Source organism: Epargyreus clarus, unplaced genomic scaffold (genome assembly GCF_041222505.1).
Source record: "Epargyreus clarus isolate Ecla_fem2 unplaced genomic scaffold, WU_Ecla_fem_2.2 ptg000023l, whole genome shotgun sequence".
In the NCBI taxonomy this organism is placed as follows: Eukaryota; Metazoa; Arthropoda; class Insecta; order Lepidoptera; family Hesperiidae; genus Epargyreus; species Epargyreus clarus.
The window spans coordinates 10,012,290-10,084,378 of NW_027332230.1; the positions used below are offsets into that span (position 1 = coordinate 10,012,290).

The 72,089-nt window shown below is 35.0% G+C and overlaps 1 protein-coding gene across 1 annotated transcript; it reads right to left on the reverse strand.

The window, feature by feature from the left end:
* Positions 1-2,112: 2,112 nt before the first annotated feature.
* On the reverse strand, positions 2,113-57,899 carry LOC140751809 (paired box protein Pax-6). Its single transcript, XM_073085862.1, has 6 exons — positions 57,421-57,899; positions 34,568-34,759; positions 20,599-20,739; positions 3,663-3,941; positions 3,391-3,575; positions 2,113-3,202 (listed from the first exon to the last, which is right to left on the reverse strand). Exons 1-6 carry the CDS (start codon positions 57,548-57,550, stop codon positions 2,633-2,635), a joined length of 1,497 nt encoding a protein of 498 aa, XP_072941963.1. The 5' UTR covers positions 57,551-57,899; the 3' UTR covers positions 2,113-2,632.
* Between the last annotated feature and the right edge of the window lie 14,190 nt (positions 57,900-72,089).

Consider the following 72,089-nt stretch of genomic DNA (forward strand, 5'->3'; position numbering starts at 1 on the left):
CACTAGGGGTAAAGAAACTCGGCCTCTTGGTCGAGGGGTCCGAGATTCAAATCCTAAACACCTCTGATTTTTCAGTTATTTGCATATTGGAAATTATTATATTAGATATAACGTGTTTAAAACGGTAAAGGAAAATATTGCAAGGAAACCTACATACTTAAGATATCTTTAAAAAAATCAAAGGTACGTGAAGTCTACCAATACGCACTTGGTCAGCGCGGTGGACTATGGCCTAATCCTTCTCATTCTGAAAGGAGACCCGTAAGCAGCAGTGGGACAGTAATGGGTTGATGATGATACTGTTTATGAAAGTTTTTCAGCAAGTTGGTAGGTTACACCGGGGTGGTAAAATAGAGGTTTTAAGGTCAAAGAGAGGTCTTTTCAAAGTCGACGGTCAAAAGGCAATGCGTTGGTGATTCCTCTGGTAGGATATAGTCGATAGTGATAACGTTCTAACAGGAAGCCCGTCTGCCTCATCGCCCACATTAATATTAAAAAATAAATAAAAAAAGAAATAATTATAAAAAACCCTGATTGTCATTTTCCTGATCACAGAATCACATTAATGAACTATTTAGTGCTGCTTTATGTATTTACGTCAATGAATTTAAATATTTACATAACATGATTTTAGACTTTTTTATAAAACAGATAAATCTAACGAGCGTGTAATCTTAATAGTAGCCACTGGCCCAACTAGTTAGAATAAGACCCTACCTATGTTCGGTTACAGATTTGAACACTAAGCTGAAATCTCGCTGAAATATAGTATTATACCATCAATTTTAATCTTAAATCTTAAATTAGCTCTCGCTTGGAAGTTAGACAATATCTGCTAAATTCAGTGTTATATGTCAAAACTACCAAATACATTAGTGAAGTAAGTTATAGAATATTTCAATATTCTATGACATAAATAAGAGTACTTGTTATGTAATAACAGTATCACAGAGGCATGTCATCGACCGGTTATTGCAGTCCACGGACATTGATAATCTAGACTACGTTTTTATACGGCAAAGGAGCTGGCAGTCCAGCTGATGGTACTGGTAAATGATCAGTACCCTTACCATGAGATTTTACGTTTTGTCAAATATGACTGTTTTGGTATTTGTTTACGTATTTGCCCATACAAATTCCAATCAGCGCCCCTAGCCGATTGTATCAGAAGTATAGTGCCAGTAACGTAATATTAAATGTCTAAATTGACAAAATGGCGCTTTATGTTTCGTCTCTCTTTTTACGAACATGCAAGAGGCAGACAGAAAGACTTGAGCACTAACTTAGTATTACGTTTACGCAAACGGAACAGAATAATGGATTGAGTAAACGTAACGTAAAATTGTGGGATGTTTTGAAAACTTATGGTAAGGGTACAGTTCCGACCATGGATATCTGTAATCAACTTCATATACGAGTAGAACAGGATTCTTGCTGAAGTCTACTTTAAAAATATTAGAAGATAAATAAAAAAATATTATGTTTAAATCTTTATTAGGTACGCTTGTAAATTTTCTACTATATTGTACACTAATATATATTTATCTATTTAATAAATAGTACACAGTGCTCAGGTAAGTCTAACAATATACACTATATACAAACGATTTACATAAAACAAAATTGAGATTAACGTTACAACGACGGCAGATACTTAAAGACAAATTTAAAATCCTTCCCAATGTTCTAAAATACTTTTAATAACTTTGCCTCCCAAACCTTGCAATTTATATTAGGAACTATAGGTACTTAGTCTTAATTAAGGGCTCCACCAGACGTACTTCTTTTAAGACAACAACTTGAACAAACGCGATGCTCGATTATTGCAATCACCTAAACGCGTTATCACCGCCATAGCAAAGGCAACAAGTCGCCAAAACGTATTGTCGATGCAAACGCCGAAACGCGAGTCGCGGGTCAAAAGCAGCATGTCTGGTAGAGCCGTAAAACTGACGTTTACAACTGAAATAATACTTTGGTTACTATTCTAATACACACCAAAGAAATAGGTATTTTTATATCATTATACTTTGACATTAACATCCACATACTTTTAAATAAAAGTTTAATTTTAAATAAATACATTTTCACAATATTCAATTCGTCAATAGTGACGAATACATTTTCCAATTCAGTTAAAAGTATAAAATGTGATGTAACAATAGCTCTTTCCAATTTAAAGGTAAATATTCATACATACATACATACATATACATACAATGCCAGAAAAAAAACAAACAAAAATTATGTGATTTCAAACCTCTTTTGATAGAAAAACAATATGAAGACACTAATTCATTATAAAATATTTTTTATGGATAAGAATATGTGTAACAACTTGCAATGAGAGCACCTAAATTTAAATAGATGATTATTCAATAATACTTTAACAGTTCCTTAATAGTTTTCGCCGTAATAAATAATGTGGAATGGTTTGTGCATGTTTAAATTCAAGATAATCGCAACTTCCTATTTAACATTTAAATATACATTATTTACATACATTTACAAGCAAATGGGAGTATTAGAACTCTAGGATTTTGATTTATACTATCATTATGTTCGGAACATTCACATCCCTAGGAATTATGCTTCTAAACTAATTCAATAAATAATTTTCATTTATGCGCCATCAACGGTCGTGTTTAGTTAGCTGTAGAGGCAGGTCGTTGGAGTTCAGCGTCCGTTGCCGACAAGGACTGCCCGATCTGGACCTCGCCCTGTTTTTCTGCTTGTCACCTTCGTTGTCACTTTCATCGTGCACATTTATCTCCTCGTCTGAATCCGAATGAGATTCGTAGCCTCGAGCCAATTGGATTGATTGTGCGGCGAGCAACGCCGCCGCCGCTGAGTGCGGTACTAACGCCTTGAACGCGCTGTTCTCTAACGCGGGATGAGGCTTGAACGCGGCATTCTCGAATGGGTTCTGTTGGGACAGTGCTTTCAGTGCGTTACTCTCAAATTGCGCTTGGTGGGACAGACCCTTCAAGGCGTTCGTGTCTTGATGCGCGAGGGACTTGAAAGCGCTGTTCTCGCCGCCCATTTGAGGGGTATGGTAGGGCACCCGCGCGGGGGATAAGGAGCGCGAGCGGGAGCGGGAGGGGGAGTGGGGGAGGCGGTGCGAGGGAGAACCGCCACCGCGCTTCAGGAGGTTCATGCGCTGGTGGCGTCTCCACTTTGCTCGTCTGTTGGAAAACCAAACCTGTCAGTAACGGTAAATAAACAAGATTAGTTTTCGGTTCACAGATTGTTAATAAAATATTCATAAATTCGAATTGGAGCGCATATATCTTTTAATAAGCAATTTGTAAGAGAGTCAACGTTTTTATGTATCAATAAAATAGCGGATTAGAATTTGAATGTAACGTAAAAAATGCTGTACGTATTTACCTGAACTCTAGCCTCGGATAAGGATGTTTTTGAAGCGAGCCGTTCCCGCGTCGACACGCAAGGGTAATGAGACTTTTCGAACTCTTTTTCTAGTTCTTCTAATTGATCTGGGCTAAAGGTTGTTCGATTTCGCCTAAACTTAGGTTGTTCTCCATCTAGTGATCCGGAGTCTTCGCCATCTACATCTGGAGAGAAAAAGGTAGGTTAAAATCTAAGATCACAGAATCTGTACTAATATAGTGGTGACTCCACTGTTTCAATAATTAACTTACCGATTAGCCCACGTCCCGACGAAGAGAACATTCCTTGCTGCGCGTCTGGATGGGACATGCCAACTGATGAGGGAGGGACGCCGGGAGGGAGTGGCAGGCTTCCAGGGGGCCACACCCCTCCTCCTCCGGCCCACGGGAAGCTGCCATACGGCGGAGGTGCTGCGTAGAGTCCATAGCCCGCCGCCCTCGCGAACTCGGCCGCAGCGCGCTCTGCTGCTCGATTCCTTAATATCCTGTTGATCGATGACACGCTAGGAGCCGTAGCATTCGTACATACACCTGTTGACAAAAATAATATGATAAAACGAACAATATTTATGAGTTTTATTGATATTTTTACGTTAGGATACCACGTATTTTTACCGAATATTTAAAAACAAAGTTAACCGGTATGATAACCACTGTTTCATAACATAAGGTAAAAGTTAAAATAAAAATATTAGGTATAGGTTGTCCTGAAGAAAAGATCTTACCGTATCCTTTATATAAAATCCTTACATAAATCATTCAAATTCAAAATTACGGAAAAAAATAGTAGATTATTGAAAGCTGACGCTGCAACCTTTTCCTTGTATTTTTGTTTAATTATAACAATTTAATTTTTGAATATTAAAATACTACAAAGAGAAATACATGTTCAACTATAATGACAATTTATATAGTTTTAACAACAACACAAATAACAACAAAATCCTCACTACCACATATCACCTCAAACAAAATTCAATTTTTGTAACTTAATAATTACTGTAAAGATTCGTTCATCCGTTTGGAAAGAGGCCTGACATTTATTCCTTGTATCCAGTTGACACGTGTAACTCTTGGCATTAATACGCTCCACAATGCAAGAGCACAAACAGGACTATTACGTAATTACAGTTTTCTGCGCTATTTCTTAAGCAACGGACAAATAATTGCAATATGCATAAAATGTGACCAGCCGCGCGTTAAAACCGATGCGTCATTGGTCGCGTTTAAAATCGCTTGCCATTATATCTTTGAACGAGGTTTTACACCTGACTTCGCCTTCAAAGACTTCCGTTTGTTTTAAGTTTTTTATTATTATTTTACCTAAGATTTTTTAAGTATTTTAGTAGAGATTAATGGTAAGTGACAACTGCCGCGCATGGACATCGATGATCGACCCCAGATAGGCTTAGAGTAGGTACTATCTGAGGTCGGTCACGGGTAGGCTACCCCTAAAAACTTAATTGAAGTCATTTTTATGTCTCTCCCTTACCACATGTTTCAAACCAGAACTCAGCAGCCCTTAAAATTGGTTATTTTAAGAGACAAATATTTGCAAGTAGTGCTTCCGGAGTGGAACCATGAATAGGCATATGTGAAGCTTTATGAATTCATCTTCCTTTTAAAAGATATTCAACCGAAATCGATTCAGAATCCTACTCCAGCTATATACAACAAACAACTCGACATTTTACCATGCAGTTCAGTTTACTGATTTAGAAGACAAATTATTATGATGAAACAGAGAGACAAATCGATTACATTTATTTGTATATATGCGTGCAGAGCATCGCGTGTCTGCGCAGCCTTGGGAGAGCCATCCCATGTAATTTTCAGGAAACAGTCCAGGTAAGTGCCATAATTTAATCATAGCCTGTCCGGGTGTAATTGTCGTAGGATTCGTTGTCCGGCTACCGAGCTACCAGCTCATCATGCTAGCTACAAAGTTCGTGATTACTCTTTTAAATCAGTCTCTTGCGTAATTCTTACTGTAATGTCGTTCAAATGGGAATGTTCTTCTAAAAGATTGAATAGCGAAGGAACATGCAGTCTATCTGATGGTAATTGATCACTGCCCAGTGGCTATAGACACCTAAATAACTACTACTGGTACGACAACAAGAACAAGGCTTTCACCTGAAGTCGATTGTCGCCTCATAGTACCTATATAAGTCAGCCGCTGCTTCCCGTGAAAAAAGTTGTGACCGTTTTACCTCCCCGATCACTACAAATTCAGGATATGAAGTTTGAGGTTAACGTTTATACTATTGTACTGAGTTATCCCTGCTCTTAATTAATAAAGACTAACAATAATTAATTTATTTCGTACTAACCCGGCTCCACTGATTTTTGAAATTTTTGTACATATTAAAAATTAATTATTATTGGCTTATCGGTAAAGGACAGGCGTGAGGAAACTGCCTGAGAGTAAACTGCCTAAAATATAAAATTTTCAAAGGTGTGTGAAGTCTAGCAATTCACATAATACCTATATGACCAGCGTAGTGGACTATGGATTTAACCCTTTTCACTGTGACCTACAGCCAGCAATTGAATAATAATAGGTTGAAAACGACCAATAATTACGCAGACAATACTACATGCGACACAATTCTTTGTTAAAATATTCATCAAGGAAACAGCATTTTAAATCAAAGCTGCAAAGAAAGTCGTTGCCAATATAATGACACACGGAATTGACATGCTGTACAGTCGTCAATATTGAAACGACACGATTGAAACCTATTATGATAAATAGACGTATGTGAAAAATTCATGTCCTATGTCATTTGAAACTATTACTTTAGCGTTTGTACAAAGCGATCGCTAATAACTCAAAGCAATTCTATTCCACTATTATTTTCATATTGTCAATTCTAGACAATTATAACAAGGAACAATAATATAATTGCTTAATAAACGCTCTTTAGTCAAAGAAACTATTTCCTAGACGTGGCTCGTTAGAAAATTGCGAAGTGTAAAATATACCGCCCCGTTCATAATCACGGGCTCCTACGTCAGATAGTAATTATAATGATGATTAAACATTCATATCTTTTATGAACGAATTTAATACGGTCACCATTTGTAATGAAGCTCCATTGTTTGGCTCCCGAGCGGGTCGACTCGCTGGCGCTTCAAAAACACAAAGATAACCTGTTATAATTTACTCAAAACACAAAGCCTATATACACACACATGCTATATACATAATGGTAATGATCAGTTGCGCGCCTCCGCTTATTGTTAGCACGTCGAAAGCACAAAAAGGCGGTCTCTACACAATTTGTTTGCTTCGTAATCGACGCTGAGTATCCCTGTTTAAATGATTTTAGAATTTAAGTAGGAGTTAGATTAAGCGGTAGAAGTGTTCGCGGTGAACCATGATATCATTTTCTGCTTTGTACCAGCGATAGCGCTACCGAAGGGTAGCGGTAGAAGGGTAGGTTTAAGAGCACCTCTGAGAACTTTTTTTAAAAACTGTGAGGAGTGTATGTTTCCTCGCCATATTTTTCTTCGCTCTTTAAGCAAGTGATAATAATTTTCTAATTTATAATATGCACAAAACTTTAAAAAATCAGAAGTTTAGGAATCGTACATCGTACCACCCCGATAGAAAAGCTTAATATCTAACCACTAGGCTATCACAGCTACTTACTTGCTCACATTCAAAAAACCAGACATGGCTGAGAAGCATCCATTGAAGACCAGTCATCACTTACCGAAAATCTTCAATTATATCGGGAGCAGCGTTTTATAAAAAGAAAACAAACCGTTGAAAATCTCGTAACGTTTTGTGGGAGATCAGCTACGCGTAGCCGCTGTAATCTAGTTCCTTGTTCGTCGGTACTAACAAAAAACTTGTATGATCTTTAACAGAACAGTTAAATTGGTTTTTGTTTAACAAGTATATATTTATCAACACTTTGATCGGTTTAATACTTACTTACCTAAGCATTCGGCGGTAACCGTTTTCAATAAGCGAATTCGCTAACGAAAACAAAAACGATCTATTTTTCAATTTGAGCCATTTATACGATGTTTAAATATTCAATGAGCGCACAATAGTTCAACGGTTCATTAGTAGACTTTTTAAAAGATTGGATGCCCGCATGACGATCGGAATCTCCTTGTGATGACAATAAATAAAACAGTAAGTAAACGAACCCATTAGGTTTACATTTGAACGGTAATCATGCAATATGAGGTGGACTGTTCAGTTAAACTATTTGTTTTGAAAGAGATCATTATCCATCAACAGGTTGCAGGTGGGAATGCGATATCTATAATTGTTCTTTTAATGATTCGGGATCGAGCTCGGGTCCCTAAATGCCTAGTCACGGCCATGCAATTTGTCTAAAGTCGTTTAATCATGATTAGTCACAATAGGGACCGCTTCCATTAATGGTTTAGATGCTTCAAATAGAAGTATTTTGTATTAAGCTTGTATCACTTTTGTTTGTGATTGAAAACGAGCCGTATCGACTACCGTGGAAAAAATCGTAAAAGGTAACCTAAGTTATGGAAAGTAGGTTCCCAGGGAATCTTATTAAAAAGCAAATTGGCCTAAAAATCTTAATGTTTCTGTCGGAGTGTTGTTGATTTGGTACCTGCCTAAAAGCGTGGCATGTCCAAAGATAAGGCGGTCCGGCGCCGTCCGCTATGGACTGTTTAATCGGGTTAATTTATCGATAATTGACGGAAAACCTTTTTGTTTGTATTGCCGGAAAGTAACAGTAATTGTCACGCCTTTGAAGATTTACGTCCGCTTCTAAATTGAGACATTAACAATCGGATCTCGTGCCTAATGGTTCGGAATGAATTTATTTGTTTTACTCGGAACGGCCCTTCGATAAATTTGATTAGTCCCATTACGTGTAGGTTGAAATTGAATGTGAGTGTAACCTTCCCACCATAACACAAAGAAGCGCGTTCTGTTTTAAAATGTTATGTAGATAATGGAAATAATATAATTTATTTATTATGAATTTAATTACAAGGAATGATTTCTTCATTGCATTAGAAGGTATTTTATGGATTCTTATATCCTGCTAATAAAACAATAACTTTCAATTATAATCAACGTTTAAGAACATTTGATCTCTATTAACCTCTCTATTAAACATGAAAAACCTTTCAGTACTTCAATAGCCGCGGATACCATGGACATAGAAACCGCATAATTTATGGTGTACAACTTTCATTTCAGTCCAAAATCACGTCCTCACAGCCAGTTAACGAGTGAGTGGCGTCACGTCGTCTAAATGAATTATTGTTGGCTTTATGAGGAACATAAAACGATGAGATCGGAGGCAATCAGGCGGCACCCGCGGCGTACCGAGTAAAAGGTGTCCGCGCCAGCAGGGGGCCGTGTACCAACCGTTGCCCTAAACGCCTACTCTACGCACCCGCTTTTCTTCCCATTTCAATTAGCAATGAATAGAGGAGCGTATGCAGTTGGATACGAAAATAATTAGTTGCAAGCTAAATGTGGGATTAAAATTGATTATGGTAAATGTTGCCTAATAAAGTGTATGCGATGGTTAAAATGTGAAATCATCATGTTCATTAACGCTAATATAAGGTTTTTCCCTGTTTTTAACAATGTCGCAGTGATAGCAGCAGAAAAAAAAAGCAGTGATAGCCTAGTGGTTAAGAAACGCGGCCTCTCGATCGAGGGGTCCGAGGTTCAAATCCCAGGCACGCACCTCTGATTTTCAAATTTATGTGCGTATTAGAAATTAATTATCACTTGCTTAAACGGTGAAGGAAAACATCGTGAGGAAACCTGCATACCTGAGAGATTTATATAAAAAAAATCTTAAATGTATGTGAAGTCTACCAATACGCACTTGGCCAGCGCGGTGGACTATGGCCTAATCCTTCTCATTCTGAGAGGAGACCCGTGCCCAGCAGTGGGACAGTAAGGGGTTGATGATGATGAACAATGTCGCAGTAACAGACAAGAATGCAATCCACTTGATGATAAGTGGTTACTGGCTCTACCTGAATATATTTTGAAGACTTACACATTATACGATCATCATATTCTTCAGAACTGGCAACGCTTTTGTAATCGATTTCAGATAGAAGCCCTGCTCTACATGGAATTGGTTACTGATATCCATGGGTGGCAGTGTCTACATGCTCGTTTGCTACTTAAATATTAAAAAATGCTTTGTTTACAACTGTACCTAATCCTGCTTCAGATAGGAGTTGTGGGCACCTATTCGGTTTAGAGGTGTAATAGGTTTACGTAGAAGGCATATTCTTATCCACTTCTATCACATCAAAAAATACCTAAAAGTAGGTTGTTCAAGTACACCATAGCAATCCTACGCAATAATCGAATATAAAATGACTTTACATTTTACCTATCACGGATAACTGGGCGCCGATAAATAATTTCATCTCGAGTCGTCACCATAAAAAATAATTTAAAGTTATAAGATGTTAAACTCCGAAACAAGAAGGGCCAGGCAGCTCAACTTTGTTTGTGTGATGCTCGGCTGGGAACCAATTTAATGCTGTAACAAATCAATAAATGTATCGGTTTATTGGGAGCTATGCGGAGATCGATTTGATTTATTTCCACCGTACAATGTAGGCGAACAAGGCGAGACCTTGTTAGTAAATGTCAAAAAACTTGAGTAAAAACCTCCACCTTTTTACTACTTAGATAGGAGCCCTGTCCCTAAAAAGTAGCTCAGTAACCAGCCGCGATAATTGTGTATTATAAATATTGTAATACCTCATTACACGGGTTCTCAGAAAAGATTGATGGGGTATCATACAAATCATTAATAAATTAATAACGCCTTTTTATGTTCGCGCGTATTGTTTAAACTGTAGCTATGAGGACAAAAAACACTTAACTAGTCATTCCGAACCGTACCTAGCACCTCCGTAAACAATCAATTACAAAATGTGCGAAATGGATACAAGGGTGAACATTCAAAATATTTTACCGGCTAAAAGCACCCGTCATCGGGTTCGCTAATTAATCGGCGCCAGTAAATAATTTCGGAGGAGCGACCATACATTTTGTGGTTTAAGAATGCAATTAATCAAAATGTGGTCAGTAGCTAGAGCGGTCCGTAACGCCTCGTAAACCGATATCGATTTGGTCGATAAGTTGCGCAAGCCATTGTCCGAAACTGCCGAGTCATCGCTAACAAAGGCGGTAGTGGGCACCTTATTAAAATTTAGACGGTGTCGATGAGTCGCTCTGTTTTGATAACCGCGCTCCCGAACACTATCGACAATTAACGAATAGGTACCACTGAATAGAAAGCGGTTCCAGTGACAGATCCCTATTATACTGATGAATCTGATGCCAACAAAAAATACGGTGAACTTTTATGATTCCTAACCAATGATAGAAAATTATTTTTTAATTATGAGCGTGATTATGGCTTTATAGATATAGGTGCATAGACACTCTAAATGTTTATTTGCAAGGAAATAATCTTACTAAAATTGGTTTCATGTTGCTTTGTTTCATCAGTTAATCGCATAAGGAATTCGGGTGCAAAATAAACTTATCAACCGAACATCCCAAAATCTGTTTTATTATAAATCGATAAAACTGAGAGCGTCTCATTTCGGGTTTGGTCTTACGAGTATATATTTTAATTACTTCATGTGGTTTCATTACCCATCGGTAAAACCTTATAGTTAACATAAGTGCTATAAATTGAATTGAGTTCAAGCATGCGGCTACAAATCAAAACAAAAATCTTGGAGGTGTGCCTATTCAGATATGAAATTTAATCAATTTAGTTGATTTCATAAGCGCGCCAAGACTCAGGCACGCGTTTGTACAAAAAGTCGTGGCATTGTCGAGCGATCATTTTGTTACAAATTTGATTAGAATTCTATTACCTATGTTTCTTGCACGTGCCGCGGACCTTACATTTTGAATTGAATTTATTATAGTAATTTATTCACAATTCCTCTTTTTTGTAATGACAAAAGCAAAACGAGGATTTATACGCTTTTTAAGAGAACGGAGATATTGTAACGTTTGCTTTTTCTACTTTGTAACTAGACACATAAAAACTAGGTAATCGAGTGTCGAACCTCAGAAGCTAAATCATGCGAAAATGCTAGATGGCTATTAATCATTACTTTGTCTTTAGAACATAAATCATAACATAACATAATGAACATTGTTTGAATTTTACTACTGTAGCAACTACATAGGTACTTTATTAATTAACGTAATCATAAAGCTTAAATTGGCTAGCGGTAAGACTTTACGGCAATATAACCACCTATTTAATACATTGTTATTATGAAGGTGGCAGAACCCTTTGTGGTTCGACTCCGGCGGTACCACCGCCACACCTATTTCTACCTAATAACAGCAGTGTTAGGCGCTGCTGTGTTCCGGTTTGAAGGGTGTGGTAAGAGAGACAGACTTTTTTAGGCGTTCCAGCTTAGTCCCAAGGGGTAGCGGCGCATCTGTGGCCGAACTCAGGCAGGAATAACTAATCCTATCTAGGATTGATTATAGATGTCCATGGGCAGCAGTAGCCACTTACCATCAGGTGGACTGTATGCTCGTCTGCTACTCCTATATTATAAAAAAAAGAATAACGATTATTAAAATGTATCATAATTATGTTATTTTGAGGAACGTAAAGCGCCAATATGCAATTTTCGGGAGAAACCACAATTAAATTTGTCTCTTACATAAATTACAACGAAGCAAAGCATAATTTGTATAAAAACGAACATTTTGTAGTTTAAATAGTATTACAACAAATTATACAAAACTTCTACATTTAAAATTATCTAATTGGTATTAAAAAAAATTTAACCTCATCTTAATAAAAACTCACGAAGAACTTAAAAATCCATAAGCATAATAAATATGTAGGCAAATAAATAAGAGTTCAATATATTTTTCTTTTATGGTTATCAACCGGTTTTCTTTCGTTGTTACCTGACTGTGGAGGGTAATTCTTTTTGAGCATATGAAACTATGTAGGTAAATATTGTGGAGGGTAAAAGACCTCGAGGAAGATCACCAACCAGATGGCCTGACCACATCAAGGCTCTAACGAAAATGTCTGTCACCGAATTCCTAAGACAAGCAGAAGACCGAGCATTTTGGCGAAATTTGCAGCACACCTGCACAGTGGACCACCAGAGCAGGCACGACCTTCAGTAATGAAGAAACGACTCAGAAGAGAGAGGTATATATTATCAGTCTTTGGCACGCTCTGAAGCTCAAACAACTTGATGGACTTTAACATATGAAGTGGCGTTAGATTCATTTAAATTATCAGAGAGACATATGTATACTGTTATTTTTTAACATATTTTTTGTGTATATAATAATAATTAATGTAAGATCTATTCACGAGTTTTGCTAATATCAATAGGAGCTTCCTAAAATGTGTGATTATGTTGAAATTCGGCCACTAAGCGGAGGATACTTTTAATAATTTAATGTTTATGTAATGGTAATTTTCATTGGCGTGTAGACCTATAAGTTGGTGGAGTTTTGTCAGCAGGTGGTCTCGGATGGTCAACACGGTTTGATACACCGAAACCATCGCTCGATCTAATAAAATCAATCATCTACATCCCGACTTGTCTACCACGGAGGAATTCGTTCGACAGCCTTCGAAAACAATCACAAGATAACTTCTAACATCAAATTAACAAAATCAAATAATTCGTTTTAATAAATATGACAAATAGTTTTAAAAAGTCATATGCGTTTTAGACATTAATTATCATTTAGAATTCTTTAAAATAAAGTTCTCAGGATTGTGTGCTGTGCATGTTTTATATAGTATATACGTATGCGGCTTCACTTATGGATCTAAAATAGTGACTATATTTGAAAGATAATACAATCACTATGGTCCAATGGTACCTCCTTGAGTTACCACCGGCACGTCTATTTCTGTGTCCATAGGAGTGGCTAAGCGTCTGTATATCGAGTTGGTTACAGATATATTGCATGTTGATTTGCTACATCAGTTTGCTTAAAAATGGGAGCTCAATTTTATATTAGCTATAATAATTGAAGTTTATTTTAGCCGTCAGTAAACAATGACAGAAACCAGCTGGCGCGATCCAGCTTTGCGTTCCCCAAAAAAACATCCAAACTTAACTGTAAACGTCAGCCCGGCAAAATACAGCAGAAATATTTAAATGCACACTTTTACGACAAATATGTGAGCATTTACGCAAAACAAGAACATGAGATCGCGTGCAATTTTCGCATACAACGTAGGCATGGGCGCGCACCGCGATCGTGCAATTATTTTAAATACATTTCAACAAATGACGATAATGTCATGATAAGAGCAAAAACAAGTCACTGAACAATTATTTTGCTCGGTAACAGAAAACTAATGTAATTTGAAACAATAACAATTTCCGTTCAATTGAATTATAGTTATAAAAATACGTGATCATTGTATGCTTACGTGGAAGATGATTATGTTGGACAAGATGATTAGGCGAATCAATTAAACAATATAAAGCCTATATAGATTTCGAAAATATTGAAATCGGATTGATATAAAGTAGGAATCGGTAGGGATACAATTAATAAACGAAACATGCGTTTTAAGTATAGCTACAGTAAACATTTCTACTAGAGCAGTGGACCAACGTTTAAGAACAAAAATAAAAGGCTTATGTTTGTTGTTGTCGCAAGCGACATATTTACTCTTACTCACTTGGCACCTCCCTACTTAGTGGAGTTCTCATGAAGTTGCTGATCTATTTTCAGATGAAAGAAAACATACAACATAAGTTTAATATCGATAAAATAAAGGTTAGTTCTTTAATAAATTTCTGATGTCCATATTTTTTACATTTACATTTGAAGATCCAAAATTATTGTTTTATAAATAGAAATAGTAATATTGATGATGCGTCTAATCTTTATGTACATTTATAAAATGAATCACCGTCATTACTTTTATCCACCATCAGTAGCATACTTCTTTTAAAGTGAAAGAACGTCGTCTGAATGTTACAGAATAAAAATGAATAATTTCGATAAAATGTGTTCACTAATTGGAACAAATACGACACCAAAAACTTACTCGGTTACTAAGTAAATAATTACATTACGAACACAACAACGATATGCGAAATCAGGTTTTATTTTGAAATTATATTTGTTTCTTTAAGCTGAAGGGGGCGTCGTAAAATGCGTTTTATATGATGTCTGCTCGATATGCACTTAGACCTTAGGGCACCACCTGTGGCTTTAATGACCATGAACCAATTTAACAACTCAGTTTAGCACAGTGTTCCCCATCGAGAACGTTATCGACTCCTAATCCGGTTGCCAGTGATATCGTAAACCAGAAATGGTCTGGTAAGCGAAACCTGTTTCACAGGCGATCGCACGACACCCTACCGCTCTACAGGCTCTACTAGAGAAAATGCAAACCGTCCATACCCTTACACGAGATGTCTGTGACGTAGGCGCGGAATACAAGCTCTTCTACAAGCAAGTAAGGTGTATTCTCGAATGAAAGAAGCGTTGTTACTTAAGCCGTTTTAAAGAGAAGTGAGTGCTATTTAATGTCACGCTTGGGCACATGAGGTGTCGCTGGCGCAATTACCGCAATTGGCTCGTTGTCCTCAGAACTAAAGACGCCCATCATGCCTCTTGATATGAATTGTAAGTGCCTCGATGCCACTTAAGTGTAAAGTGTAACTCCATAAAATGGCCGAAGTGTAAGTGAAGTTGAATAGAGTTATAAATTTACTCAACGTTTCAACGGTTTAAGAAAAGTTTATCTACGTGGACGGAATATACATACTTTAAATAAAATATTCTTACTTTTATTCGAGGAAGGTAAGTTTGCTGAACTAAAGCGTTAATATAAAATTGTTTATCATTTCAATATTACAATAACACTAGCATTAATAGTATATTATAACAACTAAATGAAGTAACTAGTGTTTATGCTATTAATGCCAACATTTATGGGCAAAGAAGTTATCAACAATTTAAACTATTACATGACTAATTGTTATTCGATTGCCATTAAAAATGATGTAAACATGAAAATTACGTACTAAAAACAGTTATTATAAAGCAAAACATCTGTTGTTTCCCATTAAAACAATTTTTACAATAAAATAATGATATAAAAAGTAGGACAACAGTCTAAAATTACCCTTAATGCATTTTTTTCACTGCATGTAAAGTTACAGCTTAATCATTTTGTACTTTATAGTTCATGTAGTATGATACTTACATTATTCTACGATACTTGTAACAAATTCTTAGCTTATACCCTAATAATCAACCCATAATTTATACCTCAGTTGTTACTGCATTTGTGCAATACCTACTAAAATTATAGAGTCCTATTTTACGTTGATGTTTATCTAATCCATCAGAAGTCCGTGGCCGCGCCAGGCCTGAACAAACCTGACGTTTTAGTATAGAACTTAACGTTCTCATGTTACAAAGTATCCATTATCTATAAGCCGGAGGCCACCACCCAAACTATTAGACCATATTCGTGGGTGCACTTCAATGGCTTTACCTACTGACCTCTCCAAATGGTATTTGACATGAAATACCAAAAGTTCATTACACAAGTGGTCAAATCCAATAATAGGATATTTAAGTAATTAGTTAGGCTAGGCTTTGTGACGTTGGCCTTATTTTATAAGCCTGCTTAGGCAAGATTAGCTATCCGGTTCAATATCTAAGTAATCGTTCATTAATAGATAAAATTTATTTAATCATTTTGTTTAGTACACAAAAGTTCGTTTAATCTCAAAACTGTTTAAGACAAATTGAACAATGAACAAAAATAAATAGAATATATGATAACCCTTAACTATAGAGTGAAATACCTACCCGTCAAAATCGAGTCAGATGATTGAACCCGTATAGACAATCAAATAATATTTGTATTTAGTACGCGTTTTCATGTTTTGGTACTGTGCAAAATTATTTTGAAATGAAATTATAGGGAGAAATAAATACATTTCATTTAGAAGTATATACGATTACATAGATATAAGCAATGTTAAAAAAAACATGCTCTGACGTTGCTTAGACCATGTTAATATTTTGTGTCCAATTTAGGATTGTACATATTTCACATATCCTTAAGAGCATCTTTTTAGAACCCTTAGGTGTGCAGGTTTCCTGGCGAAGTTTTCTTTCGCCTTCAAAGCAAGTGATAATTAATTTCTAATACGCACATAACTTTGAAAAGTTAGAAGTTCGTTTCTGCGATTAAAACCCCCTGAATGAGAGGGTTTTTAATCACACTTTATATTAACGGGAATTCACTGTAGGCTATTCGAATAGAGCCATGATTCGTAGCTCGAAATAGGCCATACCTTAACTGGGTTCGAAGCATAAAACTTCCGACGCATGCAACGTAACGTGAGTAGCGCACCGGTATTACGCACCGACTATTTTTTTTACAAAAAAATCCTTTTTTTACTTAAAAACTACCTTTTTGTATCTAGTGTTACATCCAACGGGAAGCTGTCCTACCGTGGACGAACCGCGGTTTTGGACTCGTTTATTTTGGATGTTTTTAGAAAAGGGTACTGCCTTACCATGAGTTTTTACGTTTTGACAAATATGACTGTTTCGGTATTTGTTTATGTATTGACCCATACGATTTCCTAGTTCTGACACAACCCGCTAAGGGCGCTGATTGGAAATTGTGTGGGCAAATACGTAAACAAATATCAAAGCAGTCATATTTGTCAAAACGTAAAAACTCATAGTAGGGGTACAGGGGTCTTAATTTGATGATATAAGAGGAGCTTAAACATGTCATAGAAATTTAACACGGCCAGTGTCGTAGATGATTTCGACGATGTCAAACAGATACTTAATTGACCTAATAAAACAAACATATTTTGGAAATTCGTAGCATGTTTATTAACACTTGGTTAGAACTTCGCGAATTCTCGTTTACATATAATAATTTGTATAGCCCTTTAGATCTGTCATAAATCTTAGTAAACTTGTGTGTGTGTTTGAACGAATAGATCATATTTTTAAACGCATAGGCTAACATAAAAGAACACGTCATGAAGCATTTTCTACCAATTTAGTTATTAAAGATTAATTTGAAAAATACTAGATAACACACAAACGTGTTATTCAAATATTAATGTATACCTTTTTTTTAATTTAAAAGGTATTTGTAAAATATAAAATTAGGTATTATTTATGAAAATAAAATGGTGCTAGTATACCCTTTTAATTTTAAGGTACTTATAAGTTTAAACAATACATTGAGTAACGAAAAAAATATTGTAGAGTTTCTGCAAACCATGTATATTTATTTTTTATTTCGATACGTATCTACCCTGAAATAGCGATTCTCATTATGATTTACAGACATTTAAAGTAGATCTCATATTAAAATAATTATTTTTGTAGCTTATTGCTACTGAGTCACTTTTTCTCAAAATAAAAAAGGTAAAAAAAATAACCTGCACATGCACAATAATCCGAGTACACCATTATTTTTGTCATACTTAATAGCATTCAGTAACTACTATTATACATATAAAATATGCAGCTGTTTAACAGAACTTGTTTTAAATAACTATTTTCTTGATTGGCTTCTTATATTTTTAGACCCAGTTGTAGAGCACGAAAGTTGCCCTGCTATTATATAATTGTTAACGACAAGGCTAGGTCAGACTAATTTTAAGCTCATTTACCTAATTATTGTGTGAAATAACCAATAGTTACACAGTTACATAAGTCTGGTATATTTATAGAAATCGAGGCTCATTATTGGGTATTTAAAGGTTTCTGTAATGTTGCTACGTTTTTTTATGATATAGGAGTAGCAGACGAGCATGCATTCCACCTGACGGTAAGTGGCTACTATCGCCCATGGACATCTGTAATCAACCCCAGATAGGATTACATATTTCTACCTAAGGTCGGCCACAGATATGCCGCTACCCCTGAGGACTAAGCTGGAAATCCTCCTTCCGACCGGAACACATCAGCGCCTAACACTGCTGTTATACGTTCCATGGTCAATATTTGCTTCATGTTTCTTTTGCGAATATATTTGTTATCTGATAAATTACCTATATCTAATTTGTAGATTCATAGAGAAAGCGAATTGTTGTTATGTTTGAAGTTGATTAATGAAAACAAAAATATTTTCATAATAATGACATAAAGTTCCTACGTATATAATTTTAGTAGCTTTATACAGAGTGAATTTTTCAAGTACGCGTGGATGGCGAAATTGAAAATTGTAAAGATTAATGGAAAATAACAATGAACCGGATTTGAATGAAAATGAAAATTACATCGTTAGATTTTAAAAAATGGCCTAGATAGGAATCGCTCGATCATGCAGCGACAAACTACAGTAAATTCCTCGTTCCTAGTTTTGCTCTTACAATTACACATGGAAAACTTAAAAAAACATAGAATAAAGTCATAATACAAAATAACGTAATCTTCAAATGACGTTTTAACCCTAAAGTAACGAGGACATTAGCTCAAAATAATACCAAGTGCGCAGTGAGTTGCGGGCATTCGTGACCGCTCCCGGCGGTAATGATGCACGCCGAGCAGGAAACGTTTAGCTCCTGACTTATACAAAACCCCCACCTATTAATTTCTAAGTGAAGTCACTATTAACTGTTTAAAAAAATCCAAATCGTGTAATCTCTAATAGGATTCGTAATAAATTTGTCTTTACGACTTTTGTATGAAAAATTTTCTCTTGGGTAAAATATGATGCAAAACTGAAATTTCAAATCAGTCAAAAAATCAGGAAATGTTTAGTTTAAAATATTTTTTAAACAATTCATAACAATAGTTCTACGATCATCCTGTTACAAATATACACGATTTCATTTGGATAACTATTGAAAAAAAAACATAGAATAGAGTCATAACACAAAATAACGTAATCTTCAAATGACGTTTTAACCTTAAAGTAACGAGGACATTAGCTCAAAATAATACCAAGTGCGCAGTGAGTTGCGGGCATTCGTGACCGCTCCCGGCGGTAATGATGCACGCCGAGCAGGAAACGTTTAGCTCCTGACTTATACAAAACCCCCGCCTATTCATTTCTAAGTGAAGTCACTATTAACTGTGTAAAAAATCCAAATCGTGTAATCTTTAATAGGATTCGTAATAAATTTGTCTTTACGATTTTTGTATGAAAACGTTTCTATTGGGTTAAATATGATGCAAAACTGAAATTTCAAATCAGTCAAAACATCAGACAATGTTTAGTTCACAATATTTTTTAAACAGCTCATAACCATAGTTCTACGATTATCCTACTACATTTCTAAAAGATTTCATTTGGATAACTATTGAAAAACATAGAATAAAGTCATAATACAAAATTACGTTATTTTGTATCTTCAAATGACGTTTTAACCCTAAAGTAACGAGGACATTAGCTCAAAATAATACCAAGTGCGCAGTGAGTTGCGGGCATTCGTGACCGCTCCCGGCGGTAATGATGCACGCCGAGCAGGAAACGTTTAGCTCCTGACTTATACAAAACCCCCGCCTATTAATTTGTAAGTGAAGTCACTGAAGTAAGTAAGTGAAGTGAAGTAACTGTTGACTGTTTAAAAAATACAGAATATGTAATCGCATAGTTGTCCTAATTAATGTGCGGTTACAATTGTTGTACGAAAATTTACATACATTTTTGTTAGGTGACGCAAAACTGAAATTTCAGTACCGTCAATCATGGAAATGTTTAATTAAAATGTTTTTTTAATAATTCAGTAATACGTAATACGTACGTATACGTATTACTGAATTATCTCTGAATATAGAAATGAATCGCGTCGCCATAACAAATTGTATGACTACACCTGCTCGCAACAACTTCAGAGCGGACTGGCAGTTTGGCGCGGACAATACCTACATCCTAATCATAATTAATATTATAAATGCGAATGTGTCTTTGTTTGTTGCAAGTTTTCACGCCTTGATTACATCGCTATAAGAGATTGTCATGAAATTTTGTACACACGTTGTCAGCGAATTAGAAAAGTACATAGGAAACCTTCTATCCCGAAAGTATGCCGTTCCCATTATATATTAAAACCTCTGACTGTGAGCAAACACGCGGGTAAAAGTTTAGTACATAATTTATACTAATGCACATATATTTAAAATGCATAACTGTATTTATTTCAGTATTACCTTCAGAAATCAGTCGCTCGCGAATCTCCCATGCGAATATCGTCGGGTTTTCTCTCTTGTATTGTTCAATTTTAGATACCACCGCTGGAGTGGCAACCTTTGGTTTGCTGCCACCAATTAAACCAGGTGGCCGAAGTGTGCCTGAAAATTTAAACTGATTTTAGAAACACATATTTCATTGATAAAATATTTTTTTTATAAAAAAAATAATTAAGACAGAACTTATAACTATGCACTATTTTTATATATACAAAATCTTGAATAATAATAGGGATGTACCATATTAAGACGTAAGTAACTAGGAACCCCTTAAATTCAACAATTTACATTTTATAAATAATTAACTTCTTAAACCTTATAACTTAAATATAATCGAGTGCGTTATGTTATTTAATCATGTCGCTAATTTATTATCATCAACCCTTCACAGTCCCACTGCTAGACACGGGTCTCTTCCCAGACCGAGAGAGTAGGTTATAGAACTCTTGAACATGTAAGTTTCCTTAAAATTATTCCCTTTGTTAGTTAGGCTAATGATAATGAATTTCTAATACGCACATAATTAAAAAAAAAATAGAAGTGAGAGTCCTTAATGTATTTACTGTCACATTTTTTAGCCAAAAGACAGATATTATTATATCTATGTACCTATATTTAAAAAAATGTATTATATTATTAACAAGTTATAAAAATAGATATTGTCGAAATAATCTTAAATGACTACTGTAATTTCTTTATAGGTAAGTTTAAATTCATAAACAATCACAACTAATAGTGTGTAATACCTATTAGATGTATCTAAAAACAAAAAGTAGTTAAAAAGTGACACTTGAAGTACAAAAACACGCAATGCTAAATCAAATTAAACCCTTTCATAAAAATACCAACAATAGCGACACGATACCGATTGATGCAATTTCATTGAGCGTCAAACGTGAGTAAACGCGGATTACTTGCTGCAATTTATTTGCCAATAACATCAATCACATGTACACGCTTTGATTCTTATTTATATAGCGACAAAGCTTAATGTTACACCATTATCTATGGTATATACACTTAAAAGGAAGGTGAATGTGTTCTCGAAAAAATTGATAATCAGAACGTCCGTGCAGAATCACAATGGAAACTGCAAATTAGTGCTAATTATAGAAACAATGACATCCACTAAATGAAGTCGGGGTACGAGACACGCATTTTAATCTTATTATAAGGTCCCTCGGTTATTTGCTCGCATCCTTTAATTCAATTTAAAACAACTTCGATCATTGCCGCGCGATTAAAACTGCATCGTAATGATTAATTTTTACTAGATACTAATCTAGGAACCGTTATAAAATTATCAGGTATGTCTATGCGAATTTCAGTTGCTCGTTTAAAATAAATAAAAAAACGGTTAAGGCTTTTATGGATCTCATTCGCATAATTTCGAAATAAATTCACGAGTTTTATTTATTTATAATGCAACGTAAGGACGTTTACGGAATGGAAGTGCGGGTAAAAAGTAACGAATTCTGCAATTCCTAAATCAGTTAGATAATGGATGAGTGCGTGCTCCGAGACAATTACATAAAAAGGCATCGGGGCCGCATTCCGGCAGGCGGCCGCACTCGCGGTTTTTACCCCACAACCGCCCTCCATACCGATCACGCTGAATAATTCAACACATTATTTATATTCTCATTTTTGTCAACGCCATTCAAGATAAATTCATACGGGTCTTTATGTCTTGATAAAACTAAAGCTTAACGCCGAAACGGCGCGCCGCAAAAACAGAGCCTCGAGTTTACACGTAGCCGGTCACACGAACCATTTATGGAACCATTATAATAATCTAATATAGATGTGGTGACAAACGAGTATTGTACGTGGAATTAGGGCCCACATACTAAAGTTGTCTGACATCCCTCGCATAATGAATTACACCAGCAAAATCAACTCGTAACATTTCATATCCCAAACGTATTTCAGGAACATCAAACAATCCTTTCCAACTGCATTCCTTATTCCTTCATCAATGCAAGCGGTTCATACAAATTGGTTTAATTTGCAGTCAACATACAACACGCAATATATGCACTCGTGTAAAAATTAAATCGTTGTACCTAATCATCACGAAGTCTAGATAGGATCACGATACCTTCCTAGAACGTGCATTCGACGTTGCCTTTCACTATAATCTATATTTTGCTAGAATGATTGAAAATCCATACGGGCGTTTTGTTCGACGCCAGTAGGCGAGCCGCTCGTATTGATTGATAGGTAAATTGCAGGAGGCCGGCACACTGATCATTTTGCAGTAATTAAATCGGCTAGGAACGTAATCGCATGACCAGAGCCAATTACCCGCTGTTGCCTAGGCACAGGCGGATCGTGTGAGGTACCACTAAAAGTTATTATTTGCGTGAAATGCACGCGCGTGTGTCTAGCGCGATCTTTCCGTTCCGTTCTCACCGCGTTACGACAAATTACTAGTTTCTAGTACTGTCACACCATCAAGTGTTACCTTCTAACGGAGATATAATCAAGCACAAAATTATCAACTGCAAATCTACCCAGTAGTAGCAAAATGTGAATGACGCACAAAAAGTAACTTTCGAGATAATCGAGAATTTGCGTTTTTACAACTCGCAAAAACAAGTTGCCATTCATAAACCGAAGTACAGGTTTTTTATTACATTTCGTCTTTGAGTAAAGGAGGAAACCAAATTGATAAAACCATTTAAGAATTTCTTTCATTAGTTTCTCAGATATCGGACTTATTTATCTTAACCCGAAACTTTTTGCTATTTACTGTTAAGAGTTACAGACCTTTTATACAATGAATTTAGAGAAAAACAAAACAGGATTTTTTGTCTCGTTAGCTAGTTTGAACATCTCCTAAGCATAAGGCGCCGACAAAAATTATGGTATGAAAATAATAAAAATGCTCTCATTAATTTCTTACCAATATAAATATTTACTTTTATAGAACCAAATGAGGTTAACAGAAATGAGATGAGAATGACAAAACTGAGTATAAAAGCGAACGTATTTATTAACAGACAGTTCGTAATAACGCGCAGAATACCTACTTCGTACTGACATACAATTTACCAAAATATTTCTACTATAATAACACTAGGTATACACTTATATCGATTACTGTTATACCATTAAAAGATAAAAGTTTTTAGATATGGCCCACTCTTCCTTTTTTTAAATTAAGCCTAACTTTAAAATATGCTTGATGCATTACTGATACTATAAGCAACACATTAACCTAATAACAATACTTATTAAAATATGTTTATTTTTATACCAGTACTTATTTTTATACCTAATCAATAAAACTTACAAACGTAGAATATGCCACACAATTAATTTACATTCCCAAAATAAACAATCAATAATACAAGTAAACAATTAGGAGATATAAAGAGGATAATACATATCCGAAACGTCAGTTAATAAATTTCCATACAAAAGTCATTTATGGGCGCTTAAAGTCATTACACGGTGCCTACAAAGAGACAAGTTGGCCACAGAAAGGCCACTCAAAGGTTCGTATCTTGTTGATTAAATTTGTATTAAAGCGAGTCTTTATATTGGTTGGCGCTAACCGCTTAGGGAAGCGCCGAGTCATGAAGCTAATAGATCCGAATCTTTACAGCAAAGTGGCGGATGGCCGGGTTTATAGAACTTAACGCAACGTGTGTTAACGATGCCTGATTCGGTGATTGATGGACTTTTTGTCCGATGTGTAAACCAGACGCTTGCTCCTTCAGAAGCAATTAATAAACGCGATATTAAACTAGATCACGTATTTTGATACGAAAAATTACATTGCCACAAGGGGCGAAGCATTTTTTAATTATAAGCAAACAGAGATCCGCTAATTGATTTATGAAAGTAATCATGTATCACAACACAAGCATCACTTTATGTTGGGCGTTATGTTTAAAATATGAATATAAGTTTACAAAGTGTTCAAACGTAGTTTTTTTAATATATAGGAGTAGGTGACGAGCATGCAGTCAACCTGATGGTAAGTGGCTACTGCCGCCCATGGACATCTGTAATCAACCCCAGATAGGATTAGATATTCCTACCTGAGGTCGGCCATAAATGCGCCGCTACCCCTGAGGACTAAGCTGGAACGCCTCGGAAAAGTATGTCCCCTTTAAATTAAAAGAACGATCATTATACTCTACTATAATCGTACTTATATTAAATGTAGTTCATTTTACTGTCTGCGCAGCCAAGATTTAATTTAAGATCTTTACGTCAGTGTTGTTTATTTTTAAATTAAATGTTTTTCACTTAGCTCAGATAGACTAAAATAGGGTTAGATAAAGTTAATTTTAAACATTTCTGAAATATGTACTTAGTAAATGGCTATTAACTAATACAAACTCAATTTGACCTATGTATCTACTTTCAGTAATAAAGTTAGTTAGTTTTTTCGATAACTTTAATAATAACTTTATTATATTTACCTAATTATTATAATTATTAATTAGTGACCGCGGCTTCGCCCTTGCTTTAAAAAAAGACATACATGTAACTGAAAATTTATACCTTCATTGGAATGACAGTGGCGCCATCTGTCGAAAATGGGTCGTACAAACTCAGAAACCTTCGTGGGCTCATGCACAACAACTTTTCTAAAGATCATCACATGATCAAGTGCATAGTTTACGTTTCTATCAAGGACATACAAACATTCATTTTTATATATAGATAGCACTATTGGCGGATTGTAAGCTAACCACCGAGGTGTTAGCAAATCCATTCGCGGTCGAGTACGAGTGATAAAAAATGTATAATATTGTATTACATGTGATCTGGTGGGTGTATCCCAGTACATTAGATTGTACCACCTATAAGGGAGCTGTAACGGGTGTGGGCTATGATAGGTGGCTACAAATTGAATTTATGCATAATACTTATAAAATTAATTGTATATACATTTGTTACTAAACTTTAATATGTGGTAAAAAGGTATATCCTTTCTTGGTTCGACTCCGGAAGCACGGCCGGCACCTCATTTCTGCATTATAAGTAACAGCAATATTAAGAGCTTCTGTGTTCTGATTGGAAGAGTGCGGGAGAAATAGACACTTATATAAGGCATTGCAACTCAGGAGTGACAACGAATCTGTGGCCGACGTCAAGTGATATCTATTCTTAAGCGATCTTAGGTAAATTATACGTGTATGTTCATGGACGGCAGTGGTGACTTTCCATCAGTACCCTTACCATAAGTTTTTACGTTTGACAAGAATAACTGTTTTGGTATTTGTTTACGTATTGGCCCATACAATTTCCAAGTTCTGACACAATACGCTAGGGGCGCTGATTGAAAATTATATGGGCAAATACGTAAACAAATACCAAAACAGTCATATTTGTCAAAACGTAAAAACTCGTGGTAAAGGTACAGGACTACAAACAAGGTCGACTCTACGATGTAAAAAGGTAAATACTTAGTATTGTAGATATTATTGACACTGAAAAGCTACAAGCTGCAAGTAAGACCACCGTTACGTGTCGTGAATATAATTGCTTGAAGACAACGCTAAATTATTAGCAACATACCACGTAAACACAATTAAGCAATTTTAAATGAAAAATAGCGCAGGAAATAAATAATAAGTCGCCATTGAATATTACTAGCGGCCATTACAAAGTATGCTATGTATAATCGGTATAAATTGCTGTTTGCTTTGCCTAACACGGTTTTTAGGGTACCGTACCCAAAGGTAATAACGGAACCTTATTACTAAGCCACTGTCTGCCCGTCTAGCATAGGACTCTTTCTTTTGAATCGTAATAGATAGAGATTTTAAATTTTACAGTCTGCATTGCTATGGCCGCTATAACGATAAATACTGAAAAAAAAAGTGTGTGTGTGTCAGCTACGACGCACGATTGGAGTTTACTCCTTACGAACGATAATTATGATATATATCGAATAGAAAATAGTTAATGACGTTTTAATGTTTTATATATTGCTAATTATTTTTATTGTAATAATTACTTTCATATGGGATTTGAACTTACTGTATTTTAAATTAATAAAAGCACTCTTGATTCATATTTTGGTTAAAAACGCTACTTCCTTTTTGAGAGGATATGATGATTGTAATAAAAAGGAGGGATTGTAATGGTAATTGTAATAATTGTAATTGTAATTGTAATTACGTTGCCGCCCAGCGACATGTATACATGTCCGAAACGAAATGTACCGTAACCGTCCACGGACATGTATACATGTCCGAGTTTAGCACCTTCGTATTTGGCTTATTTTAAATTATCTATATTTTATTTGTGGCTAAAAATACTTTTAATATGTAGTCTGTGAACCTATTTTACCGATACAACGCATTCCTTCACGTCACTAGTACAAAAAAATAAAATTATGACATTTCTATTCAGTGACTTCACTGGTGTTGCGCGTAAAGTGTGGATATATATGTTTGTCTCTTTCTACGTAACGCCTCAACTTTTCGTGTTACACTTGATTTTACTCCTCATAAAATTTCCGTACCGGGCCTTATAACTCAAATCGTTTCTTAAGGAGTAAACTCCAAAAAGTTACAAACAAAAGGTGGTTCATAGACAAAACATCAGTATTTAGCGGCATATTTCGTAGCAATTTTTAAATCGTAAAAGAAAGAGGTTAAATTTTCACAAAACATGTATAATAAAACACCTACACCTGTATAATAAAATGATTAACAAAATATTAAAAATAAAAAATGTATATTTGGTAGTGCGGAACCCTCTGTGTGAGTTCGACTCATACTTGGTCCATTATTAATAGCCGAGTAAAATAAAAGTAGTCGTCTCGCTCAAACGCGTATGTTGCAATATGGCGTTTAAACGCAATTATTTTTCATTGGCTATGTGACTTGTGAAATTAACATAATACCTATATGGCGTTCTAGAGTCTATATATTTATTTACATACAAGTATAACTACAGGTACAAGTATTGACAATAACTTGATCTAGGAACTTTACTTTTTTGACACCAGAATGCAGTCAGGCCTAACCAATGTTATAACTATAATGAGCAAAATCAGCACTATCTATTAAAATATTGAAGATATTAGGTTTTTACGTATTTATTTGTTAATATTTTTTGCACAGGAAAAAATGAAATCGAACAGTGGTAGGCAAAAATTGCTAATGATTTATTTTTACTGGAGGACGTTTGAAAATCTTATATATAAAATTCTCGTGTCACAATGTTAGTTACCGTACTCCTCCGAAATGGCTTTACCAATTTTCACCAAATGTTATATGCATATTCAGTAGGTTTGAGAATCGGCTACCTACTATGTATTTTTCATACCCCAAGTGATAAGGGTTGTTCACCCTTAACATTTTATTTATATGGCAACGCAACGTTTGCTGGGTTAGCTAGTAACTAATAATATTCGTTGATTCTTCTTTAAAAAAAATACAAACATACTCAGTGAGGCGAACTTACTTCAGGAACAGAATAGAAGTCGGAATAGAAAGAAAATTTTATAGAACGAATACTTATAGTAAAGCTTAGGTTTAAAAGATTATGTTATGTATATTATAAATATTATTAAAAAGTGGGACACTGATTAAAAGTGATGAAATATTAACTTTTTGCTTCATCTGTTGCTTAATAGATGTTTTATAGAAAAATTTCTACATGGATTGTTTATGAGTACTGCCAGTTCGAGAATTAGAATAACACCATTCATTTCCCCACGTTCTCTACAATTGACAGTGAAGAATTACCGTAGTAAAAACAAAAAATGTTTCAAACAAGTAAAAATCAATCAATGTACAAAGTCGGAAGGATATGTCACAAACGAAAAGGCTTAATACCGTCAAACCGTATCATTACTGTGGAACCCTAAAAATAACATTCCGTGGCCGGCATAGATCATTAAAAATTCAAATTAGCCTACGAATTGGAGCAGAAAAGAAAAAGCGACGTGAAGCAAGAATGTCAACCCCGGTAATTCAATTTTGATTATAGGACCAAAGCTTAAATACGGCTTCATTATGTGCCCCGGCGATCCGCGGACAATCTTCTTGAGTAGGTATCATTAGCTACCAAATTTTAGTATATCGGTAGAAAATGACGGCGTAATACGAAATTACTCGTTTGTGATTTTGTTTGTTTTTGAAGTTTCATTTCCATTTGTCTAGTGACCGAATGGTTTAAACGATGCGTGGTTCGTTAAATAAATCTGTCAACTGAAACCGATAACTTGGATTTCGACCCCAAAATTGGTATATATTTTTATTCTCTCACTGAACGACTGCTAAAGTTTGGGCCTGCAATAGCTGAATATCTGATAGCGATTTGAATCAGTCACATTTGTAAAAAATATATCACTGCTACTAACTATCAAAGATCAAAGAACTCGTGGTTCGGGTAGGGCAACAACATCAAAACACTTATTTCTGCCTTAAAACAGCAGTTTAAATGCAATAGTCTAGTTTGAAATGTGTCGTAAGCAGATACTGCTGGCAGGCTCTGGTTAGCTACACACTACAGTACACTTCACGTAGGACTTCTACTTGAAACTGATTACAGATCATGGGTGGCGGGAACCAATCACCTTTATATTGGCTACATGCTTGTTTATTACATAAAGAGGTGTATTCAACTATATTTATTTGAATTAACCAGTTAATTATAGAAGATTTGCATTTTATAGGCCAATGCTCAAACGCAACTAATTCGCCTACTTAGTGTACATACAACACCGCTGTACCATTATTATTATTAGTATTACTCGCTAAATTGCTCGCAATTTGCAATCGCTTGCGGTACAGGATCATAATTCGATAATGCAATATTTATGCGTGCCCATTTCCACGCAGTCAACGGGGCAGTTGGGCTAGATAATAACATTTAAACTAAGACTATGTGTGCCTATGTTAAATACGTAAGTGGTTGGGCATGACAGCCCTGGGCGGAATGAGCCAGGCTTCCGTGGGAACCTGACACGTGACGTTGTGAAATCACCACGGGCGAAAATTGATTGACAATGCGCCGCGTTGCACAGTATTTCGCTTAGGCCCGCGCCAAACAAGGCACAAACATTTTTGAATGTTTTTGCATATGTTTGAACATGTTTTTTATATCCAACCTAATGATAAGGCAGACGGGCTGCCTGAAAAGCAGTCACCGTCGCCTATGGACATTTGCAACACCAGAGGAGTCGCCAATGCATCGCCGGCTTTGAAGGAGAGCTATTTTTACACCCCTCTTGAAGAGCCCCATGACATAGCCCTGAGGGAATACCTCAGGAGGAAGTTCATTCCACATTTTGCACGTACGCGGCAAAAAGGACCGTGCAAACCGAACCGTGGAGGACCGCCACGGGTCAAGTTGATGTGGATGGAAACTTATACTTCTGCGAGTGGTGCGGTGGAGGAACGGTGCTGTAAGCACCAGATCGAACAGTTCCTCAAAATATTCACCATTGTAAAGCCGGCAGCGGGAACCTATGTCCCTCCGCAGGCTAGTGAAGCACGGGTATTTAAGCATTTGTTCAAAGCTTACTTCAAATATTTGCACTTTGCCATTTGATGTCGTTTTTCAAGCGCACATCAAAGCGTTCAAACTTCAAAGAGCAAAGCTCTGCAAAGAGTATTTGTGACAAGAAAAACAATTTGAAATTTGATGAATAAATTAAATGATTAATAATTGATAATAATTTATATTTTTATTAACATTACAACTAAGTCAGCTTGTACTAACACATTTTCTGATAAATAAATGGATTGAAACAGGGCAGGACAGTCGTATTGGATTGAAAACAATGCATACGTATTGATAGTCTAGTAAAATAACATCTTGGCTTAATGAAAATATTGATTTTAAAGCATCGATCGTCGAGTTTTTTATGATGTATGATGATATGATCGTTAATGAAACTTGACCTATCATACTACCTACCTGATACTTATTAGGCTGCAAACTCACTGATTTGTTTATACAGAAGACGAGTTGGACAATCATTCTTAAATATGTTAAGTAGCTAATAAGTATTTTTTTATTTAATTTCGATTAAATTCAAGTACCTATTATTTATGAAAATGTTTATACGTACGTTCTTTGTACGTTAAGAAGCTGTTCCAGCCTGCAAAGTACGACAGCAACTAAAAAATGTCCCAAGATGATTTTAGCCGATGATGTTGATAATAAATATACATTTTGGTTTATATTTCCTACAATTGCTTAAAACTTGCTACTTGAAAGTGCAATCGACACAGCAAATTAGTATCAGGGTCGTGACTAATTACACATTATTTTCTCATAGCGTCTGTAAGTGTGATCGACGTATGCGTGTGGAATTATACAGCGGTTCGAGCACGCACCGATGCTTTTGAAGTCCTTTCACGAGCTCTGAGCAAACACAAAGTGAGCTTGTGCCCTAATTGCATATTCCTTCGTCTAATTCCTCGAATTAATACACTTCGTAGCAATGTCTCCTCGCTTCGATTGCAACTAACATAGAATTATGCACTAATTGTGCTAGTTCGTTTCACACCGGTTGAACAGACGTGGAAATTGCTATTAATATCACAGGTGCCGATAATTTCACGCAATTTATTTACTTTTCAAGTCAACTTCTAACTTTAACACTCTGTTTCAGTATCAAAAATTTATAAACACAGTTTTGTTAATAATTTGAAATTACCTATCCAGTGAGCATAGATCAAGAACGAAATAGCTTTAAATTATAAACAACGCCTCTTCTATCTGTTTATGCAATAAGTTACCGATTATTATTTTTAATAAGGAGCTTTCGGGCAGTCTAAATAAAACCGTTAAAATGACGCTAAATTATCATAAAATATAGAGAACCTAACACGTCGTAAAAGATGTCAAAAATATATCTGATCATAAGTTCCAAAACGAAAAAAATGTAGAAAATAAAATAAGCACCACTTTAGCAGCAGTAGCAATCTGTACGATTTGATCATCGTCTTTTATTTCAACTTGTACAAGTCGTTCACTTCACAGATCACCAAGTCGAGCAGAGATCCAGATCGCTCTAAGAAAACCCCAGTAATTACTAAGGATGCGGTCGATAAACGATTATTGATGCGAATAGTCACCGATACTGATATAGTTTTGACAATGCGATTGGATTGGCTTTTAATTCTGAACAACGCCTCTTCTACCTTTTTTGCAATAAGTAAGTAAATTACGAGTATTAAGGTGCTTCTTTTCCGCAATCACAATAAAACCTGAAATTAATATTTTTATATGGCTAAAGGAGGAATAAACAAATATAATATATAAATAAATATAATATAATAATATATAAATAAATATAATATAATAATATGTTTAATACTTAATAGACGTCACAGTACCATCTGATTACAATATAGGAGCAAAAGAGATCGAAAAATTGAGCAAATACCACCTTCTCAAAAATGAAGTAAGTCGGCTGTGGAAAACGCAAACGACTGTAATTCCAATAGTTATTGGTGCAACTGGCGTAGTAGCTAAAAGTGTTAAAAGATATATAGAAAAGTTAGACACATTCATTGACATCACCATATTACAAAAACAGGCAGCAATACATACATCAATCATACTTAGCAAAGTACTCGGAGACACTGTAATTGTTAACAACACACAAAATAACGATACATAAATACCACTAACACACACAGCACACACATCGAGTACGTACGTACATAAATAAGGGTTTCTTCTAGTTAACTTATATAGGTATATATATCTTAAATAACTACTATTACATATTATATATTTATATAACTATTCATAGTCCATGTTTATATTTATACTATACATATATATTTCATTTATTGAATAATGGGGACATGAATACCTTTTCTCCTGTAGGCAACAGGACGGGGTCTTCATAAATACCGACAAAACAGTCGAGAAGGTGCAATTCACCACATCATAATATGTTTATATGGAATAAACGTAAGTTTATTCGTTTTATCACGAAAGACTGTTACTTTTTGAAGTTGGTCTCACTCATGTAAGAATCATGTACGGTCAACACAAAAACTAAGAGCGTTAAAATGACGCTAAATTATCACAAAATATAGCGAGCTTACATATTTGATCATAAGTTCCAAAACGAAAAAATGTAGAAAATAAAATAAGCACCACTTTAGCAGCAGTAGCAATCTGTACCATTTGATCATCGTCTTTTATTTCAACTTGTACAAGTCGTTCACTTCACAGATCACCAAGTCGAGCAGAGATCCAGATCGCTCTAAGAAAAACCCAGTAATTACAAAGGATGCGATCGATAAACGATTATTGATGCGAATAGTCACCGATACTGAGATAGTTTTGACGATGCGATTGGATTGGGAGTAAGGTTACCATTTAGTGTACATAAATTAGGACTATTCTGTTATTTGTTTTTATTATTTTACTCGTCTAAATATAATACAATAAATATTAATTAGAAAATGAATTAAATTATATAGCCTTTCATTTAACCATCCTTGTTTTTGTTTACACAATAGCAACTTAGATTACTGTTCGACCGATAAAGGTATCTTATACCTAGATACTTGTTAACATTTGTATATGTTTTTTAAGTAGATTATATAAGAGAGAAGTAAATTATTCTCTAGACATGGATTCTCTATTTAAAAACCATTTTAAATAACCAATAAACTCTATATAACGATAAAAGACCACAAAAAAGCTTGTTAAGTCTTTCGTAAAAGCCCAGTTAAAACCATTTTAATAGTTTCTAAGATAAGTACCTATAAATAGTAACACACTCGTCATTATAAGAACAAGCACATATAGAAATGGTACGACTGATATTTTAAATAAGACACACTACCATTTATAAAAGTTGGAGGTGAATTTATATTTTTGAAGGTGGTAGAACCCTTTGTGGTTCGACTTCGGTGGCACCACCGCCACACCTATTTCTGATTAATAACAGCAGTGTTAGGCGATGCTGTGTTCCGTTTGGAAGGGTGTGGTAAGGGAGACATACATTTCCGAGGCTTTCCAGCTTAGTCCTCAGGGGTAGCGGCGCATCTGTGGCCGAGCTCAGGTAGGAATATCTAATTCTATCTGGGGTTGATTACAGATGTTCACGGGCCGCAGTAGCCTCATACCATCAGGTGGACTGCATGCTCGTCTGCTACTCCTATATTATAAAAAAAAATCTACCATTTATAAAAGTTACTCTCCCACATTTATTCCGTCCTGGCCACCCTACAGCGAACGCTCGCGGCTTGGGACTCACCAACTCCGCATCCAGTGGCTTATAATTAACACGCTGCAAGTTTTATGAACCGATTAGGATCTAAGCTTTCGTCAATAACAGTGCTCGTCGCGCCACGCTTCGTGATGTTATCACTGATTAATAGCAATTGAGATTTTTCTCTCAACCGTGTTATTAGGGCTGCGCTAAACACAGCCCCCAGCCGCGACGCTTCGACAAATCGCCGATGCGTACGATGAATTGATATCGTTTATTTATATTTTTAATGAATGCTTGTTTAGCAGTCATTTTTCGTTAATAAATAGGTATCTCGCTTAGTTTTGTTAACTGCTTTAATTTGATCGAAATAGCCAATTTCTTAGTAAACTTAATGAGTAACATAATAAGAAATGTTTTATTCCAAGTGTTTTATGCTTATCTTCTCATGTCCATGGCATCGAAGACATATTGAATCCTAAAATAAGCGTATTATAGTACCGATTATAAAACCGTGCATTTATTGATCTTCTAACAGATGTAAAAGTCGTTGTCAATCCCTTGCGGGGAACAGGCCTCCTCTCAGAGTAAGAAGGGTTAATACCGAAATTCACTGCGCTAGTCAAGTACAGATTGGTAAAGTCCACACACTCTTTAGAACTTTATTTAAAAACTCTCAGGCGTGTAGATATAGAAGTGTTTTCGTACAATCATTAAAGATTTAAGCAACTAATAATGAATTTCTATGAAATAAATTACCTAACAATTTGGTAACGGCTCCCTGCTGCGACAGCACATGGTGGGCGATGTCGTAGTGTCGCAGACCGAAGCGGGAGAGCTCCAGTAGCCTCTGCTGCGACAGCAACGACGAGAGGGGGTGGGACGCCGCCCCCGGGTACAGCGGGGTGCCCGACCCGCCCCCACCGCCGGATGATGATGGCGATACTGGTACTGTAAACAACATTTTAGTTAGTAAATTAGTTGAGCTGGGTAATATCTTTTTTGTTTTCAAGGTGGAAAAAGATTTCCGGTGCCGTGGGGTTATATAATTTTTTTATCTACTAAAACTCTCCCTCTGTCCTCTGGGCGAGGTAAAGGACACTGGGATCTCCAAAGGAACGCGACCAGAGTCCTCAGATTATTGTATGATAGCTGCCCTGATGATACATTTGAAATTGTTTAAAGAATAATTTGTTAAAGCGATTTTGCCTATGTGTCCGCACCGCACCCTCTAAATGAGAAGCAGCAGCATTACATGTACATAATTATAACTTAATTATCACCAATCATTAATTAACATACTTAATTTTATCAGTATGTAACGTCAAAAACATTAAACGGCAATTTGTAAAAGCGCGATTTCTCACTGCTCCTAATGTTAATCGCAGTCCATCTAAATTGAAACCATGTTATGCAAAGCTGAGTATTAAACAATAGTAAAAAACTATAGTCGTAAATGTAAAAAGGTGCTACCCACGCGGTCGTAAAATAGATACAATATTTATAAGTTGAGTAATTTTAATAATTGAAAGGTGGTAGAACCCTTTGCGGTTCGACTCCGGCGGCACCACCGCCACACCTATTTCTACCTAATAACAGCAGTGTTAGGCGCTGCTGTGTTCCGGTAAAGGGTGTGGTAAGGGAGATAGACTTTTCGGAGGCGTTCCAGCTTTCTCCTCAGGGAAACAATAAGTAAGTGCTCAAGTATTTCTGTCTACCTCACATGTTCGCAAAAAAGAGAGACAAAACATAAAGCGCCATTTTGTCAACTTGACATGTAACGTTACGTTCCAGACACTATAGTTCTGATACAATCCGCTAGGGGTGCTGATTGCAAATTGTAAGGGCAAATACGTAAACAAATACCAAAACAGTCATATTTGTCAAAACGTAAAAACTCATCAACTTCAGAGCGGACTAGCAGTTTGGCGCGGACTGTACGAATCTAATCCTATCTTGAGTTGATTACAGATGTCCATGGGCGGCATTAGCCACTTGCCATCAAGTGGACTGCATGCTCGTTTGCTACTCTTATGTCATAAAAAAATCATGTCACAATCAAAAACATTTGGCATTATTGTTCATCTGACTGCGGTCTGATTTTCTTGTAGATAAACACAGACCCGCTGTGCTCAAGATTCTCAATAAAATTGCCTTGCATTTGTAACATGGCAATAGTTCCTTTATTCACTTTAAAGGTTGTTGAAAGGTCAATGAGGCACCAGGTCGTAAATAGCGGTGGTAGGCAATGTAGATGGTAAAGTAATAGATGGTTACCATATTATTTGGAACAGGAAAAATATTTGTAAATTACTCAAAAAAGTTTAAATATATCTTTATGCCTATTCCTTTATCTGTAATCCTAGATACTCGTAACTACAAATGGATAATCTGATCAGAATTTATCATTCGAATAAAAATGTTTTAATCAAAATTAATAATTCAAAAACATGAAATCCTTAACTTCTAAGTAGTTAGCTTTTTGCAGTATTTTTTGTTTAACAATATGTCCTACGATTATGCATTTAAATTTTGAAACAATATTACTAGCATACATGTGCCAGCGATTAACCCTTAGTTATATATGCTACGAGTAAAACTAGAATTTTGGACATCGCATAATAAAAATACAAATTAATGTAGTTTACTTGCATATCAAGGCAAATCAAGTTAGCGAATAAGTCTAAACCTGAAATTTTCAATCTAAACACGTGCATTTAATAATTATTTAGTTAGAATAAGCTCAAAACAAAACGAAATCAGACAGAGTTAACCGTTATTCTTAATAAGCCTTTCATGGCATCACCTACTACATACACGTAATTTAAAAAAGTTCGTAAGTGTACAGCTTAGACCCGACAAGATAATAACTGTGCGCTCATCTCAAATATCTTGTCAAAATGTAATGCTCTCTTGAGACATAATAAGATGGGATCCATATAAGGCACGAATCACACGTGCGACAGTGTAATACACAAGATTGTGTCGCCACAATCGTCGGCTGGTACCACTTGTCGTCGACGATCATGGTCTGTCGTCGGTCGCTGACAGACGGTAGTTGCTTGCGGTCGGCTGTCACTCGTGTACCAGCTCCCTAAGATACATTTTTAAATCTGTTTCCACGTCGCCACTTGGTAAAGGGATCATGGTCGGTCGTCAGTCGCTGACGGCTGTCGCTTCCAGTCGCTCGTGTGACAGCTAGCTCCCTAAGATACATTTTTAAATCTGTTTCCATAAAGCGAACGCCTACGGCGAAACGTTCTGTAATTCCATATTATTGAGGCTCGGCAAATCGTTGCTCAATGATTACCGGTGTCATTTCGTGTCAAACGCGTTTCAAAGTAACTTTATTAGTAGCTAGTATATTCCTTGATTAGCCAAAGTAATAGATAAGGTATTAGAAGCTCTTGCTTTGACTAGTATATTACTTGATTAGAAGCTAAAGTACCTAATAGATAAGGTAAGCTTAGTCACTAACGACGTGGGAAAGTTTCCTTTGTGCAATCGTTATGACAGACTACGTTATATCCGGCACAATACTTTGCCAATTTATATTAAATATTAAAATGATACCCAACTTTGTGACGGTGGATTAAAATGAAATGTAAAAGTACAGGTTGTGTATAGGGTCAAGTGTGAGACGGGCTCGCATACGGAACCTCCGTAACACCATGAAATATTTAACACAAAAAAAAATGGAATGTATCATCTTAGCAGCTGTTTTTCTGTTTCAAGTTAGCAGCTATATAAGTGAAACATTGTGAAAATGTTAATATGGTAAATATTATATACGTTGCAATAGCTTAACTGAAAAATACTAGATTCTTTTAAGTATAGACATCCTCCATTATTTTATAACTTTTTTGATTTATTGTTAAAGCAGTCATGAATATACATTAGGTACATTACTCAGTAAAATTATCTTTTTATATTGCAGTTCAAGCGATTGACTTCTGTTACAGACGGATGGACAGCAAAGTCTTAGTAATACGGAACCCTAAAAGGATTTTTACTAATAAAACTTTTATGTACAACATGGTCCGTTAAAATGACTCAAAAACGGAATTAATACATTTGTCAAATACTTAACGTGTCGCTTTCACGCGTATATATTTTTATCCGGACAATTTGTCGTTTATTGCTGCCAAATATGCTAAAGGCCGATCGTAACAATGCCTTCTTATGAATATCTCGTAACACATTCAATTATAAATTAAGCTATTAAGTTAATATACCATAATTTGTTTATCAGGTTAAGCATCGAAATTAATGCAAGTAGCATAACTTGCTCATAACTTTACACTTTTTATATTAGCGAGTCAATAAGGCGATTTCGACAAGGAAGGTGCTATCGAGGCTCAGTACACTTGTGTTTCAAACTTGTCCCTACCATGAAAAGAACAAGATTCACAATCCCATGGCTTACGTAATCGATGAAGCACTCAAGAACGGACTTCGACGTATAATTTCTGGTGTAATCGCTTCAATAATGGAAGAAAAAAGTGATATTATCTGCCCACGGTCAATAAATTAACACCGTTTAGAGCAAAAATGTAGTCTTAGTGTCGCTACTATTATAAATAAAGTGGACTCGAACGAGTCGAGGTTTTAGAGATCGTTCGTGTCAGTGAATGTGTATGTTTTTATTTGGGTGCGTGAGCAGTGAGGCCTTATTAAAATATTTCGAGTGGAAACTGGAAGGACCACTTAGTGGTGCGCGGGAGTTTCACGCCTGGGCTGATACAACATTAAGTCGACAAGATAGCTTATTTGTGCTGAGCTGAGGATTAGGGCCAATAAATCACTGATTAGAATGTATTGACTGGCGTTGACTCCGGCGCTCGGTCGTCCCTTTATTTATAGACCGCTAGCTTTTTAAACTTTTATGACATCATTACTTTATTTCTATCGTCTTAACACTTTGTTTACTTAATTGGATACGAATGCAAATTTGAAACTACATATTTTATAAACTCACTGACGAGTCTACTGGTTAATTAATTATGGAAAACTAAAGACCGGTTGTCACTCACGATATGCTTCCATGAGTTATTGCGTGCAAATGCGAAATAACTCGATGTTATTCAATTTTAACGCAATTCATTGTTTTTGTTGTGGATAGCAACACCGAATTTTATAGACCTTATTAATGGCAACACTACCTTATAAGAGTAACGTAACGTAATAGGGTGCGTTTTATTGTTTTTTACCCGACTGCCAAGGAAGGGTTATGTTTTTCGCGCGTATCTTGTATGTTTGTCTTTCTTTATTTGATCCGATCTAACAAACGGCTGGATGAATTTCAACAGTTAAAGTGTCATTATATTTGTCTCAACGACCCGAGTGTTCTTAGATAGGTGTTAGTAAAAAAAAATCAAAATGGCGGATTTTTGGCGCGAAATAGTAAGACATTTAAAAAAAAAAGTTAACCGAACCTATCGAGTTGGGTATCAAATGAAAGGAAATTAAACGGATATTATAAAAACATATTTGTATATATATAAAACAGTAAGGTGACTGACTGACTGACTAACTAAATGACTTTTTCATTTTTCGGAAATCAACGTACAGCCTAAACCAAGGACCTTACCGTTCTGAAATTTTGCACACAGGTTCTCTATATAGCTTGAATAAGTACTAAGAAAGGTCTTTTGGAAATTCTACCCTTAAGAGGGTAAAATAGGGGAAAACTGTTTTTTTGAAATCCTTTAATTTTGAAGCAACTACTATAAAAAATTGTATGTGGCTTTCTGGATAGGAACAAGGACGCACTTATTTATCCCCCTCCGAAAAATCAACCCCGTAGAGGGTAAAATAAGGGTTAAAAGTTCATTTGAAAAACCTTCAATTTTGAAGCAAACACTATGACATGTTGTATCAGGCTTTTTGGATAAAAATAATGAAATGCTACCTCTAACGAGGTAAAATAATGACCGAAACTTTGATTTACTGAAGTTATATATTTTATAGGCCGTAAATGGTGAATTTTTTCGCAAAATAGTAACACGTTTTAAAAAAAGTTAACCAAACCTATCGAGTAGGGTGTCAAAATAAAGGAAATTAAGAGGAGATTACATATACATTATATAATATATCTTATATATAAAATTCTCGTGTAAGTTACCGTACTCCTCCGAAACGGCTTCACCGATTTTCACCAAATTTTATATACATATTCAGTAGGTCTGAGAATCGGCCACTATCTTTTTTTTTACACCTAAGTGATAAGGGTTGTTCATCCTTAACATTTTTTTTATTTATATGGCAACACAACGTTTGCCGGGTCAGCTAGTACATATATACTCGTATATACACATCGAGATGACTGTCTGACTAAATGAGAGAGTTGCTGTGCCAGAGATCAACGCAAAGGGAAACCGCTGAACAAAAGCGTGCTGGAATTTTACACATAGGTTCTTTATATAGCGTAAATGAACACTACGAGGATAAAATAGGATAATATTGTTTGAACATCTTTTGTTTTTGAAGCAGACACCTACCATGAAACTTTGTATGTGGCTTTCTGGATAAAAATAATGAAATGCCTATTTCACTGCTTTTGGAAATTCTACTTCAGCCTTTTTGGTGCAGTCGGGTTTTTGATTTTTTAAATTAATTACTTGTTGAACAAATATTTATTTGTCTTATCAAGCCTAGGTATCACTTAGCAGGTGTGCGAATGCAAGAACTCAAAGAGTGATGCCGGCCGAATATGAAGTTGTATGAAAAACATTGTTTGACCCACGAACCCCGGCGTCATTAATGTCATCACCCGCCGGAAAATTGCCACCTTTTGTGTAAATTTCAACAGATCGAAAGCACTCGCATAATGCGCCTTTATGTCGGCAAAAACATCAGCATTTACTTCACTTGCATGTACAAAAACATGAATTGTAAGTATGAGCAGCCTTTAAAACCCATTCTTACTGAATTTGATTTTTAAATGAGAACTCGACCGGTCCGTGTTAAATTGACTATAAAATTATTTGATTTCAAGTTTAAGCCATGAATTACTTATACCCAGTAATTTTGACGATTGACTTTAATGAATGCTTGGAACCTTTTGGAAACAACCGTTTCCTATATCTGTTGAGAAATTTAATCTGTTTAGTAAATCCTTCTTGTTAATAAGTTTGTTGTTTATGAAAATACATGTATTCATGGAATGTGGGTGATACACAAAAATAATAACAAAATAAATTTGTAGAAAATAATTACCAAAACATTTTCATAAGACATTGTTTTTAAGGTACAGGATTTCTTTAAAAAATAAAATAGGCATTCATGATTACCTGTTATGTGTAACTAGTTACTATTTACGTACTTGCTATAAGAATGCTAATAAGAAAATTTTATTGCTGTAACTTATGTCTCTGTTTTAAAAAAAATTATAGACATTGCTATTATTACGTACACGTGTTACTGACATAAAAAGGGTAATAAAAGGCATAAAACTGTAAGGTTGTATTAGCACTAAGCGTGATTTAACTACCTGATGGTAAGTAATATGATTAGGTACGTTTATAAGAAACCCACTTGGAAACCTGTCAACTACTGATTCTAACTTACCTCTACACAATTTATAACGAAAATATTGCCGTTGTTCAATAACAATAAAATAAACCCGATAATGTTATTCCTTAAAGATAAATAATAAATAATGTACATTTCACACGGCATTCATTAAGATTAAAGTGAAATTAGAAGTAACTAGTGGTACCCGCGGCTTCGTCCGCATTTTAAAGAAATAATATGACATACATAAAACGGAAAATTTGTACCTGCATTGGAATGACAGTGGTACCATCTGTCGAAAATTGGTCTTACCAACTCCCAAACTCTCGTGGGCTCCTGGACAACCACTTTGCTAAAGATCATCACTTGATCAAATGTATAGTTTCAGATTCTATAACTACTTACCAATTAAAAATTAATTAGAAAAACCTTTTCCCACGGACTATATTGTGAATCTAAACCATTCTCAAGTCCCCTTGAACACACACAATAAATTTCATCAAAATCAGTCCAGTCGTTTAGGAGGAGTTCAGTGACATACACACGCACATAAGAAATATATATATATAAAGATTTGCTTAAAACATATCTTTAAAATGCTGAAAGATGAACGCATTACTTTTCTATTAGTCCACAAATTCAGACTAAAACAGATACACATGGACGCATAGGCAATGACTAGTGAGCAAATCCAGTCGCTGTATATCAGCGGTTCTTCGCCCAGTGTGTTCCCAGCCTAAGCGACTGAGTGAGCGTGTACCCTCTTGTATTACTAAGTTCGTTGCATATTCAATGGGAGTGATCAGCAAAGATTTACCAGTTGTTTAAGCCATCAAACAGCGGAAGTGAGCTTTTAAAACATAAATCAAGTGCACTGTCTGCCGCTGTTAGCTTTTTGTAAAGCTCTATTATGATAACGAATGCAAAATTCTAGCACATGTCATGTTGTTAGCTTCACGCATATGTATGTACATTAGTTATGTTAAACAACGAAGGAGGTCTGAGTTTGAAGTTACGATTTTACAAAACTATGTGTGAATCATAGATTAGTAAAGATTACTCACTCCTAACAAGAAAATGTACCCAGTTTTGAGAATTGAAATAGTTGCGTAAAAAAGTTTTGCCACGTCTCCGTGCTAAAATGGCCCTAAAATATTTGAAATTATTATTTATTTATTACGTAAATTACGCAGTATTCGTTATTTATTCGTAAATTTTCTCTAAAAATGTTTTTATTTGTCAAGAATATTTTTTTATTTTTTTTATTTTTTATTATAAATATATTGACGCTCTTGAATCTGTACAAAAGAAATATTTAAGACTTACTACTATCAATGTCTTTGTAAGAAATATAACATACAAACTCTTAAATCAAGACGCCTCCAACTTAGTGCTATGCTGCTTTACGATATATGTCATGAGAGATATGATTGTATACCTCTTACTTCTAATATACACTATAGAATACCAAATTATACTCATATTCGTAGGGAACAACTTTTGTTTGCTACTGAAATATGTCGGACTAATGCTGGTAAACGTTCTCCAATGTATCGATTAATTAATACCTATAATTCTAACTTCAATCACATAGATATTATAAATAACTGTCCTGGAACTTTCAAAAAATCATTAATGCAAACACTTTTATAAAAAGGTACCTACAGCAAGATGTCATTGTAAATCCTTATAACCCATATTGGAAATTAAATATTATTTATTCTAATTTTTGCGTTGCATGAAAACCTACATATCTGAAAATTAAGAAAAGTAGTTACACAAATTTTCATTTAACCAGCGTTGTAGACTATGATCTAACCCTTCTCATTCTCGTAGGAGACCAATCCCCAGAAGTGGGACATGAATTGGTTAATGATAAAAATATCACTTACTTTTACAACGAAGAGAACATCTTGTATGCCAATCCTTATAGCGCTAACGCACATCACATCAACAACTCATTACTGTCCCACTGCTGGGCACGGGTCTCCCCTCATGAAAAGGATTAGGCCATAGTCCACCGCGCTGGCCAAGTGCGTATTGGTAGACTTCACATACCTTTGAGATTCTTTTTTATATAAATCTCTCAGGTATCAGGTTTCCTTCACCGTTTTAAGCAAGTTGTAATTATTTTCTAATACTCACATAACTTTGAAATATCCGAGGTTCGTGCCTAGGATTTGAACCTCGGACCCCTCGTCCGAGACGCCGAGTTTCTAAACCATGGTGCCAATGTGCGACCATGACTGATGTACTCTTACTTATGAAGGTAGAATCCATGCTTGTTTGCTACCTCAGTCATATAAACAACATTTTCCTCATAACAATTTCAAAGTTTAACAAGACACATTTACATACATTTCTCTCTTTTCGAACGTTATTTTATTTAAATGTTGCCTATACGTATGATAACAGGGCAAACGCGCAATTTAAAAACACACGAGAAAAGGACTTTCTTGTAAAAAAAACAAGTCCACATTATTTATCATAATGTTTTTGGATCAAAATATAGATCTATAACTTTTAAAGCATCTTTAACCTTTATACTGACATATAAAGCAATAAATGTCAGAACATTTAGGCAAATGAAGATATGAAGCTTCTCGGATTTTACTATTGTGTTGACCCGAATAGTTACAAGTAAATGTTTAGGATTTTTCCTTTATGTTAATTTAAATACCGGTGCTCTATTTTATGATGAGTTGAATAACTTTAGTACCCTGTGATAATAAAATAAATCTAATATATTGCGGTGAAAAGGATTTAAGCACAGGTCATGTCCGCTATTGGAATTTTATTTTCACTTGTAAAGGAAAATTTTGTTTCGAATTATCTATGCGTCTATTAAATAAAGTCATTGTCCTCGATATGATATTTACATGTTCGTAAAACGTGATCCCCATTATGATCATTTTAAAGTGTTTACATACGTGTTTTTTTAACTTGAAACCGTTATATGTTCATAATCTCTATCTATAAAAACATTGTAAAGTAGTTTTAGAAATATCTCATAACACTTGAATAGTGAATTTTATTATTATTTATATTTTAATTTTTAAATATTAGGTTAGCTTTAGTTTGATTTACATAAGATTTAATTTCATTTAGTATTATGAACAATTTAACATGAATATGTTATTATCTTCGTGATCTCTCCCGTCATGATATTAGTCAGTCATAGTATAAGTTTCAGTTATCAAGTGTATTGACTTGAAAAGTTTTTAAATTATAGATATTCTACAATAAGTTTGAAATGTCACTACGTATGTTTGAAACTATTCATTAAAATTGATCTTTCACTTTCGTAGGCCGTAATTCATGCTTTTACTACTATCCCATGACATTTTTTACAGTGTAACTATTAGGTTTTAGCCCTAGAGGCTTTTACAGCTTGTACAGTGGCGAGAATGAACAGGGCTAGGTGGAACAGAAGACTAACCAGATAGGATGATTTTCGAATTGGATTTTGAAATTTTGAATCTGGGAAAAGACTAAACTGTGAGACAGATTTCAAAGGATCTTTTATGTTATAGGAAATAAGAAATTTGCGTTAAATTAGAAAACTGTAAAAGATTCATTACAAGTCTTTGTCAAGTCTTTCAAACTTTGTTCCTTTGTTGTTCATATAGGTTATAAAACAGATACCTAACAAAATGTTTCTACGCGAACTTACATGAACTTAAAGAAAGTAACGTAAAAGTTATTTCAATTTATTCAAATTCTAATTTTCGATCTATCCAATTACCTATAAAATGAACACCTATTAAAAGTATCAACTTTAATCATGATCGTCAACTATCGGGTACATTATCAAAACCGGTAAAGTCTTGACGGATAAAAATCAGAGTTTCCGTTTCGTTTTACATAAGTCATGTAACCATTAAAAAGACAAGGTGGCAGTTAATTGCATGTAAGTACCGTTCAGAAAGATGCGGTATATATCGTAAGTTATGTTTAAATTATATATTGTAATTAATTATTTTATAAAAAATCATGTAGTTAAAAAAGGATACTTACTCACAAACGATTAAAATAAAGTAAATCCAATAAGTTTTCTTATATACATTAGTAATATTTTCTTATAAATAAAATCATGCCCTTTTAAAGAGTACCTTTCGCAAAATTATAACAACAACACATTGTATTATTGTTATCCACTTCTTCATTGTTTGATGTGGAGATTATTATTCTAATTAACAATAATAGTCATAAAATTTGCTCTTTAGTACATACTGTAAATGAAATCAATTAGAAACAATATGAAAATAATCTTCAGCCCTTTAAAAATATTTTCCAATATGTGGATGAGGTCTACCTCTCTGCAACTTAGCCAGAGTGGCAGATTATGACCTAAGCCCTACTAAGAGGGGTTTTTAGGATTAAATGAACAACATATTTATGAACTAAAATTAGGAAAAATAGGAAAACCGTGTCCAGTAGATAATAGGTTAACAGGATGCACTGATCAAAAGCCTTGTTTTTCAAGCTTCATGGTACAGCAATTAGTAAGATAAATAAGCCCACACAACGCCGGCAATACCAAAGCATTCTCCTTTGCGTCAGCTACTCACTGAGTATGAACAAGTGTTTTAGTTTATTCATGAATGCAATATATATGTATTTCAGCCGCTTCTACGCCCCATTAATAGTTCGTAACATTTGTCTACTAATTAACCAGCGCTGTGTCAGTTTTCAAAACCAGCTGATTATTATGCGTGATCACCATTTAAATGTTAATTAGATTTACTGAGACACCTGATCAAACGTACGCCGATAAAAACATTGGGTAAGAGAAGATGTGGTGTAACTGAAGATATGGCTTTTATAGATTAAAAGAATTGATTATACTTCGGAAAATTTTGCGAATCTTCTCCTGTTCATCGGTTTATCTTTGTAGAACTATATTTATAGAACTCCTCGTTTATTCATTCCTAAGGCACCACCCCCACACATTTGTCCCTAGTAATAATACTGTTAAGCGCTTCAGTATTCTGATTGAAATATGAATATATCATTTTTTATACTATAAAAAACTAGGTATCTAATCCACTTTGATCACCTGGATCTTTATATGTTTTTGAAGTCGCCTATGGTCACCCAGGGGATTAAAGTGGAATAAAAAATTTAAGGTGGTAGAACCCTTTGTGGTTCGACTCGACGGCGGCACCACCACCACATCTATTTCTACCTAATAACAGCAGTGTTACGCGCTGCTGTGTTCCGGTTTGAAGGGTGTGGTAAGGGAGACAGACTTTTACGAGGCGATCCAGCTTAGTTCTCAGGGGTAGCGGCGCATCTGTGGCCGACCTCAGGTTGAAATATCTAAACCTATCTGGGGTTGATTACAGATGTCCATGGGCGGCAGTAGCCACTTACCATCAGGTGGACTGCATGCTCGTCTGCTATTCCTATATTATAAAAAAAAACCAAAATCACCAGAAGAAAATGGAAAATAATATGTTAAGCTCATTTTACTTTAATTTGTAGTAGGGTTTTTAATTTATAACCGACTAAGTCATTACTTTTTGTTTTGATGTTTAAATTAAGATACTCTTCTAACGAGATACATTGCGATTATTCTTAATGTACACACAAATGAATAATTACATTAACATTAAACAAAAAGACAAAACATTATAAAACCGTCTTAGCGTTGCAGCGATCTCCCCAGACAGCCTTTGGAAAAATGACACAGTAAAGCTATATTCGTAGGTAAAGTATATTTTGTTACAATATATTCGAATATTTCTTTAGATTGACTAAATCTTACCTACAGATTATGAATTTACTTTCCCGACAGCAATCAATTTCATCAACGGTGGTTGTATTTAAATGTAATTTTTTTTCATGTCCAGATATTCATTAATTCATATTCATGATTAAAAAAAAGAATAAATAGTAATAAATACCTATGTTTATCAGATTCCTGAATATCCTAAATCATAAGCGGTAACAACGCAGCACCTTCCTATATTCAGCCGGTATGTACCTACTGTTATTAAACAATGAAAGAAGAAATTTAAGTTTAATACAGTATCGGGTTATCGGGTCTGTAGTTGTAACAGTTCTTGGTATAAAAAGCAAAACTTCGAAATTATAAACTTTAATTCGATCAAATCGAAAAAGAGGTTATCACACATAACTTGACACAGCTACAATTTAAGTGTAACACAAAATTTCAAGTTGTGAAATTAACCTTAATAAAGTGTTAAAGTTAGAACGTGCAAATGTGGAACGAACTTCCTCCTGAGGTATTCCCTGAGCGCTATGACATAGGGCTCTTCAAGCAGGGTGCAAATAGAGCACTCCTTCAAAGCCGACGATGCAGTGGTGACTCCTCTGGTGTTGCAAATGTCTATAGACCACGGTGACCGCTTTCCACCAGGTAGCCCGTCTGCTTTTTCGTAGGTATAGGTAGGTACATACAAAAAAGTTTAAGAAATTTATTTTTGCTCGACCATTTATCTTCTAACTATTATATCACAGTATCCTAAGAGAACGATATATCAGTAAAAACCGTTTACAAATAACTCGGTCTAAACTCAAACCTTTTCAAAATCGTTCAAATAGCGCAACTATTCTGTAGAAAGATCACAAGAATAAACGCTATTTAAGGCTTTACGAGCCGAGACTTCATTTTAAATCTATTCCTCTCATTACAAAAAGCTGCATCCCATGACAGAGATGAGATGCATCGCTGCCGCTTCGTTAAGAGAAATGCTACAAAGCTGTTAGCGTTTCCGTTCACAGACTTGCATATCCTTACCGTTGGCAAAAAGCTCGCTGTAAAAAGCTTACTGCTATATTGAAGCTGCTTTGAGTAAGCTAATTAAATTACTTACAAATTCCAAATATAATGGCACTTTGTCAATGCATTTACTTTTATACAAGACTAGCTGACCCGGAAAACGTTTTGTTACCATGTAAATAAAAAAATATTAAGGGTGAACAACCCATATCACTTAGGGGTATGAAATTAGATAGTAGCCGATTCTCAGACCTACTGAATGAAATATGCATATAAAATTTGGTGAAAATCGGTAATGCCGTTTCGGAGGAGTACGGTAACTAACACGAGAATTTTATATACACTCCTTTGCAAAAAAAACGGGCGGGTTTGATTTTTTAACATTATTGGTAATAATTTAGTTCTTCAGAGGTTTTAATAGCCAAACTATGTTACTGGCACTTAATAAAGAGTCTGGGTATGAAAAAAAGTTCATTCCAAATTCAAAACTTTTGTTTTTTAAATTATTAATCCCTTTTTCATTTTGTGACACTTTTCGCGGGTTTGCGGTTAAAAGGTTATCAAGCAACTAAAAGTAACTTTTCGTTATTTTTAGTACAACAATTTATGTTTATCGCATAATTCTGCCTTATTGTGACTTAAAACAGATATCTTTGTGTCTATCGTAATGGCAGAAAAAGCAATGAGAGCTAGTAAAATTATAGCGCTGCTGGAAGAGGGGTGTAGCCAATGTTACGTCTCACAGCGGTTAAACGTGAGTCGTTCAACCGTACAAAGAACCTGGACTCGATACCAAGAGACAGGTTCCGTTCAGAGAAGGCAAGGTTCTGGGAGAAAACGTTGCACACAGCCGCGAGACGATCGCTTTTTAGTGACTCAGGCGCTGAGGAACCGCAAATGCAGTTACATAGACCTCAAAAGAAACCTTGAAGAGGTACGAGGAGCACAAGTTAGCCTATGGACTGTGAGGAGAAGACTTTTAGCTGCTGATATACGTAGTCGACGACCAGCGCGGGCCCCCAAGTTACTCCGTGAGCACCGGATTGCGCGGTTGAGGTTCGCTAGAAATTGCCTATCTTGGACACCAGGTAACTGGAGTAGCGTACTCTTCTCCGATGAGGCTCGAATTTGTCTGCATGGTGAGGACCGACGTCGGCGAGTGTTACGAAGACCAGGGGAACGCTATGCCGATGTGTGTTTTGAAGAAATCACCCCTTATGGTGGAGGGTCCGTTATGTTTTGGGCGGGCGTAACTTCCAACTATCGTACCGAGATAGTATTCATAGAAAATGGCTCACTAAATGCGCATAGGTACATAACAGAAATCCTTTCTCAAAATGCACAACCCGCACTGACTGTAATTGGTGAAGATGCCATTTACATGGACGATAATGCTCGGGCCCACCGTTCTGGCGACGTAGATGCTTATATGCAAGAGGTCGGTATTCGTCGTTTGGATTGGCCAGCGCGGAGCCCCGACCTTAACCCCATTGAGCATGTTTGGGACCTCCTAAAAAGGCGAGTACGATCTGTCCAACCACCTCCACAAAACATCAGAGAGCTTAAACGTGTAATCTCGACTGAGTGGGAACACATTCCACAGGACACCATCAAAAGCCTGGTGGGAAGCATGCCAAGACGATTACATGCCGTAATCGCTGCAAGAGGAGGTCATACTCGTTATTAATTTTTATTTTTTAATGTCTCTTTTATTAAAATACCATAAAAATACTCGTAGTCTTAATTTCATTATACCCATAAAAATGTCCATTTTAACACGGCTCTCTGTTTACATTGACTAAAACACCGATACCAGGATAAAAGTGTTAAAAAACTAGATTCTCATTGATAATAAGAAATTTCTAGTCATCCAAGCTAATGACATACTAAAAATATAATAATATTTACCCATAGAAAAGCTAAGGTAAAGTGTGTGTGTAAGGTGCCCGTTTTTTTTGCAAAGGAGTTTATAAGATACTCGTATAACAAAAGAGTTTGAAAACTATTTGATAGAAAATGGTCATTGACAAACCCATAGCCATCTGACCAACTTCATGGAGAATAGATTTTACTAAAACCTCTTCACACTAGATTTAAATATGGCGGTGATACCTCGTCGATCAAACCATATTGCGTGCGTATGTATGCGTGCGTGCATACTGCATATGCTTTAATAATAATATGCAAATATATAGAGAGTCCTAGTGTATAGCTATTGATAGACATGTATTTTTACCACGCTGTTATTTTCCCTTTAAACTCTTAATAACTCCTTTTCAACATTTAAAATTTAAATATATAAGGAATAGGATTTCAGTTTCGACATATACACATACACGATATAAAAAATAGTTCTGTAATAAATTGTGATATAGGTATTTATCAGACATATTTAATGACATAAAACTTGGTCTGGGCATATTAAGAAATTTTCATTTACATTTATCCAAGTCCAAATACTTACATGATTTTAAACTATAAACACTCAATGTATCACGCATTTATTATATAACAGATACCCATAATAGTCATGATACCCAACTTCTTGTACACGAAAACGTGAAAATGTCACAGTTATTACCTCAACGTGTGTCATCAAAGCACCTTGCTCTTACAATAAGCAAAAACTCGATAAAGTACTTACCACAAAAAATGTGAGAACTATGAACGTGACTTGACAGCCAGCCACCCACAATCAAAAAGCTTTCTTGTTACCTTTGTGTATATGAAAACTGAAGTTTTAGCGGTCTAGTATCACTGGATAGCTTAAATCGTTGCAGAGGGAATTAATTTGGGGGATTTCTGAAGCATTTCTGCCTTATTACAGCGTTGTTCAGCACTGATGTTTGAATAGTGTGATGTTACAGTAACACTTATATAGGCCATTGTATTTATTGTTCAATACATTGAAGGCAGTACATTGAACACTAACTACGATGCGAAGCAGTGATAGCCCAGTGGTTAAGAAACTCGGCCTCTCGATCGAGAGGTCCGAGGTTCAAATCCTAGGCACGCACCTCTGTTTTTTTAAAGTTATGTGCGCATTAGTAATTAATTATCACTTGCTTAAATGATGAAGAAAAACATCGTGAGGAACCCTGCATACCTAAAAGATTTATTAAAAAAATCTCAAAGGTATGTGAAGTCTACCAATACGCACTAGGCCAGCGCGGTGGACTATGATCTAATCCTTATCAATATGAAAGGAGACCCGTGCCCAGCAGTGGGACAGTAATGTGTTGATGATGATGTGATGTCTACCAATACGCACTTGGCCAGCGCGGTGGACTATGGCCTAATTTGCTTCATTACGTGAAGAGACCCGTGCCCAACAGTGGGACAGTAATGGGATGTTAATAATGATGATGCATTGGTGGCGGTGCATCTGTAAATGATTTTACACGACTTCCTCATTTTTGAACTTAATTAGATATGATAACTTGAACTCATACTTGATGTGTGATGATCAAGTTCCCTGCTAGTTCATTTACCAAGTAAAAAAGTCTAGCATCCAAAACTTTAATAAGTCAGACTTATAAATATAACCCTTTAAAATAAATAAGTTTTGCTAAACGTTAAGGCTCTCAGTCAAACAGTAGCAACAATACAAAACTATTTTTTATTATTATTTATGAACCTACAATTAATTGCCTGTATGAAATACCAACGGATCTTTACTCGATGTACCTAATTAGCTACTGAAATAAACATAATATTGGATAGAAGACATACTTCTTATATACTCTATGTGTAAGTTAAGTTCATTATATGCGTTATAAATGCTACGCAATCAATACATATTTTCACATCCAATGTGCAATATTTTGTTTTTATAAAACGCTTTATATAGTATTTCTAATTTATATTTTAATGTTTATGATTTGCTTGAAAAGGGAAACTGGACCTTATAATCAATGATTCAATCGAAGGTCCATGGAAGTCTACACTTCAGTGTTTTTCAAAGTGTGTATCATACCCCTGTAAGGTTGTAAAGCATCTGTAAGACGAAGAGTAAAGAACGAGAAGCCTCATTAAAAAGAAAAAGTTCTGATTTTATTTTAAGTAGAAAATTAAGTAAAAAGGGAATTTTACAAGGCAATGAATCTAAAATTATATCGTTTTTGGTAGTTTTGGTATTTATTTATTTAAATATTTCATATCCCTCACATAAAAATATACAATTAAAAAATAACAAACAGTAGGAAGTCGCAAATAAGGTTTATATGCTCAGGGGGTCATTTCATGGCAGAGGTTGAAAAACACTGATCTGCAATATAGGAATAAATGAGGATTGAAGCCAGCCTATAAGCTTTTTCATTAATTAGCATAATCTTATTAAGTACGTGGTGTACTCAGAGTACAGAGATAGGTGGTTATTTATAGGAGAAGATTTTAAAACCATCTTTGACACCTTTATATGGGTACTAGATGCTTCAGCCATAACTATTTGTAGAAAAATCTAGGTACATCTTTATTAGACTTTGACTTTATTAGAAATGGAGTATATATTATGTGTTATTGGTTGACAAATACAATGCAAAGTGTTAAGGAATCTAAAATCTAGAAAATTGATATCTAATTATGTTTCTAGGCATAACCACAAAGATTTATTTGGCGCCACCCAACGAATCGATGTGTTCTACAATTATTGCTATTTTTGCATTTCGTAAAACAAATCTTGTAAATTATTGAAACAAATTAGTTATTTTGGGTAGTTTTATAATTTGTAATATATTACGATGTTTAAGATATGTCTTCATTTTTTGTCTATTGGAATTTAATTAATAATTATAGAGATAGAGAACTCACGACAAACTAGTGGTTTTCCAAACCGTGCATATTGAAAAATATTACTGAAAATTTTAAATTAGCGTCTATAAACCCACACTGTATTCTTTGTCGTGGCTGCCATGAACCTCTATAAAGATAAGCACAGAAAGAAAGAAAGAAAATAACATTTATTTCGTACTTTACAGAACAGTTATAGATTTCCATGCGTAGTAGTAGCCAGTAAACGTCAAGTTTACTTATGTTCGTTTACTCCTTCAATCTTATTGAAAATAGTTCTTGTATATTATAATTATTAAGGATCTGAGTAATTTACAGATGGCAGAAATTTAATGCACATAAATTATTGTGTATAGGTACTTAATATACAAAACCGAAATACAAATAAAGTCAATCAAACGACATGGATCTCAACATTCGCATTCGAATAACAATCCCGTGGTATCATTAATCAAAACATTCAGACGTTATCGGTACTTATGGCATGAAATAGTCGGGTGAATATTGAACAACCTTCACCGGAAACGCTACCGGACAATCTAGCGGCCAATCTACCGATTAATTAGTTCGATCGGCGATACAATGCTGACAATGTCCTGATCGCGGGTTTCGCTCACTCATCACGTCGGCTGTGCGTTTACGAAACGACGCGGTCTCGAAACGTACCATCGGTTTTTAGACACTGCCGCCGTATCAGCTGTATCTATGATACGGGCCCCCCGAAGGGCAGGGCCCCATGTGTGTTAGTATTTAATGTTATTCATTTCACACTGACACTGACACTCTTAGGCTGCACTAATCGAAAAAAAATCATACCACTTTTCATGATAAGAGAGCATTTTATGATATTATCATGAAAAAACTTTCACTTCAAAAATAAGTGAAAAGGAAACTTTTGTTGGAGGCCCCCAAAAACTTTTGATACAGGGCCCATCTAAGGCACGATACGCCACTGACTTTACTAAAGATTTAGTAGCAATTAAAAGATTTTAAAGCCACTTTGACTTTAGTTCGATCGGCAATACAATGCTGACAATGTCCTAATCGCGGGTTTCGGTCACTCATCACGACGGCTGTCTGTACGAGATGACGCGGTCTCGCTACATACTCGGTTTTTTGACTCTACTCAGGAGCGTAGCTACCATATTTATGTATTTTATTGATCTAATTAGAACGGCCGAGGCCACTTACACTAACTAGACAGATCTAACATACAGAAAACTCACAGAACTCCAAGCATACAGACATGATCAGCTTCCAGTCATTAGCAAGCACATCACAGTTAGGCCGTATCTATGATACGGGGCCCAAGGAACAGGGGCCCCATATGTGGGTGTTAAATGTTATTCACAATTTCACTGAAACTCTTAGGCTGCACTAATCGAGAAAAATCATACCACTTTTTATGATAATATCGCATTTCATGATATTATCATGAACAGTGGTAATGAAGTATGCACTTGAAAAATAAGTAAAAAGGGATCATTTGTTGGGGGCCCCAACAATTTTTGATACAGGGCCCATTTAAGGCACGCCATACCTCTGACTCTACTGAAGCGTTCGTAGCTAAGTGGCGCCTGTGTATTAAACATTTGTTGGGAAATACTGCGCTCAAGTATGTTGAACGGATCGGTAAAGGCTGCTGTGTATTTATTTGTATAATCGATTTATTTGACTATGTAATTTATTTATTAGGCTCTTCATGGTACCCTCTGATGTAGACGATCAAATCTTCCCAAAACGACATATTACATTAATTTACTATAAATATTTAATGATGTAGCCCATGGACATCTGTAACTATCTTTATACAGAACAGAAGTTCTCTCCGAAGCTGATCACAGATGCTTCGTCCCTACTAAGGACTAAAGGTTGCTTCACGAATAAATTAGCCGACAATCACATCCTTTTACCCAACTACAATAATTGCTACACCATAAAAATTGGTGTGGTCGTGATCCTTAGCTGATCAAACCATGCTCATTCTAACACCTTCCGATTTTTTAACAAAACAATAATAAATATTGTAATTAGAGAAGGTATAATATGATATTTTAAGCTATTGATCGCCGTTGTTATTATTGTAATGGCAAATACATTTTCGAGTGTTTTACTTGCCATGGAAACTTGACTATTAGGGCTCGATAAAATACTTTCCAGGCCCGAACTATTGAAGAAATGCCTGGTTTTTATTAGTAAGTTATTAAGTAGGGATATAATATATGATGTGTAATTACAATTTTATGAATAGTAAGTTAAACATTGACAAAAATGAAAGTACATAAAACACAGTATTGTAGCCAACTTTCATTGTAACTTATATCTACAAATAATTTTATGTAACTTATCTATTTAAAATCAATCCAATTACATCACAAATATATCATTTTCTTAGGTTATCGCTCGCTTATTCAATTAATTATTTTTGACTAACATTCAGCAGGTAGTCCTTATTCTTTAGTTTATGTGATCATCAGATTTAATAAAATGACTAGAAATGCGTATTGTGTATTATTTACAAGTGATATAATAAAGAGATAGTTGATACAATTGCTGTTATTCTATTGATTTTTATAGAAGTAGGAAATTATCAAGCACTCCACCTGATGGTAAGTAACAACTGCTGAATGATATTTGTAATCAACCCCAGATAACAAGAAGCTTTTGTTTGCTACAACCATTTTTATGTTTTACAATTAAATAAGTATCCATGAGGTAGACAGGCCAAGTTCAACTTTATGTGTATGGATACCTATTACAAGTTTACTACCTTTCCATAGTCATCTAGCTATCCAAAAATAGTGAGTAAATAAATACTAACGTATTTTGACAAGTTACCTAACTGGGGAAACAAACATATTATTTTTGGCAAAAAATGTAGAGTCTTTGCAGAATACTGTATATTGCCCTACAGTGCAGGTTCTTAAATACTTTAAAAATAATTTCTCAATTATATGGCATCGGCGCATCATTTATTCTGAGATCAAGCTTAACATCATAGAAAATACCTTAGTTTCCCTCATAAGAAAATTGGGGATGATTTATTTCAAACTCCTGGTACTCTTTTTCCAAATTTAAAATTTCTTAATTATATTGTTTTTCAGCAGATATATTTTCTATAAACTTATTATATACTTTACGTGCATTGGCTCAGCTTTTTTATTTTTATTGTATGGGGGTGAGTATAATATAAATAAATATCCACATACACACGTCTATAGGGTATTTGGTGTTGTATTAACAACCTATGTCGCTGCATAAAGTCCTCAAACTTAGTATTAAAGTCCCAACAAAATAAGTAAAACAGTTTAGCAAAGATTAGCTAAGACAACAAACAGACGGAGAAAAACAATAATTAAGAACTAAAAAGAAACACTTAAATATTATTTATATATCACTGATACGTATAATCATGTAATTGCTTTGAACATAGAGTAGGATAAGGCGGTTTCGAAACAAGGCAACAGTAGAGCCGCCTCTACATTAAGTAGGCTCTATAGTGATTGACAGGAGTCATGAGGGCGATGGAAATGCCGACGGCGCGCTACAATTACGTTCCGTACATATAATTGTTACATTTATAAGTAACTACATATAATTTGAAAGTCTAGATTTTATATAAAATATGTAGACATCAGTTTCAAATTGGACGGTGTCCGTTTGATGTTTTTGCGTAGGCTTATTGCAGAAAATTATTCTAACAGATTCGCATATTTAATTTAATTTATGTTTTGTTTTAGTGACTAAAATATTTATCTTAGGTAACAATTCTTATGCCATAAATATGACATAGATTAATGATATATTACATATGTGGATATATAAATTATGATATACTAGATTTCGTTGAAGTATAATTAAATAAGTATAGGTAGATAGATGCTTCATTTTCATTTAGTTTTTAGCAAACTTTATAACGATATATTATTATACGGTAGGTATATAAATTTGTTGTAAATTTGTTCAGGTCTAAAAATTGTATACAATTTTAAGGAGTCGATTTTTTATAATGATACAATCAATTATATGATTAAGTATTCGTTTTACTACTTAGTAACACTGTATAGGTACAATACCTAAACGTTAGTCCTTGCTATTACTCTCCTAATTATAAAAATGAACTTGCAAAATAGTGAACCTATATTTGAAAGTTATACGTGACTTTTAAATTTTACCGTGTAGGAATGAAACGAATTTTACTACTTATCTTTAAATGTTCGTGTAAAACGAAAGTAAACATGGGTTTTAATTGCCTTATTCTGTGTACTTTAAGCCTTATTTAAACAAGAGATTTAGACCAAAGCTATCGAGAAATAAAATCGTTATTATTTTAATTAGTTATAGTCAAGCCCTCTAAATACAATAAATGACAATAGCCTCGTTTAAAGTCAGATTAACCAATTTTATGTATCAAAGTTTCAAATGTAGAGTCGATAAATGACTTCGCTTTTTAAAATGAACACAAAAAGACGAATGGTGATACCAAATTCGGAAACGGATTCCAATAAGAAAACAGTACAGTTTAGGCAATATTTTTAAATTAACTTTTCAAGTGACTTACCGTTGGGCGATATGTTCAGTGGCTGAGTGATGGCGGCAGGCGCGGGAGGCGCCGGCTCCATCTTCCAGGGGGCACAACACGAGGCAGGGGAGAACTCGGGCGTGGGGCCGCTGCCCGCCGATATCAACATGGTCGAGCCACCTCGGACGTCAGCATACGCACCAACTAAAAGTTCACTCAAACACTAGACGTGTCTTTGCAATAGTCAAGCTACACGGACGGCACTCGCCTAGCACGCGCTCGCTCGAAGCTCAGCCAGTACACTGAAGAGCGCGCTTGCCGTGCCGGCGCGCCCACTCGCGCGCCTTCTCCCATTAGCACGCCTCGGAAAAAATCACCGCCGACAAACAATAACAAAAAACTGCCTCCACTCAATCGAACCTCATGCACCTCTCACTCTAACGCTCTTAATTCGATTTCCGAACGCGTCAAAACTACAGCAACGCTCGATTCATTTGCAGCCTTCCGTCCTTTGCGACGATTCGAGAAATTTCATATGAACATTACGATTCTTAGAGCTACGTCTTTTAAGAGCGTTTTGCTCTGGCATCGACGTCGGCGTTCGGACCTTACGGATCAGAGAACGAACGGAACTACTCCTACTCACACTCGTTCGGTTCGGCTTAAGCTTGAACCGTATGAAAGGGACAGGTGCTCTACCGCCCGGTGGTAGAATTACGGTAGTGAGCACAGGTGATCTTTCACCATTTCTTCACAGCGGAGGTGTTAATGTTATATCGCTCTCTTTCTGTTCGCTAGCGATTCACGTTTACTAGTTGAAATGACAGTAGTGCAATAATTCACCTTTAATTAGGTGTAGTTCTAGTTAACCATGCTTAGCATTCTAATAGTTGCCGTAACAAACGCGTTCCATTCTAATTAAGTCGAAGAGTACAATCGTCATTCTAATGTTTATAACACTATGACACATTGTAGGTAGGTATTTCAGCGTATATTTTTGATGATAATTTTTAAATTGTGTGGGAATATGTCAGTTGTGTACAAAAAGGATTAGTTGTGATTTAAATGAATACGCATAAAAATATACGTATAAAGAGTTTACCTTGTGTTTGTATCGGAGTAAATAATTTATAAACGTGCGGGCGTCATGTGGCATCCCGGAACGAAGTGTTAGTGAATGGGAGAAAAATCTGAACTAGAGGTTAATTGCGAGGAACCCTCAGGATGAGTCGTTCATATAATTATAGCACAAAACACACATTCACCTCTTTTTGTGGGATGCATTATGCAGACGGTATCACAGCGAGGTTTTTACTTATAATTACAGGGAAAAGGGAACTGCCGGAAGGTCCCGGCCGAAATGCAACTGCCGTAGCCCTATAGGTCTTTTTTCAAGTCCCTTTGATCGTAAATACACTTTCTTTGTGCTAACTCTTTAATTTGTAATCTCAATCGTTGTGGTTTCCGTTTTTTCGTGCAATCGGCTGTTATAAATATTATTTATTCCATTGAAATTGAAATCCGTTGGCAGATGGTATTGTCCTGATTGTTGTCGTTTTAAATATTTAATGATAAACCACAAGGCCTACAACTTTTGAAGGTTCTGCCCATTTGCATATCACATATTATATTTAGGTTTTTTTTTTTTATTTCCTAAACCTATTTATAAATAGGCAAAGACAAAATAATAAGTCGTTTTTTTTTAAATTCTCAGCTGATTTTTGTTGGTAACGATTGAAGTTGAATAGGTAATCACAATGAAAAAATATGCTTGGAGCCTGAATAATAAAGTATTTAATTTATAACAATTATTCAGTAGATAGATAGGTAAATTTTGTTTAAATAAACTTGCGCCAAAAATATCCAATTTTAATTATAGTAAAATTACATTTAACAGATGAAAACGCGCACTTTGTTTGTAGGTATTAATTGATTTTTAAAATTGGTAATTATAAAAGAATAAACTTCAAAATAATAAAAATCAAAGTAAAGAGTCGACTACTTTTATGATAAAGTGTAGACTACCTATCTATGTATGCTTTATTCTAAAAATATATAATTACTAACTAACCCGGCAAACGTTGTATGGCCATATAAATAGAAAAATATTAAGGGTGAACAACCCTTATCACTTAGGGCTATGAAAAATAGATAGTAGCCGATTCTCAGACCTACTGAATATGCATACAAAATTTGGTGAATATTCGTAAAGCCGTTTCAGAGGAGTACGGTAACTAACATTGTGACACTAACATTGTGACACCTCATCTCACTTATAACGTTAAAAAAGTTTTAACAATTAAAAGAATAATTCAACACAACCAATTATATTACCTACAAACTGATTATAATGATTAAATAATTCTTAAGAATTCAATTCAAAGCTTTTTATAGAGCAATTATAAATGTTAATGATATAAAAACAAATGTACTTACCTATTATTTTTTTAGTATATATGAATATGCATGTACTGTACATTAAATTTTAATTTGACCCTACCTAAATATATCATACCTAATGGTAAGCGCTTATTAGCTAATAGCAGCAAAAAGCTCCAATTGTTAACTAACTCAGATATAGTTCTTTTGCAAGCCAATTATAAATTTAAATTTACATACGTTTATATTTGTATAATAATGTATTACTTTGTTTTAGAGTACATATGGATTAAAAGGATAACACACTAAAATGTGCTCTACATTTTTACTCTGTGAATCTTAAATTCTTAACTATTATTTATCTCTAATAAATTGTATGGTGTAAACCAATCTTACCTTCAAACATTTATGAACTCTGTTATTTTAACAGAAATGAATATTTTAATTACTTAAGGTACCTACCCGTCCTACTTATATATACATCAACGTATATTTTGAATATGCTAATTATTGTTTTTTTTTTATAATCTAGGAGTAGCAGACGAGCATGCAGTCCACCTGATGGTAAGTGGCTACTGCCGCCCATGGACACCTGTAATCAACCCCAGATAGGATTAGATATTCCTACCTGAGGTCGGGCACAGATGCGCCACTACCCCTGAGGACTATGCTGGAACCTCGGAGAAGTATGTCTCCTTTACCACACCCTTCAAAACGGAACACAGCAGCGCTTAACACTGCTGTTATTAGGCAGAAATAAGTGTGGCGGTGGTGCCGCCGGAGTCGAACCACAAAGGGTTCTACCACCTTCATACTTACAAGACGTAAGTACGTATTACAATACGTACTAGTAAGTTACAAACTTACAAGAGCTTATTGAATACAATGACTTGGCGCGATTAATATGACCTTGCCTGGTATTGCATTTATTTGACTTAAGAATCACTTCCAAAACAGTTTTAATCTACAACATTCAAATAATTTGTACAATGTGTATTTAACCTACCTAATCATTCCTTTGAAAATGTACATATTAGTGATAGTTGTATCCAAATTGAGATATTCAGTGTGTAACGCTATCTAAAGTATGTAGAGCTCCAATTTAATTTATATGTTCTATCTGATTCTGATTGATATTCATCCCAGTAAAGAAAGAGACCTCGGGGAAACTCTATAAAAAGTAGCTAAAAATACCTAATTGTTCTATTTAATGCCGATAAAAATGTTATTATTAAACTTTTTTAAGTAGCGTTAAGTATTTATTAAGTACTTAATTACATATTGTGATTAAACTTCTATAGTTACCAATTGTTCTACCTACAAATATAAATCTTATTAATTATCACTAATATAAACAGGTAGGTAGGTATATTAAGGTAAAGCAGGTAGGTAGCTAGTTATTTAAACACTTTTCAATCATACTCATACCTATCTGCTTCATAATGAATAATTAAATTTAATATGTTTTCTACATTTTTATGATTATACATTTATAGGTATGTACATTTTAGGATTCTGTAAAAAATCTTGTGGTATTTTATATGTAACAGACATATTATTGGAATATTATTCATAAAATATATAGTCACACTGATTCCAGAATGAGTAGGTCTTTTTTTTATATCCTTAAATCATCGCTAATAAATAAAATGCGGTCTTTAATCATATTTGTAACAAAATTATCGCAAGCGACTACAAAAATACACTTCATTCTGTACAACCACAGTACAACTAATAAGTTACAAAACAGAAACATCACAACGATATTTTAAGTTATCGGTACCACTATTATACCTATTTATCAAATCATACCTTTGCCATATACTTGCTTAAACATATGGATTGCAGCTTGTTGGAAAACTCTACATATTTTCATCCTTCCTACAATTCTAATACAGTAGTTACAGTGCTTCACAGGTATTAAGTACACAAATTTAGCACCATTTAACAATTAGGCACGTAACAATTAACATCTACTTAACAAATTAGATAAGCATTCTGGTATAAAAATTTGCTCAATTAACTCTCAATTTATCGGAGCCCAGTAATTAGAATATAAACAACGTTTGCATTAGAATCACCTGATTAAATATCATAAAATTCAGTTATGAGCCACGGGTTCACCAACCATGATAAGCAATTGATATAGAAAGATACATATATGAATTTAAGCATAAATAAACACAGAATACAATTGCTTTTTTGTCAATAAGTTCACAATATATACTTTTATAACGTTGACCACGTTATATATAATTATAAAAAATAAAAAGTAGGTTTTTGAAAGGTATGTGTATATAAAACTAATGATGATATTTTATTTCGCTTAATATTGTAATGACTCATTATAATACCTCCTAGGTGAATTAAATAGATGGATGAAACCAATTGCTTGGTAGTAGAATACTAATAAATATAATAAAAAAATGGGTCTTTTAATTTTTTTATAAGCCGGTATTGTATCGGCGTGGGAAGAAAATATAATTATTACTTTACGTACCTAATTTTTTTTTATTAGTTGATAGGCGCATCTATTATTACACAGTCTTAGTGCTGCGTGGTGCAGTATGCTCCAGGCATCCCCAATATTTCGGAGCCCATAACCAGCAGCAGGAAACAAAGTACCTACAACATCCTTTTATCTAAAAATAATTAGCGCACACTATTTCTATCTCCGAAATCGGTTCCAATTAAAATCGGTTATCTTGGGCGAGAAATAAAACACTTCCACTAGTATCGATAGCCGTGAGCCGTGAAGGCGTTATTGGTTGTTTCACTTTTTGTTTCTTTTCCAAAGCCCTGTTCCAGCTTCCACCGACAGACACTGCAGGATTTACTGGCGAGATAGGGCGTAGGTGTCACCTAATGAATATATTTATTTGAAGGCGCTCGCCGACTTTTATCAGACGCCGCGACAAGCTGCTATCTGAAAACTATATAAGTGCGACCCTTTTATGGAACCAATAATGTGTAAGTATAACAAGCTTAAACAGAGAATCATACTTATAAAATAATAATTTGTGAAATTTTTGAAGTGTTTATTGAGAGACAACTTAGCAATCGCATTTATTTTTTGACGATGAATCTATATTATGCAATGACGGCATCCTTCCCAAATAAACTATGAATATGTCAATTAAATTGTATACATATTTTTTCGTTTAGAAAATACTAATTTATTACGATAAAAGAAAAAAATATATTCATTATATCAAAAATAAATTCAAACAATAGTATGTCACAATTCATAGAATAAAAGGAAGCTTACTAATAGATAGATAGTGTAATATATATGTTTTTCAATTAAGTGTTAAATGTAGTATACCTAACATGTAGTAATATGGTTTTAAATGAAAGTTTTGTAGACGTAATTACATTACAAATACATCATAATAATAAGCTATTAAATACCCATATGCACATTGAAATAAGGCTAAATGAAGAGAAAAGACAATATAATTATTATTGTGCAAATAGTTTATACCTACACGTCCCATACTTAACGTATGCAAGGTTTTCGCAGACATTACTTACCGGGTAATTGGCATTACCGCCCACTTGTTTACCCGAGGAGGCTTGTCACCGAGGTGACAGACAAACAATAAACGATGACACCCACAAAAGCATTGAAATCTTCATTCAACACGTGCGAACACCATTTTGTCTTGAAACCTCCCATCTGCCCTCTTCTAGACTTGAGTTTTTCTTGCGGTTAGGGCTAAAACACATAAGTAGGTTAGGTACATATAATACGGTGTCACATAATGCATATAACCAATAGCCTAGTGGTTAAGACGTTCGGCCTCTTTATCGAGGGATCCGAGGTTCAAATCCCAGGCGCGCATCTCTGATTTTTCCAAGTTACGTGCGTATTAAAAATTAATTATCACTTGCTTAATCAGTGAAGGAAAACATCGTGAGGAAACCAGTTTTCAAAGGTATGTGAAGTGTAAGGTATGTGAATCTAGTCCAGTTCATACTTGGCCAGCGCGGTGGACTATGGCCTAATCCCTCTCATTCTGATTCTGAAAGGATAGCCGTGCCCAGAAGTGGGACAGTAATGGGTTGATGATGATGATAATGATAATACATTTGTACCTAGGACATCATACGTGTTAGACACGGTCCGTGGCAAAACTATCACATATCGTTATATATATAGTGAGTGAGAACGTATTTCGGTACATCTTCCGAACCACGGTCGCACAGACACGGGTAGAAACAGAAAAGTATCATTTTCTCTGACACGTTCAATGTCTATAGATATAAATGAGGTTTTTCGTATCATATTGTGACGTCATGACGTGTGACGTGCATCGAAAAAAATCACGACACTTCTACGAATCTTCCTACGAATCAAGGCATAACGCATGCACGTCATTTTCATCAAGTTGATTTTGACACAAGGACTTCCCTAGCCGTTTTCTCCTCTTACCGATATTACATGCTTGACGAAGTTACTGGACACATTTTGATTTTGAATGTCACCAATTTTTATTTCATTTTTAGCGATGAATGTCATAAATTTTCACGACACGATATCGGTTCGCACGACATCGCAACGCGTCACCACAAACTAATTGTATGTGTTGTACCCCTTAGATCTCTTTTACTCCATTTTCAGAGGTCAATGCAATGTTTAGAGACAAACACGCAACATTCGTCGTGGTGTCGCTACAAAGCCGCGCCCGCACCACTCTTCGCCCATTTCCATCATAATGCGCTCAAAATGTTTGTGCGTAAACCTAAGACCACCCAAGCTGTGACACACTATCTGACAGCTACCTGATAGAACAAAACACTATCCATTATTATTTAGATCGCCCTACTCCGCTTGTCTTATTAAAAAAGTTTCACCTCAAACTACCTGTTATCGTATTGTTTACGTTTCGAAATTCGTCTCGTTTTTTGATAGCGTATTGTTTACATGTACATATTTTACATTACTGTAGGTGTTATATGTAGAGCCTTTGAATGAAAAGCTTAAATGTAAAATTAACATTAAAATAAACGACCCTAAATTACTTCTTAGACTTGGGAATTACAAATACTTACATGTTTATTAAACGTTTACGGTAATTATTATAAAAATATATAAAAAAAATTGCCTGGATTTAGGCCGTTTATACCAAAAATTTTACACATTCTTATTAGGTTCTTTTTAAGAATAGACATAAGATTTAAATTTAATAGATAATATAATAATAGAGATAAGATTTAACGATAGATGTAACTATATTTTACTAAATAGATTAATAAATTTAACAACATTTGTTTATTTATTGTACGTTTGTTGATTCACAACTCTACATTTGTACTAAATACAACAAATGAACATTTTATATAGGTATTTACTTTGTTATTTTATACTATAGATAGGTGGTACCCATTAGATAAACAGTGGTTCGAAATTCGATCTTTTAATCCAGGGATGTAACGTTCAAATCCCAGGTTCTCCTTTCTAGCCTCATATTTTTAATATTATGTGTATATGAGAGATTAATTATCTTTAACTTGAACAGTAAAAGAGGAATTAAACCAACATTCCCTTTTAAAAAGTTCTCAAAATTGTGAAAATTTCCAAGCCGCGATAAGCCAGCGTGAAGAGCTACGTCCTAAACCCCTCAAATTAAAAGGAGAGCCGCGTCCAGGGGGATTACTACCATCTCCTAAAACTTTTTTGTAGGAAATTTAACTTTTTAAGTAAAATACGACAATTTCAGTTGGTTTTATACAATGGATAAGCGAAAAATTAATAAGGGTTTAAGTTTGTTCAACTGTGTATGACGAAATATTTTACTATTTTAAGGAGGAAATAAAACTTTCCTGAACTATGATGGTTTTTAAAAGATGGTGGTAGGCTCCCAGGCTCGGAGACAGTAATAGGTTGACGACATGACACGATATTCCCCTAAATATTTATACGACAATTACAATAACATAGCTACCTAATACAGTACAGACATGTAATATGGCATCTATTAAATACGCTATTCGGAAGTAAAACAATCAAATCGTTGTTCTAATTGCCGTTTACGACAATCAGTTAGAGTAGAATAATTACAATTACAATAAATAGTTCGATAATAGTTTATTGACATTGATGTGGACTTTGTAATAGTTTAATCGTTTTTTATAGAAAACGTCAAAAAAAACTTTACATTTAGTTTATTCCGCATAACATCAGTTTTAAAATTAATTATTAAATAAAAATTAAATTGATTATAGATGTCGCATGGACACCTATAATAATCAACCCCAGATTGGCTACCTAAGATCGATCACAGATGCGTTGCTACCCCTTAGGAATTGGAATATATGAGAAATCTCTCTTACCATTGAAACCAGATCACATAGTTATTTTACACTGTTGCTGTAAGGCAGAAATAAATATGGGAATGATGCCTCCAGCAAGAAATTACAAAGAATATTACCTTTAAAAAAGTGTAGCTAAAATACTACATAGATGATAGGAGACAGTGGTGTAGTTATGTTGTAGCTTAGATATATATTTTATGCTAATAAATAAACGCTGGGGAAATATAAAAAAGAAATATTATGATTTCTTGAGATTTTTTTAACCTTAAATAAATTTCATCAATATTGTAGCCATAATATTGCTATTTTATTTTTCTACAGCTGTTATTAAATTAATAGTTAATAATACATTTGCATTTTATATAGGTAGGTAACCTACCTAAGATGAGTAAGTAGGTAACTAATAGATAAACAAAATATGTGTAACTTACTTAACATAATTACTAAATTAGGTTTTAATAGTCTCATTAGCTCAGACATCTGAACAAAATTTAATTAATCTAAGCAATAAGTATTTATAAATATTTTAAAACCTGTTTTACAAGTACCTATACGTTATTTTTGTCCTTCTTTTATTAGGTTAATATTGTAAATAGGTAATTTATTATAAATTGTATAATTTTATATCTAAACAATTACCTACCTGATTTTTAAGCAATGTGAACTGTACTTTTTTATTTTCTAACCATCATTTTATTTTTAAATGTAACATACATTGATATAATGACTATCATAATTTAACCTACAGAATAGTTGTAAAGTAGGAATGTAAAATACCTGAAGAGTTTAAACCGAGTAAGAGACCTAGTAATAGTAGCAGTAGTACCTAGGCTTTACGCAGGCAGCAGTCAAACAAAAACTTGTACACTAAGATAACTTATGGGTAATTATTGCGAATAACTTCGTAGAGACATCTTACAATAGATATATTTCATCGCCTCTATTCAAAACAATAGGTTTATCCCAGTAACTTAAACCGATCATCTAGAGTTGGATAGTAGAAAATATTATTATTTCGTCATTTATAGATTTTTTGTAGACATTTCTAAATTTTTTTCTAATTAAGGAGTAGCAAAAGAGCATGCAGTCAATCTGATAATAAATTGTCAGTAATCATGGACATCCGTAATCAACCTATCTGTACTACCTGAGATCGACCATAGTTGCGTCGCTACCCATGAGGACTAAAATAGAATGCCTCGGATAACCTTTATTGCCCTTACCCTTGAATCCAGAACACAACAGCGCATTACACTGCTGCTATTTGACAAAAATAGGCATGATGGTGGTGCCTCCGGAGTCGAACCACGAAGGGTTCTACCACCTTCAAAGAGTCCTCTTATAGAGTCAATAAATAATAAAATTCATTTTTTTCAATGTGAAATAAGCTTTGTACTCTATTTCTATAATGTTTGCTATTGTTAACTTTTCCGTATAAAAACTTATAAATAAAATAATAAAACAAATAAAGAAGCAAAAATATTAGTGTGAAAAAATAAATCAATTGTTCAAAACTCATTTCTACGACAGACATCTCGAAACCAGTCGGCTAGCTAGAGCTAGAGTCGGTAGAGTGGTAGAGTCGGGTAACAATAGCGCTATCGGATGGTCGCCGCCCACTCGCGCAAACGGGGCGGCGCCTCAGGCCCCTCCCCTCCACCGAATATGACTCTATCTGCACTGAATTCAAGTTCGCACGAACATTTCACGTTTATTATTCTCACTTTACTTTTAATGCTCGTTTCTAATTAATCAGAGATTAAAATTTGGCAATTTTTGCCTATTTCAATTGCCTAATTTCTATCTTAGGTTGGCAAGACATTGGGTAGATTGATGATTAAAAACCGGTGGTAGTCAAGTGAAATATTTTTTTTATTTTCATCTTCGTATATTTAGTTTTAAAATTGTACCTACTGTGTGCTGCAATTATCTTGAATAAATATTGTTATTATTATTATTAAATATTATCAGACAGTATGTACTCAATTAGAAATTGTTAATATTTTTTTATATAAAATAATGTACTTTTTATACCTTAATTTTATTATTTTATACCTCCATTAAGTATAATTTTCAATGAGATATATATATTTTTTGTATTTAGATGGCTACTCATTATTTAAGCAATTATATTCATTTCTTTGATCGCCTCTAGCGTAGACTCACGCGTTCTCCCTTCTAATGTAGGTAATAGGTAAAGCTATCAAAACCCTTAAAAAGCTGCGCCACGTGTATCATCCAAAGTTTAACAGGTTTGAATATCCTATAGCTATTTTATTTAAAGTAGTAAATTATATTTAAAGTTGTAAATAAACAAAGAAACATCCTGATAATGAGTGGACACTACCGCCCATGAAAACCTGCAACCCGTTTCCTACAAAACAGGATTCTGTCCGAAAATAATCACATATTATGTTGTCACTGATGCTGCTATGATGATGATGGCACGGGTCTCTTCTCAGAGTGAGAAGGATTAGGCCATAGTCCACCGCGCTGGCCAAGTGCGTATTGGTAGACTTCACATACCGTTGAGATTTTTTTTTATAAATATCTCAGCTATGCAGGTTTCCATAGTTCTAGATTCCGCAGTAGTCCACAGGGGTAGCAGCGCATCTGTGGCCGACCTCAGGTAGGTATATCTAATCCTATCTGGGGTTGATTACAGATGTCCATGGGCGGCAGTAGCCACTTACCATCAGGACTGCATGCTCGTCCGCTACCCTTATATTATAAAAAAAAAAGTTTAGAGCATGTGACATTCACATTTCACAACAAAGAGTAATTGTACACAAAGTAAAGGTATATACCCATTAATTAATAAACATTTACCACGAAATAGTTGACCTAACTGAATTTGCGGCGAATTTGCCCCAAAACCAACATTACGGGCCGGTGCCGCCCGCCCACGACATATGGCGGGCGAGGGGCGCCTGCACTTGCCTAGCTACCCCGCGTTGTTCGCCTAATTGTTTCCCATTTACATACATTAACAGAAAAACCCTGCGCAACTGACGCTCGCGACCCTATTCAAATACGAATTTTTACTCCGAGCCCCACGAGAACCATTGTTGTAGGCTGAGAGCCCATGTCGAATGGTTAGCCCCTTTTCACCTTTATTGTCTGTACCTTTATGTAAATGGATGTTGCTATATAGAGTAGAGGTACCTACTAAGGGGTCAGGAAGGCGTTATGCTGCTAAAAATCTAGACAAAAGCATCATTTATCGAATTTAAAAGTACCTATCCTATTTTTAAGCTGTAACGAATACACACATCAAATTTCAGTAAAATGTGTTGAGAGATTGATTAATTTATATATATACAACTGTACATGTAGATATTAATGTATAAACACCATCTCTGTTTGATCGCATTTCCTGAAATTTATCGCTATCTAAGCTTTATTAAATGTCATATTTAAGTTGTACCTATGTATTTCCTTTATTAAAAACATATCAGAGGGATTTTTGTCAAATTAATCAATAATTTCGCGTACACAATAAAGTTCGTCTCCAATTAGATTGTTTTATAAAATAGAAAATTATCAACTAGAATAGCTCGATAATTTTTACTTTACCTAGTTAAATACTTGTACCTCGTAGATACCTATATCCGTTTATTTAATTAAATAACTACGTACATAATTACATAAATAAAACCAAAACACAACGGCGCTTTTATCATTACAACCAAATTTGATTCTACAAATTAATGCCACACCGAAAACAATTTCCATAACAGGCTCTCAGCCTATGTAGGCGGCGACGTCCCTCGACCCCGCTAATTTTGAATTCACGAAATAATAACTGACATCAATTATACGGTTCTAATTGCTATCATAGTTACATAAGGCTGGGAATGTCACGGTGGAGCGAATACATTGGTACGCGCCCAAACCCTGCTCACCTATCAATGTTTCGTTTATACTAGGTGTCTAAGGGTGCCTACACACCAATTGAAGGTGGTAGAACCTTTTGTCGTTCGGCTCCGGCGGCACCACCGCCACACCTATTTCTACCTAATAACAGCAGTGTTAGGCGCTGCTGTGTTCCGGTTTGAAGGGTGTGGTAAGGGAGATAGACTTTTCCTAGGCGTTCCAGCTTAGTCCTCAGGGGTAGCGGCGCTTCTGTGGCCGACCTCAGGTAGGTATATCTAATCCTATCTGGGGTTGATTACAGATGTCCATGGGCGGCAGTAGCCACTTACCATCAGGTGGACTACATGCTCGTCTGCTACTCCTATATTATAAAAAATAAAAAAAATTAAAAAATAAAAAATGACCGATCATCGAACGATGTTATAGATAGATGTTAAACTTGACAATTCAAAGTAGATTAGTTCTAACTCCACCAATTGATCGACTACCTACGTAATATGAACACATTTTAAGTCTATGCATGTTTCAATCATAGATCGATCAGCGTCGTTTTGTCGATATTTCTACCTAACATTGGCAATAGATATGATGCTATACCTGAGGATTAGGAGGTTGAAAAACCTTCAATAAGTATGTCTTCCTTACCACACCCTTAAAACTAAAAAACAGTAGCCCTTAACGCTAATGTTATTAGACAGAAATAGGTATAGCGGTGGATCCTCCAGAATCGAACCACAAAGGATTCTATCTTAAAAACTAGTGAGTAAGCACCCTAAGTAACGCCACTTTATTAGGTAGCTTCTATTATTCAGTAAGACGTTAAATACACCCTCATTATCCTTTCAATTCATTTATGAACAGTTAATTACGAAACGGTAGTTAGCTGGCAATTAAATGACGGTGAGAACCGAAAACTAACAATAGCTACATCAGACTCTTTAAGTCGAAATATGATGTGTAACGTTCATGTGTGAAACTTTCAGTTAATTAGAAAAATATCTCTAACAAAAGTAGCCCCCAGTAACAAAAGCCACAGCAGCGGTGGTAGAGCTACTTACAAGTCAACTGTGACACCGCCATATGTATTTAATACGTCTGGAATGATGAATATCAAAAAGGACAATCGAAAGATTGTATTAAGATGAGATAATTAAGCATATTATCATCGATACTCCATTATACATGTCATTCGCCTGTTAAAGGAAACTCGTAATAAAATATTTTTATTTATCAGCATGGCAGAAGGCTTTAATTGCGAATGACCAGAAAATTTGTATATTATTGACGTACCTTTCTTAATTTTTCAATAAACAAAGGAAACCTAATGAACCGTTTACCTCAAAGAATTAGTCCTTAAATAAATTTTTGAAAGGTGTGTTAAGACCATGGTGGATCGATCAGGGAGGTACCAGGGAAGTAGTGAGTCCTGCGTTTTCAGTGGAAGGGTGCGGATGCTTGACTTACATTAAGAAATCTTAACCCTCATTTATATTTGATTTCAGGAAAAACTCTAGCTCTAATTATGGAGTTGTTTACAGATGTCCATGGGTGACAGTTACCATTTACTATCAGATCTGCATGCTCGTTTGCTAATACAATTAAAAAATGAGAAAATTTCTCTAAAAAATGTCAACAACTACCCATCATAAACTATAGCTAGAAGATATTAGCGCGTACGATTTTAAAATGACCTCAAAACAAACAATCTATATTGACAATGAAGACATAACCCAACTGAAAACCTGATAATTAGAACTGTAACGACCTTTCCCACGCCTACTCAATATTATAAACAGTGAAATGTAGAATAAAAATGATGTGAACAGTGCATTGAATGATAGCTCACTGTTGGATAACACTATTCGGCCGACACAATGGTTAAGTTATCGTGGCGATCAAACAAAGGCTACTTACAACTGTTCTTAATCGTCATTTCACATACGGTTTCCACTGACGTGCGTTTGTCTTGGACGTGTGTCTAAACTGAATCTGTATGCAGGCTGTAATGTACCGCTCGCAAAAAAACTTAATTAAATTATTATTTTGTTAATTTAGTTATTACTTTGGTAAGTCTTAAGGTATAATAAACTTATATTTTACTTACATTAAATTTTGAAAAAATATAGAAAACAATA

Excerpts from the sequence above, each read along its gene's own strand:
- LOC140751809 (XM_073085862.1), bottom strand. The coding sequence starts at position 57,550 with ATGTTGATATCGGCGGGCAGCGGCCCCACGCCCGAGTTCTCCCCTGCC. Across the intron at positions 34,760-57,420 it reads ACTGAACATATCGCCCAACG|TACCAGTATCGCCATCATCA; the intron begins GTAAGTCACTTG and ends TGTTGTTTACAG. Across the intron at positions 3,203-3,390 it reads TATCCGAGGCTAGAGTTCAG|GTTTGGTTTTCCAACAGACG; the intron begins GTAAATACGTAC and ends CGTTACTGACAG.